General features: G+C 31.4%; 4 protein-coding genes across 6 annotated transcripts; all 4 read right to left on the bottom strand.

The window, feature by feature from the left end:
• Positions 1 to 1,597: 1,597 nt before the first annotated feature.
• On the bottom strand, positions 1,598 to 6,571 carry LOC123884768. 3 transcript variants are annotated; one of them, XM_045933978.1, is made up of 7 exons: positions 6,444 to 6,571; positions 6,046 to 6,105; positions 2,513 to 2,575; positions 2,341 to 2,388; positions 2,177 to 2,239; positions 1,964 to 2,026; positions 1,598 to 1,736 (listed from the first exon to the last, which is right to left on the bottom strand). In XM_045933978.1, the coding sequence occupies exons 2-6, from the start codon at positions 6,091 to 6,093 to the stop codon at positions 1,973 to 1,975; spliced, it is 276 nt and encodes a 91-aa protein (XP_045789934.1). In that variant the 5' UTR covers positions 6,094 to 6,105; positions 6,444 to 6,571; the 3' UTR covers positions 1,598 to 1,736; positions 1,964 to 1,972. The 3 variants fall into 3 exon arrangements, with proteins under 3 accessions (XP_045789934.1, XP_045789933.1, XP_045789935.1); XM_045933977.1 differs by lacking the exon at positions 6,444 to 6,571 and adding an exon at positions 6,248 to 6,368; XM_045933979.1 differs by lacking the exon at positions 6,444 to 6,571 and adding an exon at positions 6,244 to 6,362.
• A 10,804-nt stretch (positions 6,572 to 17,375) lies between these two features.
• Positions 17,376 to 20,512, bottom strand: LOC123886871. The gene is made up of 13 exons (XM_045936146.1): positions 20,375 to 20,512; positions 19,763 to 19,980; positions 19,565 to 19,628; positions 19,332 to 19,452; positions 19,162 to 19,252; positions 18,870 to 19,029; positions 18,639 to 18,796; positions 18,420 to 18,540; positions 18,153 to 18,323; positions 17,986 to 18,033; positions 17,831 to 17,890; positions 17,685 to 17,741; positions 17,376 to 17,585 (listed from the first exon to the last, which is right to left on the bottom strand). The coding sequence occupies exons 1-13, from the start codon at positions 20,510 to 20,512 to the stop codon at positions 17,376 to 17,378; spliced, it is 1,617 nt and encodes a 538-aa protein (XP_045792102.1).
• A 3,752-nt stretch (positions 20,513 to 24,264) lies between these two features.
• On the bottom strand, positions 24,265 to 31,071 carry LOC123882969 (beta-D-xylosidase 1-like). The gene is made up of 6 exons (XM_045931640.1): positions 30,124 to 31,071; positions 27,337 to 27,618; positions 26,471 to 26,640; positions 25,937 to 26,379; positions 25,405 to 25,818; positions 24,265 to 25,196 (listed from the first exon to the last, which is right to left on the bottom strand). Exons 1-6 carry the CDS (start codon positions 30,517 to 30,519, stop codon positions 24,613 to 24,615), a joined length of 2,289 nt encoding a protein of 762 aa, XP_045787596.1. The 5' UTR covers positions 30,520 to 31,071; the 3' UTR covers positions 24,265 to 24,612.
• Positions 31,072 to 43,611: 12,540 nt separating this feature from the next.
• LOC123886870 (protein MAIN-LIKE 1-like) lies at positions 43,612 to 45,690 on the bottom strand. The gene is made up of 3 exons (XM_045936145.1): positions 45,436 to 45,690; positions 44,533 to 45,216; positions 43,612 to 44,367 (listed from the first exon to the last, which is right to left on the bottom strand). The coding sequence occupies exons 1-3, from the start codon at positions 45,586 to 45,588 to the stop codon at positions 43,612 to 43,614; spliced, it is 1,593 nt and encodes a 530-aa protein (XP_045792101.1). The 5' UTR covers positions 45,589 to 45,690.
• Between the last annotated feature and the right edge of the window lie 13,468 nt (positions 45,691 to 59,158).

Below are 59,158 nucleotides of genomic sequence, written 5' to 3'. Positions count from 1 at the left end.
TTTTTGGAAATTTGTGGACACCTATAGCTATTTTTAGTTAATTATTTGGGGTAAAAAGATGATTAAAAATACTATAATTTTATAAAATTTTCCCGAACTTTTATGTACAGTGTTTAGAATATTTTAGAAGCATCTGGTTTACCTCACTCCCTCTGGTTTTATATCCTCTTAAGAATTGGAATTTATTTCACAATGGTTATTAATTAAATTGATTTATAAATTTGTACGTTCGTCGGTAAATTAAATTCAGTTAAATTGGGTTTGGGTTAAGGGGGCTGTTAAAGATGAGTAATAGGTTGCTATTTTGAGAGTTGCTAGTGACTAATTGGGTCTATGGAATTTTAATTATCGAATTTGCTAATAATTGTTGTGTATCGGTGTTGCTTTGAGTTGTTATTATTGATGTTGATATAAAATTATTGAATGAAACTGTTTAGGTTGCTGATATAAATGTTCATTGATGTTGGTTAAGCTAAGTAATCGTTGTGGATAATGAAGTTGTTAATAGTGTCGAGATGATGAAGTTGTTAATTGTGTTGAAATTATGATGTTGTAAAACTGGTATTGATGTTGAATGGTGTGTTCTTAGCACTCCTCTTCATTAAGAATTTTTAGACTATGTTAATTTTATTCAAGACTCCTATTCAGGGGATTGAATACTTGTTGTATATTAATTTTTAAATTCGCTGCAATTATTTTTAAAATAATTGATAACTAGTCGAGTTAAACTGAGTAACACTTTTTTTTTTGAAATAGAATAATCAACGATTTTATAAATAAAATCAATGGAAAATTGAGGGTGTTACACACACCCCCAAGGTTACTTTGTATATGTTTCTCTATTTTTATTTAATTTATATTCCATTAGGTGCTTTTTATGTGGCTACTTTGGAGTGCCAACATAGTTGAAATATTTCAGTTGTCATCTTTGTACCTTTTTGTTTTTTAAAAAATAAATCGGAGACATCCAGTCTCCAAATAGTATTACCTTAACTTTTACTCCTACTAATATTACTTTTGTCTTTAAATATAAAATCCTCGTGAGAAATTTTTATGTCCCCTTATATAAGATTCTCTTTAAATTTTTAACTATATTAATTATTTCTTTACCAACATACTCTAAGTATTTTATCTCTTTTTCTACAATTCACAATAAATGTTATCAATGTAATATAAATACATTCTCTCTTGAAGGATAAAATTATAAAACAAATTTCATGATTAACAATTTATTACCACTATCAACTATTCTAATTATGATTTGGGATCCTCTCAATTTTCTATTTTTTCTATTTTTTTCATTACCAAAGTTTTTAAATGTTTTGGAGTGTATATAATGTGTCAAAAAAAAAATGTTTTGGAGTGTATACAAGATATTTGAACCCACTTAATGTCACATTTTTTATTTTATGTCCCAAAATTGTATAATATTATCGAAAATAAAAAGAATAGAAAATTAAAAGAATCCTAACTCACTAATTCTCGTAATTTAATCAACAAAATTCAATATTTAGAGATAAAGGTAGTATTTATAATCGTGATAATTATATCTCCAATATTTCAAATGACAACCCCACATTTAGTTAAATAAATAAACTCCTTGAAAGCTACACTCTTTATTTAACTTCCAATAATCAAAAGTATCAAGTGAATTAATCGTAATATACATCAGACCATTTGGAACATCATGACATTTATAAATAAACTCCTTGTGCCAATTATTGAATCTTCTCTCCCTGCATTATCATGGATGTAAGATGAATGAAATAAACACGTAGAATAATTATAACCACATTTTTATTTATAAAAAATACAAAATATTAATAGACAATGCTCTTTTTAATACAAAATTTATTTTGCGTAAAAAAAATATTTACTTTTTAATTTTTTTAACCAGTACCACAGAGACACTAATTAGCTGATAAATATTTTACTCGTGCTACATATGATTATAGTAACTCACCAATTTACATCAACCAGATGTGCATGCTGGTCTTCTTGGGGGAAGCTGCTGATGTGGAGTTCTCTGTTTTTTTATATAAATAAAAACAGAGGAAAATTGGATAAATGTACACAAAATAAAATAATAATAATAATAATAATAATAATAATAATAATAATAATAATAATAATAATAATAATTTAAAAAAGTACTGATAATACTAAAAAATTGTACCTTTAGTTTTGGTCGCAGGGTCTCTACGGCTGCTGTAGATTGTTGATTCACTCCAGCACCTTGCTGTTGAGATTAAATTCCAATAAATTATATATTATAAAATGAACAAGTTTTGGTTTGGCGTATAGTTTTAATATATACAATAAACAAAAATTCAAATATACCTTGCATAATGCCCAGTCTGCTGAATCAAAAAATGCCCTTTCATTATCCTTTTTAATCACATAAAAAGAGTGGAAAAAACATTAGATTCAGTAAAATATGGATGAACTATTATTGTATAAAAAATTATTGTTTTTTATTATAAAAAAAATAATGTTTTTCAATAGGGCTTACTTTGGATATCAAAGGCTTTTTCTTTGGGACAAGCCCACCATACTTCTTGCCGGCGGATGTTGACTGATTTCCAACAAAAAATAATTTGTTATTTCCACAAAAAAAAAACATATTTTATTTAATATTATAAAGTTAGGGCCAAAGCTCACCAACCAAAAAATAAAATTAATTTTAAATTAATAAGTAAATTCAAGATAAATCACATTGGAGGTGGAACTGTGGAAGATGAAAGAGGATAACTGAGGGGGGGGAGAAACTAAATTAATTAAATTAAATAAATGTAAATGTAAATGATGGAAAGTATAGTAATAATAGAACTAATGATATGCTTCCAAGTGAGTTCGTGAACGGTTCGTAAAAATATTCTTCGCTGCAACCAGCATTTTCCAAATATAATTGTTTGGCTATGTTAATAATTATTTGTTAGGTTATTATTTTTCTTCTTGTCTAAATTTGAACTTAGAATCTCCAACTTCAATAATTCTAATGTAAGAAGATTAGGAAAATTATTCAAATTGTTATATAGTTGTCAACTAAGATTAGGTAAAGTATTACTTGTAACTATATCCAGGGACGGATCCAGAAACTTACTATACGGGGGCCGAAAATAAGAATAATTATTTTGATTCTTAAACATATTTTTTTTTATAGTTATTTTGATTCTCAAACTCTCAAATTTATCTTTTGTTTGTTAGTTTGGTCCTCAAATATGTTTTGTATTAGTCAATTTGTCCAAAACATTACTAATAATAGACAGATTTGAAAATATTTTTATTATTTCAATAAACTGAATTGACAACATCTCATATATTTAAAGAAAAAATCACTGTTTGTTCTCCCCATAGATATATACTATTTTTTTTTATGCGTGTATTTTTATCATATTATAATATTATATTATGTATGTATAATACTAAACTAAAGTGTTGTAAATAAATAGTTGAGTTGAGACTTGATAATATATATTATTATATAAATATATGAGGGAGATGGGGGGCTGCCTCCCCCCTTTGAATCCGTCCCTAACTATATCCTTCGATTGTAGGTTAAGTACATTTTGTACTGATTTCAACTATTAATATATATATATATATATATATATATATATATATATATATATATATATATATATATATATATATATATATATTTAGACTTTTTGCTATTAAAAAAAATAAGTTGTCAACTAAGACTAGGTTCTTATGAAAGTTATGGTCTACTTTAATTTTTCTTGAAACTAATCTATACCCACTCATATGATCTTGGGTGACTTCATGAGATGATTGTAAATTGCAGTACATATTTTCATTTGACTTATTCTAGAGTAACCTAATATGAACCTAACCTACTTTTGATTTCATCAATTTAAATTCAAAAAATATGTCATTCAAATGGGAATATTCTAGAAGATCTAAATTATATTCCATTTGATATTTATTATAAGAAAAAAGTTTACTTTTTAAGTTCATAGAATATTAATGTATCTAGTCTATAAAATATAAATCAGATACATCAAACACTCTATAAATCTAAAAAATTAAAAAAAATTATAATAAGAACTGGAAGTAGTAAAATAGAATAAAAAGCAAGAACTAATTATTGCCATGGGAACCTCATGTTTGGGAGAAATAAGGTTCACATGATTTCCTGCTTGACAGCCCAAAGGCCAGTTAGGCTTGTTTTGTTTTGCACAGTGAATTTTGTTTTGTTAACTATATATGCTATGACATACTCCTAGGTAGCCCCCCCTAAAACCTCCTAACCGACAATTTTTATGGCTCCTCAAAAATATCTTGAGGCTAAAATTTCTCTTTTTTTTACCTAAAAAAATCTTTATTTATTTTAAAATATGTATTGGTAATTAAACAATGAAATCTGTAAATATAAACAGGGACGGATTTAGTGTGAGGGAAGTGGGGTCAGTCGACCCCACTTGTCTATTATATTTTTAGTTAATACTAGTATTATTTATACAATGTGACCCTATATATCTGATATTATCGTTTTTATATAGTCAATTTATTACACTATAACAAATATAAAATTAATCAGACTAATTTATAATACTAATGAATATTTTAAGAGTATTGACTAATAAACCAAAATAAGTAATTTTGTATAAGAAAATGTTAAAATTATATAAATAACAATTTATATTTTTTTACGTTATAATTTTGACCCCACTTACTAAAATTTCTGGATCCGGCCCTGAATATAAATAGGTATAAACTAAAGGGCATTAACAATGTACATGTGTATATTCTTGCCTCATGACTCATGAGAGATGCAAGTATCATCACATTTTAAGAATAATCATACAAAGTGATTTTGAACTTATATTTCACATACAATAATTTTTTTTTTAAATGTAATCTAATCTTATGCTTCTAACTCACATTGACGCGCCATAAACCCTTTTTCAAATGTGAGTCTATCATATCATTCCTTTTAACCAAACCTTTTTTTTTATTCAATACACTTGTTGTGTTGTCCTCGTCGCTCTATAAACGAGACATGTTATATGATCGCTAATGTCAATAAGATTTTTTATACAAAGAACTAATCTCCTTTAGGCAAAAAACCGACTCTAATGCTACTGTAGATCATAAAAGAAAGAGTTCACGAAATCATTATCTTAAACTAAAAACAATCAAACAAAAAGAATTTAGCATTACATATTTATCCAAAACGTTAAAACATTATTTATATTAATTCTATCACTTCTATATTATTAATTAATTTAATTTTTTTATTTTCAAATATAAGACTTCTAACTCACACATAATATTTTAAACATTTTAAATTTATCTCTTAGAAGTTAGAACACATAAATGAAAAGCAAAACATGTGAAAAATGAATTCAAACAATATTCTATATATGTTGCGACAACTTGATTGATATAGAATATAATTTCAGAAATGCTAGATACATGTATCCTAGACACAATTATAGTACTAAGTACATCGTACCAACATGATGGAAAAAAGAGTACATTGGTACAAGTAATGTACACAATTGGAATTCGACACGTGCACTTCTCTTCCATTTTTGTTACCATTTGATTTATGAGTGTTTTTGTTGCAAATTTGCAATGCAATGTCACACACCACATAGTACTAAACACTATTTACTATTTACATCTCTAATCATCATTCAGCAAATTACACACATTTAAAGGGAAGATCATGATCTCATAGTTTATATCGCTAATGATTGCAGAAATATTTGATATAATGAGATTCAGATATTTTTTATTTTTTTTAATTGTGTATGAATTTTTCTGCTTAAATTTTAAAAACAAAAAACAGGACACATTTTTTGTCATAGCAACGTGAAATGCTAGAACTAAAAGTGAACACATTTTTTTTGTCATTATTTCATAACATTGTCAAGAAAAAATTTCTCTTCCGCTACACCCAACACCGTTGGTAGAAATTGAGGTTATAAAAATGTGAAAGATATTTTAAATATGTATGATTAAATAAAAAAATTATAAAAAAAAAAGGAGAGGTGTTGATGTAAGGTTATGTACCTCAACGTCATTGGCAAGGAAATAGTCTTCTCTATTACACTCTGCCATCTCCCCCTTTACCTATTCAATATTCAACAAAACAAATTCATATTCATATATTACATACAAATTAATTATCAAAACATTCCATTTAATGAAAAATTAATCAATTAATTCATAAAATGTAAACTTTAATTTGAGTGCAAAGAAAAGACTCACTCACAAAAGCAAGATAATAGATAAGTTTTTACAAAGAAAGAGTAGAGAATAGGGGCAGAGAATTCTCCAAAATCAAGCAAAGAGAAGTTCCTATGCAAATGGTGTACAAGCATACACAATTTTTATAGTACAAGTAATAATAAGACAAAAAAAAATAAAATAGAAAATTGAACAATGAAAAGGGTGATGTTGATAATTACCTTGTGGTGAGAGCAAGGTAGAGATGCAAGAGAAGAGAAAAAAACCAAAGAGAGGATAAAAAGTATAGAGACAATGAAAGATAGGTTTGAGTGAGAAAGTTAGATAAGAATATACATATATATACACATCCACTACAAATGCTATGATATTAATAATTTATATAAATAATTAATAATATAACACGAGGAGAGGCTAGGAAAGAAGCTAACATGGCATAACAATAATTATATAATAATATGAATAATAATTTAGATTTGGATTTTATATATCCAAATCCAAATTGCATACATTTCTATGTGGATAGATAGGGAGATAGGACATTTTGATTTTGGGACTATATGTGGACATTTTTGAATGGCTTATTTTTCCTCAATTTTCACCACTAGTGTCTGGTCTATTATATCGTCTAATTTAGTTTGAAAGTTATTTCTGACATCAAGGGGTTTAAGTCTTCATCCCGATTACAATTGCGGAAAATTGAACTGTGGTCATCTTTATCAACTCCAGCGTCATCACCATTAGATCAACTGTTGGTACGGCTTGTTTTTGGTATGGCTTGTTTAGCATAATATTTAAATTTTGAGATTTCTTTTCCTTCTAAAGTTGGTATAATATATTTGATTAAGTCAATTAATTAATTAAGTATGACCAAATTGAATTTTAAATTATTATTTTTAATTTTGACTAAAAATCTTTATTTTTATTGTTATTGGTAAGCTATGTTTTTGTATTTGAAATTCAAACTTCAAAAAGGCCAAGAAAAGAGACTAAATACTTTATAACCATTGGTTGTCATAGTTTATGCTGTTAGAATATCACCATCCATTGGTCCATCTCATACACTCAACGTACAATAATCTCACATGTTACCGACACTTTCCTGGTTTAACACTTTTACCCATTGTATTGTCTATTAATTATTTCTCTTTGTTTTTTCTTGATAATAATGTAAATGAGTTTAGCTATATAGTCATGTAAATCGTTTGAAGAAAGCATGTTTAATTTTTGGAAAGAGTTACTCTTTTTTTTTATCAAATTTTACTTACTCTGATTGAATTTAGAATTATTAGTACTTCTATATCTAGGAATCGGAAGATTAACATTAAAATATTATTTGCATGATCGAGGGGAGTATTTATTTGCGGATTGTTGTGGTGTTTTGGATTATTTTTTTTGTAGGTTGATGTATTAGATCATTGAAAATGGAATCTTGATTTCAATTAAGGGTATATTGTTCGTTGAGCTTATCAGTTGTTAATTCATATATTTTCCATAGAGGACAAATGTGTTATTTGGAACAATTTTGTGTCATTGAAGGTGTCTATTTTTATTTGGCGCGCTTACTAAATAATAAATTACCATCAAAAGATAACTTGATCAATTTAGCGGAATGGTGCATTTGGATTCTATATTGTGTTGGTGGCACTGATTGAAACTTCTAATAACTTGTTTTTAGAATGTCATTTTTCACATGCTATTTGGTGTAACATTATGCATTGATTAGGTGTACAAGGACTTTTATCAAATATCTTTGAAGCCCATGCTTTATAATTTTGTAATAATGCTTATGTTTTTGGTAAGAAGGTTCGGTCAAGTTTACGAGCGGTTTTTGGTTAGCTTATTGCCGAACTATTTGGAAATAAAGAAATAAAAGGTGTTTTACACACAATGTATCGGTGGAGGCTTTGTGTGATAAGGTGAAAATATATTAAGCTTGGTGGTGGTTGAAATCTAATAAAAAAGGTTTTGATTTTGGTATGTGGTTGAAATCAATAAAAAAATGTTTTAGTTTGATACGAGTAAAAAATGCTTTGTACGTTGGAAAATTACAACTTGGTGGTGGTTGAAATCTAGTATAACACGGAAAACAAATAAACATATAAGCATGTATATACAAGCAGGATATATGACATGTTGATATATCAAGAATTAAGAAAAGCCAAAAGGGAAGTTATGCATCCTCCGGGTATTCTCCGACATTTTCAAATTCTTATACTTGGTTCGAATCCAATAGAATACTTGGACATGTGAAACATTAGATATGAACAAATAGTCTTGATGACTTCATGTCATTTCTATGTTCTTTTAAGCAAATGCAAGCAAACAAGTAGTTTTTTCCATGTTTTAGTACAATAATACAAGGAATTACATTGAGTTTTTGATGTTTCTCGGATTGGAAGAAAGGAGTCAAATTTGGTGTTATTGCTGTCAACTAAGCCTAGCTCAGAAAAATTTTAAGTTTTCTGTCTGAGCCACTGCCTGTTGCGCCCAGCTTGGGCAGATCCAAGCTTGGCTTGGCACGAAAACTGCACTATAAATTCAAAACATTTTTTGATTTTTAGGTCACAAAATTCTGGATCAAAAACTGATTTTTGACGGCTATTTCAGAGGATCAAAGAGGCATTCAAGCAAGGATTCAAGGATGGAAACACATCTAATCCCTTCTTGTAATGATGATTTCTTTCACTCATGTTAATGTAATTTCTTATTTGAACATGTTTGGCTAAATCTTTATGATTGATCCTTAGAGGATTCTAATTACTTTTGATCTTGAACAATGTCATTGTCATTTGATATGATGAATGAATTACGAAGTTAGTTTCTATTGATTATTCCTTATGCTTAATGCTTTATATGATTTGGCCAATTGTATGATGATTTCAATTATTTGTTTTACTATGAAAATAGGAATGAATCATCGATTTAGGAATAATTGATCAATTGACTTTCACTTAAGATATTTTGGAATGTTAATTGAGATTTTAAGGATTAAAGTTTTTATTCCTCAATTGATCATCGATCATCCTAAGAAATTAGGGATTAATGATCAAGGGAGATGATTATGTTACCAAGACATTGGGCATAATCAATTATGTTTAATCTAATCATGAAACTAAATTGAGTAATTTGTTATCATACATGAAATTACCAAGAGAAATAGTAATTAGATGAACCAAAAGGATCAATTGCTTTTCTTTATCAATTTGAATTTTAAGTCATTTCTTACGTTTTTGATCAAAACTTTGAACCAAGCAAAACTCCCCCCTTTGTTACTATTATGTCAATTTTCTTAAGTATGCCTTCAATTTCCATTTGAATTACAACAATCCCTGCGGAAAGAACAATTTATTATACTACTTGACGGCGATTTAGTACACTTGCTAAATTTCTATCAAGTCTCTCGGTGTATTATTCCTGAAACCCAAAGGGGGGCGGATGACGAGCATCCATTGGGTTATAGTTCTCGCTCAACTAGGACTCTTTATGCTCTAACCAGTCTTCAGATGGGGAGAAGATGCGATATGTATGTGTCCGGTATATAGGGTGATAACCCATTAGAGTTCCCATTATTTCAAAATGGGTCATATGACATCGGCTCATATTGAGCCCATATCAATTGATTAAATAATTATCAAAATAAAAATTTAATTAGTCTTTTTAGTTAATCTATCACTAATCAATTAAGGCTTTTAATTCATAGATAATAGATTATCTTTCTCCTCCACCTCCCTAGCTACAAATAGAAGCCATTACAATATAGATCTATGAGTTGGTGGTGTGTCCTCTGTTATATATGCCACGTCATCACCTTTCAAAACCCTTTTAGGATTCTTTAAACAGAAGCCAAATTCTTACTGCCACAAGTGTGCTTTTCGACGATGTTCTAGTTCAAGAAGTTTTGCTTCAACCACCATTGCCTCCCTCGTGGTGGTGGTCGTGGCTGTTATGGTTCGCAGTTCAACAACGACGATGGTTCACGCCACCTTCGTTGATACTCTCGGTCTTTTATTTTCTGAATTTTTTAGGTCTGTTAAGATCTGTTGGTTCACTAATTTAAGTTTGTCTCCACTGTGCCGATGTCACTCTATTATCCGTATCAATTTTTCGAATTGATTTCGGACTATCTGACAGGCTCGAAAAACCGCTTTACTTGTTGTTCGCGGGGAGTTGATCGTACGTGAAGATGTTTTTGTGTTGGCGGACATTTCATATGCCAATTTTTAAACCTTGATTGATGCTCGCAGACGTTCACCAATAAACGTGCTTGTGATTGGTGATAGTTTGTTAGTATCGATTAGGTTGATTCCAATTGTGCTAATTTCTCTATTTGTATCACCCGTTTGGATTGACCTGTACTTTTATAGGTGGACAAGCTTCTGAAGAATCTTTCTGATGAGGTAAGATCTTCAAAAGGATGATATTTATTAAGAGAATAGGAAAACCAATACAAAGTTGAATAGTGAAATAGTTTATTTAAATCATCATGGAAATGAAAGGATGTTAAAACAAAATATTTAGCAATAATTTGTTAAGACCGATCCACTGAGCTCTTCAATTCCTTGCATTACGTCATCGACAAAATTTCCAAAAACTCATTTGACCATAGAACCATTGACAAATTTTCCAAAAAGGTCGATGTCATTATAAATAATCTTACTGATGATATATGATCTTCAAAATTGTATTACTGTTGACATGACTGTCATAAGGTTTTTATTTCAGTAGCCAAATTGTACTCATCATTTTTTAACTTTCATTATGACAGGACATTACATGGTCACCCTATATAGGGTGGAAACTGCCAGGCGAGCTCGAGTTGCATGCCCGATTGGCGAGCAGGGTCAGCCCGTTGTTTTGCCATAATCATGTGGTTCATCATAAACCATATGTTGTTAAGAAACAATTTGGCTATGGTGATGTTGACATCGACTCCAATGTATTTAGCTTTGTTGATTATAAAATCACGCCAAAGGACAATCGGGGACAATTTACCCATAATTATTTTGAATATTACAAAAAGGAACTCAAGATTTGGAGTGATTGCATATGTTTTGAAGATTATCTTGCTGTGAACAATTGGCAGCCAATAGCACGCATTTCACCTTCAAGCTCCCGGAGAAAATGTAGGAAAATCAATGACAAGATAATGGGGCCTCTTAAATAATGATAGATTAATATATCAAAGGGTAGTTTTGGAAACACTACTACATTTGTACCTAAATATAAGATTTTGTTTGACCACTGCCCGTACGTTAATTCACAATTTTGATCACTAATATATTTATTTATCTAACATTAAAAAATTATAAAGATAAGGGATCAAATTGAGATCTGCAGAAAAGATAAGGGATCAAACTGAGACTTTTAAAAGATAAGAGACCAAATTAAGACGTTTAAAAGATAAAGGACCAAATTGAGAACTAAATTAAAGATAAGGGACCAAATGAGTAATTAAGCCCTATATTATTTCACTTTCACTTACACAGTTTTCCAACTGGTTCTATGGAATACACACAGTTTTGCTTCCTCCTGGTTCTATGTAACACACACAGTTTTCCACCTGGTTCTATAGACACACACACAGTTTTGCTTCCTTCTGGTTCTATGGTACACACAGTTTTCCACCTGGTTCTATAGACACACACACAGTTTTGCTTCCCCCTGGATCTATGTAACACACACGGTTTCCCTTTATCAAAATTTATTTTTTCTAAAGTCATGTATTAAATACATTACATATTCCCTATAATGATAGATTAATATATCAAGGGTAGTTTTGGAAACACTACTACATTTGTACCTAAATATAAGAGTTTCAATTTGATTCTTTATTAGTCTCTATAATTTGGCGGACTTCTAAAAAAGTCCCTGCATTTTTTTTAAATTATATTTGTAGTCCCCTAAATTTTTTCCATTTCTAACTTTGGTCCATACTGTGAAATTTTGATTGACTGAATAGACGAAAAATGACATATAGATGTCACACATACTTATTTAATAATATGGACGCGCAAAGAGTAAACATGAAATGAGTATGTGTGTTATTTACATGGCATTTTCCATTTATTCAAACAACTAAAATTTCAAACTAATGACCAATATTAAAAACAACAAAAAAACATGAGGGACTAAAAATATAGAGACTATTTTTAGAAGTCCGTCAAAATGTGATTTAATTACATATTTGACCTCTTATGTTTATTTTAAGTTTCAATTTGATTCTTTATTAGTCTCTATAATTTTTAAGGCAATTGTAAAAGAAATTGTTTTCACATACATGTGATGAATGAGCACTCATAGAACCATGAGGGTGAACGCAGGCACTCATAGAACCATGAGGGTGAACGCAGACACTAATAGAACCATGAGAGACATGCCTGTGCAGCACCTTGCGCCCATGACAGGATAAACCAGATTTTTTCTTCATTTTTAAGGCAATTCCAACAAATGTATGGCGGTGCCAACTTTCCACCAACCATCGTGCTGCCCTCTCCATTGGTGCAACATTACCACTCTCTTCCCTATCTCTCATTAGATAGCCAAAAACTATTGTTGATTGTTTAGCTGATATGGAACCGCACGGTTTCATATAATAGTAAACGACAACGCGCGGTTCCGTTGAATTTCCAATGAAACCGTGCGTTTCCTTTATATATACATTTTTTCCCTTTTTTTTAAGCATAACAATAAATATATTAAATAAAAAAGAGAGATACAGAGACTGGTAAATATAAAGGCCTGTTTGGTGCGCAGGATAGGATAAAGACAGGATAATATAAGAAGCTGGTTAAGGACATGATAGGATAGTGGCCGGATAAGCACATATCCTGTCATGTGTTTGGTGCACGCAGAATAAGCATTCATTTTAATAAAACTAATTAACGCTATATATTTGGAAAACTAAATTTGTTGTTTTTTTGTACAATATATTCAATTTTATAGGAAAGAGAAAGTGTGCGCAAAAAAAAAAATATACTATCATGTTGCTAACCCAACTTAAACTAAGGATTAAAATAACAAAGAGCCAACAGGATAAGATTACAAATAGGTTAAATTTATCCTTTCCTATTGGTGCATCAAACAACGGATAACAATATGATAGGTTAATTTTATGCTATCATGTCTCCCTATATATGAAAAGATGCAAATATATGAAAAGATGTAACTAAAAATAGAGTGGAAAAATCAAAATTGATGTTCTTCACTTGGGTGATTCAGGTATAGGGAAGCCTTTTGAAATTTAATGATAGTTTTTGATATATCCTTCATTGTAATTTTACTAAAAAAAAATATAGAAAGATACAAAAAATAAAATGATGATAGGCTTAAAAACAGGAATAAAACAGTAAACATATATAAAAAAATATAGAAATATACAAAAAACAAGATATTTGCTTAAAAATAAGATATATGCTTAAAAATGGGAATAAAAAGCAAACATATATAAAAATATATAGAAAAATACAAAAAAAATAAAATAAAATAGATGACATGCTTAAAAATATGAATGAATAAAACAATAGACATATAATTAAATACTTCCGTTCTTGGTCAACCAAGTAATTAGAAACGTGCATGACCAACCAATATTAATAATAATTACAAAATTACTTTATCTCAATCAAATCGTTGCTATTAATGGATTTTCCTTGATATAAGACTTTGTTTGACCACTGCCCGTACGTTAATTCACAATTTTGATCACTAATATATTTATTTATCTAGCATTAAAAAATTATAAAGATAAGGGATCAAATTGAGATCTGCAGAAAAGATAAGGGATCAAACTTAGACTTTTAAAAGATAAGAGACCAAATTAAGACGTTTAAAAGATAAAGGACCAAATTGAGAACTAAATTAAAGATAAGGGACCAAATGAGTAATTAAGCCCATCCTCAGGTTCACTTTCACTTTCACTTACACAGTTTTCCAACTAAAGGTTATTAAGTTGAATGAAGATATTAAATGCGCAATTGGAAATACGAAAATTTTATATTAAGTGTTCAGGAATTATGGAAAATAAATTCGTAAAGTTGAATGAAGATAAGCTCTGAAGACTTCTCAGAAGATAACGCGTTCAGAAGCTCTGAACACTCAGAAGATGAAAGTCATTCAGAGGATTCCACCTTCAGAAGCTATGTTCAGAAGATACAGTTCATCAAGAACCAAACTCTGAAGCTAGTTAAATTAAAACTATAACGTTGTAGAATTATTCAATTACAAAAAAAAATTGTAAAATTATTGATTAAAAAAATTGTGATAACATTGTTTCTCAACATCAGAGTTAACAAAAAACTTGCTGAGATCACTAACTAAATTTCATTTCATTAACTGGAGAAGTAGCTACAGATTGATCCGGTCCTCCTACTGAATATTTTAAACCATATGAATACACATCGTCTTGAAATTTTTTGGCAACCACATCGATCTTCTCCTTACGATCATTCTCAGCCATTTTGTGAATATAAAGATCACCGGTGGCTAGAAACTGAATCGGAGTCCATCTGAATCTCCTCGCATCATCATATAATTTTCAAACTGTTTTGAAAAATTTACACTCATTTGCATGTTTTCCTCCACATAAAAGGGTCTATCATTATCACTTCTTTCAAGTGTCAATTTCATTGCTTCTGAGGTGAATTCATAATCTTCGCAAACAGCGAGTCAAGGACTAAGAGTCAACAATGAAATTGACACCTGGAAGAAGTGATAATGTTAAACCTTTTAATGTGGAGGACAACAAGCAATTGAGTGTAAATTTTTCAAAACAGTTTGAAAATTATATGATGATGCGAGGAGATTCAGATGGGACTCCGATTCAGTTTCTAGCCACCGGTGATCTTTATATTCACAAAATGGCCGAGAATGATCGTAAGCAAAGGTTTAAAGGATTTTGAGAATGAGAACGATACGAGTCATACAAAAGGGCCTCAAATCATCCGGGGAAAGAAAAATCTGCAAACAAGATGAAGAACAAAGATTGTTAAAAAGAAACATTCATTTCATTCTATTCTACTTCTATCTATATACCCCTTCATTTTCTTCTTTAGAATATTGCACCGCTTGATTTTGAAAATATCAACCAACTGACTTTTATTAATGTAGTATACTAGTATTACGCCCAATTAATGCACCCCTTCATTTTTTCACTCTATTTTGATTTACATCTTTTCATATATTGCATGTTTCCAAAGTCCTTTAATTTCAACTTTCAAGTACATTAAACTATTATTCTACATCACTTTTTTTGAAGTTTACTATATTGTTTTGGGACTAGATTTGTTTGGTCGATCAAATTATAACATTTTGTTTGGTCTATTAGTGTATGGGTAGAAATACACTTCACTATCGATCAAAACTGGAAAGAAATGAAGCTTTACTTACCCGTGGTGGAGTTATTTGGTTCTCTTCAGATCTTGAGCAAAGGAGAAACTAGTGGCATGACTTCAGACAATCAAATCTTTTCTTTCTTAATTTTATTCTGCTTAAGAAGAGCAAGAATACATATTCATTATTATTCCTTTGAAAATTTGACATAGAAAGCTTCATATTGGAATTTCCTGTACATACCTTAAATATCAAATCTTGTTACATTTCCAGGGAATTATGATAAATGCTAGCAAGAATAGAAGATGCAAGAGCCATTCTTTTACCCTGAGACAAATGAATAGCATTAGTAAAATTAACATACAGAAAAATTAGTGTATTCAACCAGGTTGAAGTCAATCATCCCTAGCCATGTTTGTGCTATTCAAATACAAACTTGTAAACTCACCTTGATTAATCAAAGGAATTACAGTAGTTATGAAATTATCCTCAACAGTAGCATCAGTAACATCAAACTCCATCGAGCTTCACCTAGCTGTGGAACATAAAATTAACTCAGTCCCCAAAATCATAATACGGAGGTATTGCTTATATCACAATTTCACAATCCAATCCAAAAAAAAAAAAACTAATTTTAAAACAGTTCCTAATTTCACAATCCCAAACAGATAATGCAACAAATCCTTAGAGAATAAATGAGTAGAACCTTCTTCAAAAAATTTCCTTTTTCCAGACCTAATAGCTTTTGGAACATGTGTTTTGGCCATAATAACAGAGAAGGATATGAAATTACCTTGTATAAGTAGTTTAAGCAAACACGAAATTCGTATGACCCAAAGTAGAGATTCTTCAACAACAAAAGAACAAAAGGTCCTATTTATAGATGAGAAACCATAAAACTGAGAGGATGAATCGAGAGAATCTAGAAAAAAACGGAACGGTGGGAATTGATGAGAGAAAAACGGACCTGTCCCTTTGTTTCCCTTGACCCTTTGTGTGGAATTGACACCTATTAATTATACCAAACTCATATTTAGACTTCTTACTTTTTAATGAAAGAAAGTGCTATGAATCTAGTTTGAAGATAAAGCACAACTCAACGAAGCCCAAGACACCCCCGGAGGATAAAGGGCGATCTGATGAGGTAATGTGGTCAGCGTCATGGATATCGAAGAGTAAGTCCTATTGAAGACCTGAAAGTCTGGAACAGGTTCAGATAGGTGAAGAAGTTCACCAAACGGCACAAGTCTACAACCAGCGTTTCATTTTAATTGTCTTTTTATTTTAATTTCCATAATTAATTTATTAAAATAAAAAATTCAAATTAATAATCAATGACTTCACATATACTCTTTGTAATATTTAGCCTTGGACGGAATTTACCGCCCGATTGGGGCTGCATTCCCAAACAACCCGACTCGCCGACAGCGGCTCGTGGTGCGACAGGTTCCGAGCACAACGGGGCTCTCACCCTCTCCGGTCCCTCGACCTAGTCTAGTGTGGTGAAATTAGTGTAATGTATTTAATACATGACTTTAGAAAAAATAAATTTTGATAAAGGGAAACCGTGTGTTACATAGATCCAGGTGGAAGCAAAACTGTGTATGTGTCTATAGAACCAGGTGGAAAACTGTGTGTACCATAGAACCAGGAGGAAGCAAAACTGTGTGTGTCTATAGAACCAGGTGGAAAACTGTGTGTGTTACATAGAACCAGGAGGAAGCAAAACTGTGTGTATTCCATTGATCAGCCTAATAGTTAAACAAACCAGTCAATTTAGGCGAAAGACAGTTATAATTATAAACCCCTAGTTCATGAACTCCTCATTTTTTCTTTTTTGGAATTTTCAGACCTCTCTTTCCTGCTGCATTTCCTCCAACTTTCAACAATTTTGTAGATGATGATTTTTCTCCAATAAAATCTTCAACTTCAGCATCTTGGGAAGTAGATGTTAGGTCATTACCTGACCGTTTTGATGGTGTCTTCATTTCAAAAATGAGTGGATCAATCTCATCAGATGCAAACAGAGAAATCTGAATATAAGCAGTAACTGAAACTAAATTATATACTTAAAAATAAGCACTACAAAATTACAGGAACTCGATTTATAAAAAATAGTTGAAGTGACGTACCGTTGGTATAACGTCATCAACGTCACGAAGATCTTCAACAGTAGTAGTAGGCTGCAACTATAATTGTCATTTTCTTAGTAGGATGAACTAATTGAGTTAACAATGTAACAACATGGATATGTTGAATCATTGAAATATTAACTAACCTCAACTTCAGCCTCGACTTCACATATATTTGGTGGTACAGATTCTGCAGTGCTATTGTCCTGTAATGAGGAAGAATGATTGCATTAAAACCTTCAAACAATAAATATAAACATAATGTACATCGGGGAAGAGCATCATGCAGCATCTTACTAACCTCTATAACTAACTTCTTAGCAACAACTTTGACCAGTCCTTGAGGAGCCTACAAAAAAAAAGATAAAATCATCATAGTTAAGAAAGTTAACATGAATCATGACATACATTGAAAATGAACAATAATATTATTAATGCCATAAAACATAAATTCTATAAACGACTTACATCAGTAGGTGGAAACTGAGAGGAAATTTCATTGATAAAGTCATCTGCTTGATTGATTTGTATAACTGATCCAGTTTTCCACTTGGGTTGACACTTAACTTTAACAGCCAAAGTTTTCCCAACAATTAGATCGATGTCTTCTGGATAATCAAGAGGATCGTGGATTCCATCCTATGTAAATTGAATGACATTCATGGTTTATCAGTAAATATAAAGTAGATAATCTATACATAGAACAAAAATCATTATAACTCGTTCAAATTTTACCGCCAACATCTCAGATCGTAGCACAAGGGCACTTTTGCCAATTAAATATTCACATTCGCGGTCCCAGAAGACAAAAGTTGCCTTAGCCTGACCATCACCAACCTCAACATCCAACTTGTACCTGTAAATGTGTAAATAATAAATTATTTCCAATACAATCACATTATTGTTTAAGCTATAATATTGTAGGAAAAAACTATTAATCAACATACACTATACCTAAGAATTTCTGTTTCAGTTTCATGGTCATCGCCGCATTTATATGGAGGAGCTTCACCGAAGCATTGTCTAGGGCATTTGAAGCATGTCAAATAGTACCAACCATATTTTGTAGGCTTTACCTTAATTGTGTTGACAATAGTCACACATTTGGTTTCCTACATAGTTAGAGTTGGAAAATTTTCAATAACTGTGTAGATTGAATTCAAGCAAGTTTCAAACATCGAGTACCTGTGGTAGTTGGACCATTTTCCTCAGAGGCATGATCTCAGAATTGTGCATGAATATTTGTTGCGGTGTGTACTGCGAACTTCCATATGATTGGCTCATCATTTGTGATGGAGTTTCAGCAAATCGATCCACAGTACCGCTTTCAATACCGGCAAGTAAGCTTATAATATAACACATGACAATGGTTAGTTCAACAAATGTATATAAATATATATATATATATTTGAATTGAGGTAACAACTTTTGAGCATATATATAAATTTGATTTGGGGTAACAAAAACTGAAAACTACATTTTCTTGAACTCAACAATCTCTGGAACTTCTTCATTGATGAAAAGCTTAGTGGTACTCCATGTGTTTGATATTGTCAACGGCCATTTTCCTACACACATATATATATTAGATAACTTTCAATATTAATAGTTGTTTGTTATAGTTAAACCAAATGCAAAATATGGTACCTTCTTTTTTGATTTTAGCATATTTCATCAATACAATAATTGGTTCACCCTTAGATTCATTCTGAACATCGAAGAACTTAAGTGCATAGTTTCCCATAGAGTGCAAGCAATTGGAATGTTGCTACAATCAATATATTAACAAACTTAGTATACGTCAATGGATCACAATTTGTTATATACAACATAAGGTGCATATATTGTTATTACCAAAGGTCTCGAAGAGTAAGGTTAACTTGAACTTTCCTAGTTCCAGCAATAGACTGTGAATAACCAATTTGATCACCAATCCAACAATATCTGAATACAAAACCATAATTGTGTTAAATAAAATGATATGTTTGTGATTTGTAAATGCAAGACAACATTAAACTATACCATATAATAAATCTTCACGAAAATCAAGATTGATGATTTCACTAAAAGGTTTCAACTTTGTGACTGCATCAGGAATTTGATGGACATTGACATCTTTTACTAAAGTTCCACCATTGAACCTCAACTTGTAATCATGGCACGATGTTTTGAACTGGTCATCATTTTTGATAACTTGAAAATTTTGCATTGTGTAAGTGTTGTTCACAGTTATAAGAATGTCTTTTTCAAATTTCTGATGTAGTTCGTTAGGAATGAACACATATATGTCATCTCCCTGAAATTCAAAGATAAGCCGATTTGATAGTTTACTGTACAACTCACTTGGTACTATAGTTTACTTTGATTAACAAACATGTATATATCTTAAGATTTATATACTTGAACACCAACACATTCTTTGATTCATCAAAAACATACCTTCATATATGAACACACTTTTTTGTCTTGAACATTAAAAATGTAATATTTTTCTATGAACAAACATGTAACATCAAATTTTGTTCCACCAATAATTAGACAAACATGTAACATCAAATTTTCATCCACCAACATAATTTATGAACAAACATTTAACATCAAATTTTTAACAGATCATTTTGTCAAATTTTTCAAACTATAACATCAAAACTTTAAAGACATATAAAAAGCTAATATCATTAACAGGTTACCTTGTCGTCCACAACCAGAAGTTCAATAGACTCTTTTCCATCCTTCAAGTTAGTCCATTTTTCTTTGACTTTCACAGATATCTTCCAAAGATCCTTCGCGTCGTTTATGTCTTTGACACTCTCGAATTTCCTAGCCATTTTGCTGATGAAAACACGAAAAAAAAAACATTTTCAGCTGAGTTCAAGCTACATATTAAAAAAAATTCTACCTTCCATAGATCTTTGTTTTTGTTGGTATTATACAAAGAAGATGAAGTATAAAAACATCATGAAAGTTCGACTCAACATATTTGAGTAAAAATAATCAGTTGAGGTTTCAATAAACACGACATATGTTCGATTTTTCTCATTCCAAGCATTGATCCGAGTGATTTAACATATGAAAATCACAAAATCATAAGTTTATTTGACGAAAACTGTGATTTTATTCTTAACCGTTTTCATTTTTTGAAAAAATTTGTAACCGATTTGATATAGCATATGAACACAATATGAAGCATAGCTTGGATAAAATCAAGAAGATGAAGTAGATTATGTTACCTTGTTGTCTCAATGGATGAGAGAAGAGAGGTTTGAGTTTGGGTTACCGTGAGAAAAATGATTTGAGAGGGAAGAGTGATGCTTTGCAGGATTTTTGTTTGTTTCCACACAAAAGGTGTGATGTGACATAAAGGAGGGATTTGAGTATCAATTGGATTGGTTAAAATTGAACCATGGCTTGGTTGGCTTGCAAAATCAGTTACCTTTTGTCTCACAAAACACAAATATGGCTTAGTTAGGACACTATATGGCTTAGTTCCCTCAAGTGTTAGTTCAGTTTCAATTTTTTTGGACAACAAATACCCTTGTTTTGGACAGGTGGCAGATTTTTAAGCATGGTCAGTTTGGTCTTTACCAGGTACTACAAATTTCTTATATTGTAATTGATTATCATTAAGTTTTTATTTAAGAAAATAAAAACTTATTGATGCGGCTGCAAAATAAAGTAAAACGCATAGGGACTAAAATTGCGTAATTAGTAAAATAAGAGACAAAAATTGCATTTAAACTTTAAAAATAAAATTTTAAAATAATTTTTATTATAAATAAAATTTCAGCATATAAAAGATATTTAATAATAATATTTAAAAGATATATTATATTAATATGTTTAAATTAGGCTTAACTACACATTTGGTCCCTTACGTTTATTTTATGTTTCAATTTGGTCCCTTACGTTTAAAAATTATCAATTTGGTCCCTTACGTTTATTTTAGGTTTCAAGTTAGTCCTTTCCGTCAATTTAGTCACATATGGCAGTCAATTTGCATATGTGGACTGACACGTGGCACTTGGACACAGTGACACATGTACTGTTCAAACGGTGTTAGTGACAAAACTAACGGAAAGGACTAACTTGAAACCTAAAATAAACGTAAGGGACCAAATTGATACTTTTTAAACGTAAGGGACCAAATTGAAACCTAAAATAAACGTAAGGGACTAAATATGGAGTTAAGCCTTTAAATTATTATCTTAAATATATATTTGATATAAATTTTATTATTAATTAAGCATGTTGAACCGCTAATTTTACCAAACACTTCAATTAGCTTATTAGCCATAAGTTATCAGCTATCAGCCATCAGTCATAAGCTATAAGCTATCAGCTAACTTATCAGTTATCCGCTAATTTTGCCAAACAAAACCTTAGTTTTGTTATTTTTGGTATTATACCACTTGCATTTCAAATTAAATTAAGCAGTGTTGTCAATTGTAGATTGCTATAAATAATGGTTTGTTCAAATTCAGCTATGCTATATGGTCCTGTTTGGTAACAATAAGTTATAAGTTAGCTTATAGCTGAAAAGTAGTAGAATGAAATTAAAGTGTTTGGGAAATTTATTTGTTGTAAGTACACATTTTTAAATTTATTTGTTTAATACTCAAATTAAAATAAAAAATAAATATATGAACGTAATTTAAGAGATTGTTTAAGCGTTTCTAATTTAAAAGAGGTGAAATCTAATTTTTAGTATAAGCGGGGCTGGTTCGGGGACGGGTTCGGGGTGGGTATCAATGTACCCATTACCCACCCCAAACCCATCTTTTGAAATCGGAGAAAACCCAAACCCGAACCCAAACTCAGTCAACTCGGGTTTTCTCCGTCAAAGCGGGTATGAATTTTATTGTCATGCCTAATCATGATTATAATATGGTTCTTGCTAACCAGTATCCTCAGGGGCACTCTTTAAACATCTTAAATATCCAGTTTTTATGAAAATGTGTGAATTCAACACCTTTCAAAAAAAGACAAAAACAAATCCACTATCTGTTTTACGTTAAGCAATACGTAGGGTAACTCCCAAAATAGCAGTAAAAGCAAAACGTGCAAGCGGATCGACTCGTCAATTTCCCGTTGAGAGTTGGAATATTTCACTTTTTATAATAATAATTCCTTAAAATAGAATGTTTAAAGAGTGTCCCAAGGATACTGGTAAGCAAAAACCATATTTTAATCATGATGATTATTATTTAAAATTTGCATTCCTTGATTCCGAATTCTAGATCCGCCACTATAAATTCAAATGACACAAAGTACGTATTTGAATTCTACAATTCAAAAACATACTCCAAATTCTAAAATTCGAGTAAAACATATTCTTAAAAAATTGTAGGGCTTGAGATGGATTGAAGTCCAATCGACTTCAGACCCAATCCATTCTTTATTCCTGAAGTGTTTCTCTTGAGGTAAAATTCTGAATTTTAAAAATGTTTAGGTGTCGACGGCAGGTCGCCACTCCACCTCCGCATCCGACTCCCTCCGGCCAACCGCCACCGCACATCTAGATAAACTCCGACGAATGGTAGGCGGCGCTCTCCCTCCTTCCATCACCGCATCTGAACGAAAAGGGAGCGAAAATTGGAAAAGGGGAAACAAAATTCAAGGTGTAGTACTTCTTCTTTCATTTGCTAATTGCTAATTTCTAGTTGTGAAATTTGCATTTTCTTGGTGAATGTTAACAACTTATGAACCCTATTATATACATTAGGGATTTGAGTGTACCTGTTTGGTTCTGCTGTGAAAAAAAAAAAAATTTTGTGTGAATTAATATTAAATTCGAGTATAAAATCGATTATAGAATCATAAGCTAGTACAATTTTTAGCTTCAATGTAGAATCAATTCTAGAGGAAAAATCAATTATACTCTGGAGAAACAAAACATGTCAAAAACAATCTTAACCCGTCTAGAAGTGGAATCAAACATACACTTAGCGTAACCAATTCCCGTAATACTAGGAAAGCTGTGAGTGTCCTTCTACGAAGCATGGACACAGACACAGTCACAAACATCGGACACGACACGGATACTGACACGTCGACACCGATACTAATTTGAAAAAAAGACATAATTCAATGTAATTATAAGTGTCGGTGTCGATACCAGCACGTGTGTGATACGGGACATGCCTAATCTAGAGTGTCTGTGCTTCATAGGTGTCCCTTCACTGTGATTATTTGTTTCCTGAGTTCTTAAATTATGCAGATACTTCGAAATAAATTTTATCTCTATTTGTATGATCATAATCTTTGTTTTGGGCATGAATTTACTTAGCTGAATTTTCCTAGGCAATTGAATGATAACCAACTAGTAAAATTCCTTGAGTTTGGAAACTTGAATATATGAAGAAGTTGATTTCATTGAGTTAGCAAACTCTTACAATCAAATGATATGTTTAATGATGTTTCTATGAAAACTATGAAGGGGTTAATTTCATTTTTTGAGAGATATAGAGAAATTGGTTTTTATTATGCCTTGGATAATGCTAAGGAAATAGCTATTAAAATTGCACTTTTTTTATTAGGGATCCAATTTTTAAAATTAGAACAAACCTCTAAATGCAATGAGTAAATAATAAGAACTTTCAACTTTGTTCAAAAACCTTTTCAACAACATATGAAGTGCAATAATTATACACTTTTTCTTTACAACAATTGTACTACACTTGCTATAGTGACTATTTTACAATGTCACCTAGATTCACCTATTTTACATTTAGAGCAAGAATAGCACATTGTTGTTGCACTATAAATTGACTTATACAAATAATCCCCACCCTCTATTCCTTATTTTACATTTGCATAAATTCAAAACTCTTATGAATTTTATTCTTTGTAATTTCAATTCACTTGAGAAATCAATATTAGTAAAAATATTGTAAAACTTGTATGTATGTGTGTCAAATTTGTTTGACACTTAATGTTTAATTTGGTCCAAAGTTTGAACCAAAAGAGAATGTTTGAGATCACCAATTTGTAGTTCATGTTTACCAATTGGGATTCTTCTAACCCCAAACTCATCAACACTAGAAAGATGGTTACAAACATGAACACCAACCTTAACACGTGTCTTTGATCCAGCATGAACATAAGTCTTATGAAAATTCACCAATTGTTTAACACCATTAGGTGGTTTTGAGAAAATAAGAAGTGTGTGAGACCCATCCATTGACCCTTCATTTTTCACATCAACATGAAATCCTAATTCCAACTCATCACATTTTGCATGACTCACTTTCATTGCTTTGTTACTTGAGTTTGTGAAGGCTTGGGCATGAGTGGTTGTAAATTGAACTGAGACTTGTTTTGGAGCAAGTGCTAGGGTATGTGTGAATCTTGAGTAACTTAGTCCATGCCCAAATGGGAAAACTACTGGGCCTTTGTAGAATCTATAGGTTCTTCCTGGGTACCCTATTGCTGGATTTGGACGCATGTCCATGTTTGTCATTGGTACTTTGGCCACATAATTTTGTGGGTACCATGTATTAGGTAATCTTCCTCCTGCAACAAAATGAGTAAATCAACATTTTGATCCTCAAAATTGTAAAAATCATAAATTAGCTTAGTTGGTCGGTGTGTCTGGATGCTGAGAGTCCATATGTTGAAACAAAGAAGGTGAACGCTTCATAGAGCGTATAAAGTGACATTATCGAAAGAATCACTTTTGGAACTAAAAACAAAAATTACTAATCAATTTAGTTTTTCTTACCTGGATTAGTTCTACCAAAGATGATATCAGCAATGGCAGTACCACCAGATTGACCAGGATAACCAACCCACAAAATGGCACTAATCTTGGGATCATTTTTGGCAAATGTAACATCAATAGGCCCACCAGACATGAGTACTAAGATAACTGGGCCTCTTGCAGCCCTAGCTACTCTAGACACTAGCTCTTGTTGGTGGCCTGGTAAAAGAAGCCCAACTCTGTCTCTAAATTCTGCTTCTATGGACTGATCTAGGCCCATTACTAATACTGTTGCATCGGCTTGCCTTGCTACTGTTTCAGCTGACCCAAATAGTTGGTTCCCACTACAAGCAACATTGCTACATCCTGCTTGATGGAGGGTTCTCACATATCTTGCAATCCCTTGTAACGGCGTCGTATAACCACACGCCACACCTATCGAAAAATGAAAAATACGGCTGAATCAGATTCTCAATTGAATCGGTTGGTTCGGTTTGATTTCCAAAACTATACATTTAAAGTAGTTAAATCAAATTGGTGAGTAGTAACTAACCAGCATAGTTCCCTATCATAGTTTCAGTAACATCAGAATTAGGTCCAATAACTCCTACGGTGCGGTATCTTGTAGGGTTCAATGGCAATGCATTTCCTTTGTTTTGTAGGAGAACAATACCCTGTCTAGCTGCCTCAACTGCAACTTCATTATGGGCCGGTAAACAAACAATATTTGTGCCCAAATTACCATATGGTTGGGCCGGACCATCAAACATACCCAATCTCATTTGGACGGTGATAAGGTTAGCTAAAGCAAGATTAAGATCGTTTTCAGACATAAGTCCTTGCTTAATAGCACCATCAGTATGTAGAGCCAAAAATGGACCACAATCCAAATCTAGACCCGCTTTAATCGCGGCTGCTGCTGCCTCTTCGGGTGTTCTTGTGTAGTGTTGGGTGTCGTAGTAAACTCCAACTGAATCACAGTCTGATACAATGTACCTGATAATTTATTTTTTTAAAATGACAAATGTTAGTAGTTAATCATAAAATTATGAAAAAGAGAAATGCTACCAACACGCTATAGACTAACCCATTGAGGCCCCATTCACCGCGGATGGTGTTGCGAAGGAGTTCGGGATCAGCACAAGTGGGCTTGCCATTGACCTGATTGTAGGAACACATTACACTGGCCACCTTTCCTTCCGACACACACGCTTTGAATGGTACGTCATATGTGTCCGCCAAGTCCTGTTTACTAACCTGTATATACAACCATAATAATTTAATAACCCAAATCCTCGTATACATTTTTGACATTTTATTTTTAATTTGCTAAATAAATCCTTGATTTATCAATAATATTGGCGCAAGTGATTGGTAGGTTTAACCATTGTAAACCAATGGAGTATCAAGTTGTATCTAATAAAAAAACTTTTTACCCTGAAATGACTTTTTCTAAAAATAATTGAGTGTAAATTCCATTACAATTTTTTTCCCTATTAAAGTCATATCAACACAGGCTACTAATCAATGATGAAGAGAACAAAATGGTTTATGATGCACAAGTGGTAATTTGGTAGTTCATATTACATCACTATCATTTATCCCAACCAATTGCAAGTGGCCTAAAGTCCCTATCAACAACAACTTGCATAGCTTCCACTTATTTTTCCCATCTTGTATTTATGGAAAGTACTTATTTGAACCAAAACAAAGTGAGTGACAAAAGCAATTAACAGCGTTCATCCATGAGGCATAAGTAACAAACCAATAATGCTTAGAGATGCACATGAAAATTGAGTTCAAAGCACTTAATAATGTAACCAACAACTACTTCGAGATCATAACTCAAGCAATTTTGGATGGGTTAGATTTTAAATATGTATACTTGACCTAAAAATAAATTTATATAAATAATTTTATAAAATAAAAATTACAATATTAGGTCATGCATACCTTGGCATTGAAATGAAATCTATCTACACCATTCCAATTGTCAAGATCATAGGCAGTGTAATGTTTACAACAAGCAGCAACCTTGAGGCGGTTACCCGCGCCGTTGCCTTGTAGTCCTTGAACATAGCTGGCGGCATATTTTGCAGCCAAGGTGGGGTCTTCGCCGGGTGTCTCCTGGCCACGGCCCCACCGTGGATCACGGAAAATATTTACATTAGGACTCCAAAATGTCAATCCTGCAGCTCCACCATTGTACATTGCTCTTGCTTCATCAGACACAATCTGCACATGAATACATATAGTTCATTCCACAAATAATTCTTTATATTAATACATATTAAAATTAGTGACCTTAATGTATATTTTTTAAAGGGACTTGATTTTTATAGTTTCTAATTTTTCTTTCCCAAAAAAACTTTGATATATCACGAAATAAATTTTTGTTAATTGTAATTTATGGACACCTATAATTTTTTCATAATACATATTAATTTTTTTCTTTGATATTGTTATTCTAAATGGAAAAGTCTTGTACCAAAAAAAAATACAAAAATGGAAAAGTCTTTTTCATGCCTTCTTTCATTTGGTTAAACTACCAACCGGAATAAAATCGAATATTTATAGCACTAAGAAACAAAGGAAACACCCCCCCATTTTTTGACAATTTGTGGAATCAAAACGTCACACATTATGAAGTCTTAATCTAACTCTTGTACCTTAAGAGAAAGACTTTACCATAATATATAATAATATCGCATATATGTGGCTAATGTGATTAGGATATTATTGGTTCTCTTGCAACAAAAGCAACTCAAGAAAGCACCATATTATATACATGCATGTATAGCAACATAATACAAAACGAAGAAAAAATAAAAGAAAAAAAGAAGCCGTAATTGGAAGAACTTGCTACAAGTATAGATGTGGATAAGCATCATGAAACACCTAACGTTTTGGCAATTATTTGTTAAACAATAATTAAGAAAATATGCAAAGTTGATGGGACTTTATGCTTCATTAAAACACACCAACATATAAAGATCATTGACCTTTTTTACCAAGTGACATATAACACTAGAAATTCCAACACATAATTGTGAAATTCTGAATTTAAATCCGATAAAAATATTTAATAATATTAATATTCCTCAGTTGAATTAAATCTTATGAATGATTAAGGTTTATGCTATATTATTACCAACGTAACTATTTTTTTATGGGAATAAGTTGCTCAATGATCAATTCAAAAAAAAAAAAAGTTGCTTAATGATATATCATGATGTTTATATGAAGATAACAAAATTTAAGAAAGTACTTTCTCCGGTCTCGTATGTAAACAAAATATTTTTTTTATGTCATTGAACAATTGATGTATTTAGTCCATAATATAGACCAGATACATTAATTATTCAATGAACCCGAAAAATGAATCTTTCTTGCTATTATATACTTATTATACTTCTCTCTATAAGTATAACAATTATGTAGTATTATTTTATTTCAACCTTAATAATACAATGAGACCTAGAGGTTTTTATTTAACTAGCTATATTTAACCATGAGGGAAAAAAAAGGACAAGAAACACCACCTTCTCAACATGATGTGGTAGCTTTCATGGTTATAAATGAAATAATAGCGTAATGGACCTTCTTTTGGCTACTTGTAGATAATAAATTATATAAGTTGATGAATTTTCAATGTCACACTCTAATTTTGTAAACCATATAAAGTGACCCTGAGTGTCATAATATATTTTCCAAATGTATGTAAAGCACATGGGACAGCTTGTCAGTTTCTTGGCTAAAAAAAGTGACTGGTGAAATAGCATCATTTTTTATTTACTCAATAATGTTTTTCTTTATTTATCAAACAAAAAAACAAGAAATCAAAATTAACGATTTTTTGTTCATATGGTTGGACTATAAGTTATTGGTTAGTAATTTTAAAAATTAAAAAAAAAATAGAAAATTTAACCACCTTTTTGTTTTTATTGAGGACAGGTGAAACAAATTTTAATGAATAATAAATAATGAGAATAATATTAGTACACAAACCAAAAGGAAATGAATCTTCTCAAGTCCTACTAGTTTTAATTTTATCATATAAATTTTTTATATTCATCATTCATTAATATTGATTAAATTTGATGTTGTTTAAATATTTTTTTTGTCAAATAGTTTAGTAGCTAAAAAATTCACTTTAAAGATAAATAAGTAAAATGTTCGGAGTTTGAATTCCGACTACTATACATATAATGCGAATATATATTAAATTCAAATTCAACACAGCATAAGAAAATTCATGCTAATAAAATATGTATGATTGAAAGACAAACTTATTTAATAATCGTATATAATAGTTATTCACCCATTTGCATAGCTAGCTGGTGTCTGTACTATATTAAAGTAATGTTATTATCATGACTTTATTACGTATGAGTGAATGGATAAATTATTTTCTTATCATGAATGGCCGAAAAAGAGAACCAAAGAAAGAATCTCATTTGAATTAAAATAAAAATATTTCTATAAGCAAACCAATAGTATTGATGAAAAATAAATAAGTAATAATAATAAAAATAAATTTTTTGGTAACCATAAATTATTCGTGGCAAGTATATTTTATAGTTTGGTTGAGAGAGACCTGACTGACCATCTTTAGTAGGTCATATCAATCGGTCCATATTTTTTTTCTATTCATAAGACTCAAAACTGAGACGTTGAATAATCGAGTTTAGTTTCGGTCATGCAAATAAGAGAATAATAATAAATGAAATATTATCTTACCCGACCAATTTCAAGCCACAAAGATTGATTGAAAGAAGCAGCAGTGGTGATAACTTGAGGGAAGCTAGTGGCGGCGTGAAAGGCCGCACCAAATTTAGTACCCGGGCCCACATTCGAAACACCGTGTAAAGCCTCCGACCACCACTCATAGCCTTGTATTCCAAGTCTTGGAATTGCAATTGCATTGTTCACAACTAGCCTTATCTTTTCAGGCAATGTAAGTCTTCCTATAAGGTCTTGTACTCTAACATGAATTGGCACTCTTGTATTGCAAAATTTGTACCCTCTTGTTAAACCATTGTTTGGGTCACATGCAAAGGGTACTCTTCCTTCACTTAATGTAATCACTATAAAAATTAATAACATGAAAGTTATTAACTTTTTGTAAGAGCCCATAATTGGTTTGTGTGATAAATTGAAGAATAATGAGAATGAATGAGAGAGAGTAAGGTGGGGTGTATGGAGTGTTTGGGAGTGTGTGTTTATATAGAGAGGGAAGTGTTTGGAGTTGCGTCTTTTAAAGGGTTTTGGTAACGATGAGAGGAAATGAAAGATACTTTTTGGTGATTGGTTTTCCACGTAGATTGATTTATTGCAAGATATTATATAATTGGATATATCATATATTCATATTCTTATGCATGCATTTATCTATAATTAGCTAGCTTTAATTATCGAAAAAAATATGTGTGTATATATATCAAGCTTATAAAGACTAGCTAAGAAATAAACTTGAATTAATGGACGATTTGGTGGGATGTAACTACTCGATGTCAGAACTTACCTTCGAATTAGATTAACAGTTTAGTGGACCGGATACTAAACCATTTTATTTTTTGAATTAATGGATATTTTGTTAAAATAATAAGGGAGAGATGAGTGAGTCAGTGTAACACGCAGTTGGACTCAGTGGGTGGTGGCTGGGCTGGTTGGTCCCTTTGTGGAGTTGAAGTAGATGCCAAAATAAATCACTTAAATATATTATATGCCATAACTTATGAAGAGGATAATAAAAAAAGTTTTAAAAAAAAAATGACAAAACTCATATAGTTGGTGGTATTTTGATTCTCAGCCGTCACCGTTTCAACAGATTTACGACTTGTTAACATATTGGTGATCGTTAGATCGATATTCGATAATTTAAATTTTAATATAGATTTTTTATTTTATTTTTTTATGTTTAAATGTAAAGAATTTAAAATCTAGTTCCATCTCAAGTCCTTAAACATGCTTAGAGTCTGTAATTATGAACTTAATACATATAGAAATTTATCATTGGAGAGTTTAAATTTTATACACTTTAAATTTTTGTATAAATTGTCCATATTTAATTAGTAAAATTGTCAAAATTGTTGGTTCGAATATTATAATCCGGATTTGAACTTCATCTCCCTCACTTGTATGTAAGTGAAAATGAAATTTATAATTTTTATAAGTTTAATTAAATGGATAGAAATATCCTATTTTATATATAATAATCTTGTTTGATTCTGAACATAGCACATTCACCTTATAAACAGAAAAAATATAGTATTACTTTTTGATAAAGTCGTTTCTCTAAATAATTACTTTTTGATTTTATTGAGGAAGTGGAAGTTTTTGGACGTTCACAGGCTACAGAATCTCTTTATGCTTTTCTTACTTGCAAGCGTAAGCTTGGATTATAGAGTAGTAGCTAGTTTTGCATGTTTTCTATTCACCAATCACAACCTAGGTAACAAAATTCCACAACCACAACCTAGGTTCCTATTTTGACAATTTATCTAAAAAATACTACTTCGTCCCAAAATATAAGCAAAAATTGGTCAACAAAAATGGATGTATTTGGTCCAAATCTTTAACCAAATACATCAAGTTTATTTGACCCACCTTTACTTATATTTTGGGACTGGGGGAGTAAATGTTTTGCTCTCAATAAGTCAAATTATTTGACGGATTCTGATTCTTACAAACACCACCATCAAAAACAAATAAACAAACTATACCATTTTTCTCCTTAAAAATGTGGGACATATTTTTTTATCTTAGTTTTTTTTTGGAAGCATTTTTATCTTAGTTTTTTTATATAGTCAATTTATTTATTAAATGTGTTTTTGATCCCGACTATTTAAAGGGTGTGCTTGAATGTTTAAAATAACCCTTAATAATAAATGCAAAAAAAAATTACTTCTTATGATCAATTTTATAAGAGATAGTTGACTTTTTAATTCATTCAATAATTAATGTTTTATCTAATCCTTTTTATAAGAAGCAGTCAATTTTTTTTTTAATTGAATAATTAATATATTTGGTCCATAATATAAACCATATTTATTAGGACAAAACTTACATGCATTTCCATACATACATTTATTACTTCTCCTCTCACAAAGAAGTAGTTTTTTTTATTAAAAAATAATTTTCTTTTATTTTTTCAAAATGAAAAAACACAAATAACCACCTCTTTGTGAGTGGAAAAATAAGAAATGCATGTATGGAAATGCATGTAAGTTTTGTCCTAATCTATAATACATTAGTTATTTAAAATATATAAAAATTGTATTGTTTTTTATAAAAATGACTAAAAATGAATAATCCTCTATTGGACCTTGTAGTTATAGTGACAACTGCTGACAGTCTCATATGTCAAAAAGTCCTTTTGTTGGGTGTTTACCAAAGTTTCATGGAAACGTGCGTTTTCACCCTCGTGATTTTACTGGAAATTGACTGACTAAAGTGCATTTAAGTTAGATCAAATCTCGTGACTCCATAAGCAGAAAATATAAGTGATTTTGTCCTTATTTACTGCCTTGTTTTTCCTTCAATTTGCAACTTTCAAACAAGTGCTTCTCAATTGGAGGATTTTAGGGCGGGAGACCATGATAGGTCTCTTATCAATGAGTCATGTATTTTGTGAATCGGATTGAATGTGTACGTGATATTATGGTGTACTGTCAGTATTATATTATTTCTATTTCTAAAAAAAAGTTTCCAATTTTTTCGGAAAAAAGTTTTCGATCTTTTTTGGGGAAACAATTTTCGATTTTTTTTTCGGAAAAAAGTTTTCGATCTTTTTTGGGGAAAAAATTTTCGATCTTTTTTGGGGAAAAAATTTTCGATTTTTTTTTCGGAAAAAAGTTTCCGATTTTCGGAGGGAAATTTTTGATTTTAGATAAAAACAATTCCAGAGGTTTTGTCTGAACAAAAAAGTTTCCGTTCTTTTTTCGGGAAAAAAGTTCCGATATTTTATTCGGAAAAAAGTTTCGGATATTTTCCGGAAAAAAAGTTTTCGATATTTTTCTGGAAAAGTTCTAATATTTCATTTGAAAAAAAAGTTTTAAATATTTTATGTTTTTTCACTTTTTTTTGTATCAGCAAAATTTTTTCAGATGAACATTTCGAAACTATTTTCCCCAAAAAATCGAGAACTTTTTTTCGGAAAACATCGGAACTTTTTCCAGAAAAATCGAAATCTTTTTTTCGGAAAAAATCCGAAACTTTTTTCCCGAAAAAAAACTGAAACTTTTTTTTCCAGAAAAAATCCGGAATTGTTTTTATCTAAAATCGAAACTTTTTCCCTAAAAAATCGGGGACTTTTTTCCGGAAAAAAATCGCTAATTTTTTCCCGAAAAAATATCAAAAACTTTTTTTTCAAAAAAAAAAAAATTATTTAATACTGATAGTACATCATAATATCATGTACATATTCAATCCAGTTCACAGATCACATGACTCATCGGTGAGAGACCAATCATGGTATCCCACACTAAAATCCGCCAATAGTAGAATACTAGTAGACTTTTCTAGTTTTGAAAAAATCTCTTTAAACCTTTTTTTCAAATTCTCTTTAAGCCCCTTAATATTATAAGAATTGTTAACATGTTTTGAAAATTTTGGAGTTTATCGAGGATTTTAAAGAAAAAAACTTGTGATTTTTTATTTTTTACTATTTTAGGAGTTTTGGGCCCAACAGTATATATTGATGTTAAATGTGTGAATAATAAAAGAGAGTTTTTAACTAGCAATGATGCTATGGCGTTGGTATATGTCTAAGAGGTGAGAACGGAGAATTTATAGCAGCAAAAACGGCTTGGTTTTATGGCCTTCCACAACCACAAGAGGTGGAAGCATGCGGTCTAAGAGAGGTGATAATTTGGCTTGGTGATTGAGGTTTAACGGCGGTGTTTATTGAACTTGATTGTAAGGAAGTTGTTTACGGCATCTCCCATAACATTGGTATGGTACCCATTCTAAATTAGGAACCATTTAAATTTTTGTAAAGCTTTAATTTCTAGTTTCCCAAACTTTAAAACAAGTTTCGTTAGGCGACAAGCGAACACTGCTTTCCATATGTTAGCAAGGGTGTCATTGTCTTACGCTCGTTCCCAATATCATGATCAAATGCTATCTTGTATTGAACACATTATTAGTAATGAAATGAGTTAATTTATTTTCTATAAAAAAAAAAAAAATACACGAGCAATTCCGAAGCTTATGGTTGTATTTGTTTGAATGTGCATTAGTCTTGTATTTTATTCATCTGCGGATTTGTAAAATTTTCTTGATAGGACTTAAAAAATAGTGTATATATTTTTCATTAAAGAAAAAAAATTATGAACTTTTACAAAATAAAAAATTGTAGTGAAATATAATTTTAGACAGTACAACAAAAGACTGAATAACATAAGATATTTTTAATGATTGAACATTTTTTATTTTATGGATGTTATGAATGGGAAAATATTACTTAATTTTGGAGGGATAATCCTCAAAATTCAAAGGAATATTTGTTATTTAAGGTAGTTTTTAGAACAAACTGTGGGGTTTTATAAAACCCACGCAAAAAAACCTCCGTTAAATGTGATTTAGGATCAATTTTAATTTGATCCGAAATCATCTTTTTTTTTTTTGGCACCAAAGAGAATTGAATTTTAGACTTTAAGGAGGAACACACTTTCAGGTTCCAAGTCAATACCACCCGACCAATGGAATCACCCCCTCTTGATTGTTTTTTTATTTCATTTTCAATTCAATAAGTGTTTTACACATAATTTAAGGTTTCATTTTTTATTTTTTTTTCCTTCGTGATTTTTTCGTCTGGTGTTGTTTTATTCCCGTCTTAGTGCGGAGTTGTTTGTTATCCCATTTTCGTACGTTGTTTATCCCGTCTTTGTCTGATGTTTGTTTTTTTGTAGTATAAGATAAATATATAATCTTGAATTTGAATTGGAATTTCAATCTTTATATATTATAATGTTTTTTTATCAATTTAGTTATACTTATGACATGAATGAAGGAATGAAGATGTATAATTTTCAATATTTGACTAAACTTTTAAATCAGAATATATATACACAACAGTTAATTTGACCTTCCAATTTTCATCAACAACTCCTATCAATTATTCGACGAAGGTAGTAATAAGCACACGGCATCATTATAATATAGGTCAAATTCTCCCTTGTACTTATGGCTTATAGTCACCTAGGAATTAAGCAACTAACCAACCATTATATTGTTAGACATATAAGATATATGCATGCATGTAAAAAATTCCATGCCAACTTATAAGGGGTCCACTTTTTGAGAAGAATTACATACATACACTTTTTTTTTAAGCATACATATATAAAATTTGATTTTTTTTTTCTTTTCTAATTTAACCCTTAATAATATAGGGATATATTATCTTCAATCAATAAAAATAGCTATATACATGTAAAATAAAAGTTGGTTACAAATTACTTCTAAAAAAAAAAAATTGGTTACAAGTTAGTTTTGAATATCACATGCAAATATACTTATGGGATTTGTTCTCATTGATTGTTGGACAAATATTACTCCCTCTTAAAGCAGATGTCACTTATTTTTGTATTTTTAAAAGAAGGGCTCATATATACGATTTGATTATATACATTTTTATTTTGGCGCTAACCCTTTGATTCTTAAGAGAAAGATGTCTTGGTAATTTAGAGTTTGATTGAGATGTAAATAAAGTTTGGCAAAAAATTATTCCTACCAAAAATCAAACTCGAATTCTCTTGAATGTCATCTTAAGAAGAGCTTATTAACCAGTTTACCACTTGAAATTTGTGTGTGGATAGGAGGGGTTAGACATATCACATATGATATCCATTTTTATATCTTTTCAAGCACAATAAGAATAATTGATAATAAATAATAATATGTAGTTTATAATTTCAGCAAAACGTTCCAAATATGAAATTCATTATCATTGACCCAAATTTTTAAAATAGGCCTCTAATTAATTAAGTTATACCATTTTGCTTTTTTGTCAATTAACAAATGAAGCTTCCTTTCATATGAATTATGATAGCCTACCAACTGTCTTTAAGCATGGCATGTGTGGTTTATTAACAAGATTCGGAATTCCACATGCTGCCACTGTTTCAATAATCTTAACAAAATTTTAATTAATCATGTACTAGTATATCGTGTGTTTGAAAATTGATTTTTTTTAAACGATTATGATCATAGATGTTCGATAATTATTGTAAAAATATGGATCAGATTGAAAAATTAGATTAATTATAGTTAGACATAGTTCATGCTTGGAAGTGGAGGAAATCCTTTTATAAGCAAAAAAGGAAATAAGAAAATTGACAAGTTAGGTATTATATAATTTAATCATTTTTTGAGAAAAATACTATTGATTTTGTACCAAAAATAATATATCGTATTCACATAGACTAGTAAGATATCAATACCGTTTAACAATTAATATGATTTTAAGTGAAATATATGATTCAAAGGTATTTTGTTTGTGAAAACTTGCGAAAATATAACAACGGTAAAAAGATGACTAAAATAACAGAGAGATGATATTGTTGGAATTAGACTTCATTAACTCATTCATATACATTTTCGTGACAAGTTATACAAATTCTAGTTATTAACCAATAATATCATGTATATATTGTTCATCGTGTGTTTCCGTGTACAGAGAACAACTGAGAGATCTATTGTACCTATCAACTCTCATTGTCTCGAGTGGTTAATCAATACAATAGCATTAAGATCCAATACTTTTAGTGAATATTAAACCTAAATTTATCTCTAGAATTTAGCATTTAACATTTGACGGATGAATATCCTAGTTCTGGACATTGAAAACAAGGATAATATTAATATTGATGAATAACAAAAATAATATATACAACACCATGATCAAAAGAAAAACATACTAATATTAATAGAGTTAATTACATCTAATCGCAACAAAAAAGAGATTAGCTTAATTAGCGAGCAAGCTGATTTTGAGAGATCTTGACATTCTGGCTTGCCTCGCTTTGGTTTCGCCTTGAGCTCACACGCTTTGAGGCTTGCTTTGACCTCTCGCTTCTTGGTTAGAATTCATGGTTTGCCTACAAAAAAATGGTTGGGATTAGACATAAGAAGCAAAAATGGATCATTTTACTAATAAAACTAATATTTACATAATACTTGGTCTTTTTATATGAATAACTTGCAAAAACAAGTTAATAAGTATCTTAATTATATATATAATTTTACTACTTTTTGGCACTTATCAACTCTCCCCAACTTAGAACTTTGATATCTAGTCATGTTGTTTAATTTCCATTATGCCAAAAACAAATTATTAAATTTTATATGTAAGAGTTCGAGTTTAAACTCAAAAAAATTTCACTTCTCGATATTTTAATGTGTGAGTTTAACTAACTAAATTATTTTCACTTATGTTATGTCTTCATTTGCGCACTACTGAAGGAGTGAAGGAACTATATATTAGATGGCTACATATTGTGCTTTCTTGTTATGGTTAAACATAAAGAACTCATTTTATTGAGATGTCTTATTATTTATTTATTGTAATCATTTTATGAGTTGAACAAATGAACAAATGAAAGGACCACCAACGGGTTCTCAAGGAAAACTTCAATGTAAAGCATAAAACAAACAATTATGTTAAAATCATTTTGTGGTTGAATTTTTGTCGTGGCATATAGTTTTTGGTATGAGTACCAATCATGAATGTTGTGTTATCTTTCGTAAGATTTAAACTGATCTTTCGCCAAACCAAAAAGGAAACAACTAAAAATTGAATATATAACTGATTGTCGGAATAACAGTTAAGAAAATTGAGTTAGGGTTATGAAGTCTCACATTGTTACAATATAATGTTATGAGATAATTTAAATACATGTTTATAAAGTAGATACAATTTTCACCTTAAACTAATTTACAACATCGACTTGTAAGATAAATATTGTCTTTACTTTATCAACACATATTCAAACCATCTTGCAACTAATACGAGACTTTTTTTTTTGGTACATACTAATACGAGACTTCTTAACACTAACTTATCTTAAAAGTTATATTCTGGCAAGCAGATAGACTGAATAGTCACAAAATGGTCTCATTGTGATTGTAATGGATGCAATTGGTCAACAATTACGTGATCGATTTATTGTCAGTTCAAAATTTCACAATTTACTATTATTTATTTGGCGCATTGGTCGGGATGTATTATCAACATGCAAGAAGCTTAATAGCCGTGGAGTACAATGTCCAATGCATTGTGATGTCTGTAATGATGGAGACGAAGATAGTATGCATGAGCTGTTTTCATGTACAAGAAGTATTCAGTGTGGCAGTGAGCAGGTTTGTGGGCTCATATCGGTACAGGTCTGGTCGCTAATAACAATATCGCAGAAAATTTGTTCTCAATTTTGCACCGGTTGAAAAAAGACGAGCAAGAATTTTTTTGTGTATTAGTGTGAAGCATATGGAAGCGCAGGACTAACAAAGTGAGGGAAAATGTCACTGATTCTGACCAAACTGTGGTTGAACGTGCTAAACATTTAATCATGTCTTGGCGAAATGCACAACAGATCCGTCAATCAGCCAATATAACTCAGCCGAGTCCTCAACAAACGGTCTGGACCAAGCCAAGACATGGAAGACACAAGTGTAATGTAGATGCTTCCTTTTCGCTAGATCGCAACAAGGTGGGACTTGGTATGTGTTTAAGGGATGATCATGGTAGGTTTGTGGCTGCGAGAATAGAGTGGATAGAACCTATAGTCAACGTGGAGATTGGTGAAGCTATAGGCTTGTTGCATGCTCTCAAGTGGGTAGAAGAAATGCAGTTATATAGCACTAACTTTGAAATGGATTGCAAAAAGATAGTCGACAGTCTTTACAGCAAAAGAACCTACCTCTCTTATCTTGGTGCTATTTTAAATGATTGTAGAAATATTCTAGCTTCTAATCTTGTGAACTCTGATGTTAAGTTCATTATGAGACAAGCAAATGAAGTTGCTCATAGGCTTGCCGGGGCGGCTACATCTCTAGCTAGTTTCCATAATTTTATCGCTATATCATCTTGTATTTACAACATTATTATTAATGAAACGAGATAAGCATTTTTCCGTCAAAAAAAATGGTGAAAATCATCTATTACTTCTATTATCTATTACTAATATATTAAAATTGATTACCACCAAAGTTACTAATTTATCCGTATTACTTTTAACCACGTTACAAGTTTTATATCCTTTATTGTAATTTCATTAAAAAAATATATGAAAAAATAAAAAATAAATACAAAAAACAAATATATATAAAGAATATAAGATAAATACAAAAAAAAAAACTTAAAAATAGGAAAAAAAACAAACTATAGATAGAAACAAAACAGAACAATCTATACGCATAAAAATAGGGGAAAAAAACGTTATAGAAAGTTCAATCAATAAAAAAAAAAAAGAGTTTAATTGTTGTGCACTGTCAGTGTAATTTTTTTTACACATACATCCAATGATGCGTTGCCACATCATTTAATGAATGTGACATATCATGTGTTTTTAAATATCATACATGATGTATCGGTATATTATTGGACGCATGTGTAAAATAATTTTACACCGACGGTGCATATAAATTAAATTCTAAAAGAATGTAGCAAAAATAAAAAGAAATCGCATAAAAATAAAAATTTAGAAATAATAATAATAAAACAATACTCTATAAAAACATTAAAAAAAAATATTACTACCAATTGTACTACTAACCTTTTCAAAAAAAAAAAGTCTACTACTAAGTTACTAACCACTAAAACATAAAAAAATTGCGTATGGAGAAATATTTGTTGGGAGAGGTCAACTCTTTAAATGGATCTCAGTTACCTCGAGAAGATTAGTCTCTCAGTTACGCGCGGATGATACATTTGATTTACAAAAAAACATAAAAAATTAAATAAATACCTTTACAAGAAAAAACACAATAATTCCCCTTGATTTTAACAATATTATATAACAATTTTTTAAATATTATGACCGTGTGACTTTAAACTATAGTATATTTAGATAATTAAAAGTAGAGAAAAGGCTATGCATGTTAGTGAGATTTTGGACTCAAAAAATTTATCTCCATAAATTTTTCTGATATAGTTGTTCTCATAAATTGATCATAATATCTCTCCGTGTCTCTCCATGTATCAGAAGATATTTATTATAATATAAATGTTATTAGAAAATATGATTTAGTAATATCTTTTTCGAGTGTGAACAATGTTATTGTTGGGTCATCACGAGGTGGCGGCTTGGGGGATCATTCACATTGGGTTCAAGAACAATTCTACAAGTGAGTTAGACATCACACTTTTACCCAAAACCTTAAGGTGTTAGGTTTATGGGTCATCTCACTTACAAAATGTTCAACCTCCACTTTTCTAACCAATGTGGAACTTAACCACTCACACTTGCCACAACAATCTCCCCCTCAAGCGTGAGTCCATCCATTCTTGGATATGCTCTCCCTCAAGCGGAAGCTTTCTTTTCATCCTACACTTGTACCGCCGTAAGCCACACTGCTCAACGAGACTCGCCGCCTGACCACATGTCAGGAAGACTTTCGATACAAGGAGTCAGTTCAACCCTTCGTCGAACCAGGCTCTGATACCACAGTTGGGTCACGAGGGAGCAGCCGGGGGATCATCCAGATTGGGCTCAAGAACAACTCTACAAGTGAGTTAGACACCACACTCTTACCCAAAACCTTAAGGTGTTAGGTTTATGGGTCCTCTCACTTATAGAGTGTTCAACCTCCACTTTTCTAAGCAATGTGGGACTTAACCCACTCACCCTTGCCACAACAGAGTGAAAATTAACTATTCTCCATATGAAGAAGAAGGAATAGAGAGAGTAGTATAAAGAACATTGTGAAAGGAGTATTTTTTTTCGTGTCCCTTGAATTTTCAATTTTACACCCTTCATAGGTTACCTATGTAGCGAATTGAGTTCTCAGTTTGTTACTTAGGTAGTGAACCTAATAAAAATAATTTTTTTGTCCCTGTCATCCTTCCCTCAACTCTCATGAATTTTTTTGAATGAAACACAATTTGTTAGTTAACGTGTGAATTCCTTCACCCCAAGAAAATATTTTGAAGAAACATTATATGAGCGAGTGATTAAAAAAAACATTAAAAAAGAGCTTTTAATTTATAGAATTATACGGTGTATGTGTGTGTGTGGTCGATACTATATAGTGGCCAATCAAAATATGATCTTGGAGGGTGACCAAATTTTTATAAGGTTCATTAGTTAAAATGTAAACTGAGTTCGCATTCTAACTAGAAAACAGTGTTTCGGTTCACAATCTATGTTGCAAACTGTGTCTCAGTTCACAATCTACATAACAAACTGTGTGTGTGTGTGTGTGTGTCTGTGTGTGTGTGTGTGTCAAATAATAGAATTATATTGTTAGTGTGTGTGTGTCAAATAATAGAATTATATTGTTAAAACAAATAATTAAACATAAAAAAATATCACACCACACTTTAAAAATAATTCAAATTGTTCAAAACATCAAAATATGAAATTAAAAAGCAATTAGCTCAAAAAGAGTCAATTGTTTCCCTCTCGATCATCACTAAAAAGAGCAACCTCTAGTTCAGGTTCATCGCGAGAAAGACTAGCAATTTCAAGAATATCAACTATATATTAAATAAATCTCATTCATCTCTACGAATATCCCACATTTATATTGCTCTTTCATTATAAGCAGTGGCGATTCCAGGAATATTAGAGAGCCTAGGCAAAATTTTGGAGGGAATTTTATCAACCAAATTTCTGGATACAATAATATTTAAACCAGCAAAAACTTCTTCATCTCTGAAATTAAATGATGCAAAATTAAGATATAAGCTTACAGCAAGGAAAAACACAGGACACCAAGGCCTGGCTAAAAACAAATAGAAATAGCAGCAGAAAAATAAACCAACAGAGGACCGAAATTTGGATAAAGAAACATGAAAACAGCTTAACAGTCAAAACAACTTATTTATATAATCACTTAACAATCAAAACAGCTTAACAAATTTTAAATTGGACATAAAAACAGCTTAACAATCAAAACAACTTATTTATATAATCACATAACAATCAAAAACAGCTTAATTTTTTTTAAATTGAACATAAAAACAACTTAACAATCAAAACAACTTATTTATATAATCACTTAATAATCAAAACAGCTTAACAAATTTAAAATTCAATACAGAGGTTTTAGTTTTAGGTTGCTTACCTCAAATCTAACGGACAAATAGAGCGACAAGAAACAAATTTAACGGAAACAAACAAATAGAGCGACAAGACGACGAGGTTTTAGTTTTAGGTTGCTTACCTCAAATCTGCGAGAGGGAGAGAGAGAGTGAGTGAGAGCGATGGTGCGGCGGAATTGAAAGCGGTTGGGAGATTGAACGGCGACGGCGAGTGACAGAGAGAGAGCGGCGGCGGCGACCGTAAGGGCTGAGAGAGAAATAGTAAGGTTAATGAACTTTTCTTTCTTCTGTTTCAATTTTAAGAGTTTTTATTTCTTTTGTTTTTTTTTTTGTAGTTCTTTTGTTTTATTATAAAAAAAAAAAAAAAAAATTAAAAATTGGCAGCCTAGGCACGTGCCTGGCATGCCTGATGGTGAAATCGCCACTGATTATAAGTATTACTATTTCTATTTCTCAAGAGAAGACGAAGATTGGTATGAATAAAAACTAGATATTTATCTTTCTTTGAATTGAGCATATTCCTTTTCAATGAATGAGTGAATAATTTCAGCGGCTACTTTGTTGTTGTTTTTATGTAGTAATCGCTACCTTTATATTATAAACAAATAAAAAACCTAAATCTTCTTATAAAAAAAGCGAATAAAAGAAAAAGGAGAACAAAATCGTGTGTTTTTAGATTGGCGTACCACGCGTGTACACAAGTGTACCACGCACGTACCCATTGCAAATAACAAAAAAAAATAATTAGGTACGACGTCATTGCGTACCGAGGAAGTACCGTACATGTACCGGGTACCGGTACGTACCCGATACCGGCACTTTATCTAAAATAGAGTACTCATGCAACACAGACCGCATAGTGTGCAAATAGAATTTCCTGTCTAGATAGTAAAAAGGTATTTGATCAATTTTAAAGAATGCGTAAGCAACTTTGAAGGCCCGAAAAGTTGTGAAAGAGGCTGCTATATATCATGTATAAAGTATGCACCACGACATACATCTAGTGCAAAAAAAAGCTCCTCAAAATCCTCATCATCCCTATCAGCGTCTATCCTCGTAAGAAATGTCTCAAGCGCGCCTCGAGCCATACCTCTCCATCTCCGCTCACGCTGTAGTGCAGTTTCTTGTGGTGCATCATCTGCTGGTGCATCGTCTACTGGGGCATCTGGTGCAGGTGCAGGTGCAGGTGCAGGTGCATAGTGCGGAACTGGTGGTGCTCCATGTGGTCCATCAACAGGGCGACACAGTCTAGGATGTGATACCCTATAGTACCAGGACATGTAATCAGGTACAGTCTCACTAGCATATGTCACTGGACGTGTCGGCTGAAGGATCCGATCAACGGACGCGTGATAACCAATCCAGTCGCTATCAATATCAGAGTAGGCAGGAGCTAGAGGTGGTGGTGGTGGTATATACTGTACAAATCCAAATTGCCTAATACACCTCTCGGGCAAGTAAGGAACTACCGTGGATCCACGCAGATGACCACTATACAGAGTAATCAGATCAAAAGGAATGCTACCTCTGTGAGTCTCAAACGGACGCCATATCACGTCATCAGGGGTCAGTGCATCCAATATAGGCCGATACTCGGGGAGCTTGGTCTTCCCTTGCTTATACATCCACCGCATAGCTCGAGGAAATCCAGGATTATCACAATTAAGATCCGACTGAGCCCGCCTACCAAGGGTAGGAAAATACTCGTGGATCCAACACTGTTACAAAAAAGAAAAAAAAGAAAATTGTTAACAACGCAACAAAGAGAAAAGAAAATTAAATTACGCAATAAAGATAAAAACAAAATTTAATTGCACAGCAAAGAGAAAAAAAATTTAATTACGCAATATTTAAATTATGTCTTTGTAGTGAGTGTCGCATACCTGAAGAAGTGTCGCATACCCTGCAAGGGCCCTCGTAGAAAACATGGATGCATCGTTCAAGTTATCGTATAAACAAACTAATGCAATATTGGCCCACGAATATGTATGGACTGCAGACAAATCACTAAACAGAAGTAGCCATTTGGCATCCACACGTGTATAACTCTTATCGGCCAGAATGGTAGATCCCACCAACATCAACATCCATGCCCTAGCTGCGCAGTCATATTTCCCGTAGAAATTGGCATTCCTATTATAACTCTCATATAGCCACTGCTGTGAAAAATAACCACCCCTCTGCGCTACAGTCTCTCGCAATGCAAATTCATACTCCTCTCCTAACAACTCAACTGCAAGTTCCGCAGCTTGTTCTTGAGAAACTGATACAGGAGTATAAAACTGACCCCTAACAGGTAGATGCAGAAGACATGCCACATCGTCCAAAGTAATAGTCATCTCGCCGAACGGCATGTGAAATGACGATGTCTCAGGGTGCCACCTCTCAACAAATGCGGATATAAGCTGCGGATCGGTAAATTTCAAGCTAGTCCGCTCAAGCCAGCACAACCCCGAAATATTCAACCACCCTTGAATAACTTGAGGATGGTGATCAGGAATCCTGTCAGCTAACTTTCTTCCTAAAGATACTATTCGTAGCTCAATTTTGTCACCTTCGACACGTTCCTACATATATTTAATAAAAAAACATTGTGAATAATAAATTAGACCGGATAATTGGATGCATATCATAAGACATTGAAAATGAACTATAATAATATTTTAACACTAAATTTGTATGTAAAATAAGGATTTAACAGTTGTAACGAGAGTATAAACAATACAAATTAAAAAAAAATGATCAATATAACTTAACAAATAATAACAAAAAAAACAAAGTAGTACCTGACCAAACCATACATGACGAGCAACATGATGCTCGTATCGAGTCAAAAGACTCGTATCGATCGGCCCTCCAGGCCAAGCCTGCTGCACAGCCTGCTGCTCAGCCTCCTCCTCAACCTGCTCCTCAACCTGCTCCTGATGCACTGGCGGCATCTCATCGTCTTCCGGCTCCTCCTGATGTGGCCGAGACTCTCCGCGTCCTCTGTTATGCCTAATTCTACCGTCTCCTCCTCTTGTACGCACCACTGAAAAAAAAAAAAAAAAATTTTAAAAAAAAATTCACTGTGAACCGGTACACTTTTTTAAAAGTGTACCGGTATGTAATATGATACGCAGAAATCGTCTTTACCGGTACACTTTTTGTCAAGTGTTCCGGTATGAATATTCATACCGGTACACTTGAAAAAAGTGTTCCGGTATGAATATTCATACCGGTACACTTGAAAAAAAGTGTTCCGGTATGAATATGCATACCGGTACACTTTTTTTCAAGTGTACCGGTATGAATATTCATACCGGAACACTTGTTTTCAAGTGTACCGGTAAGGAAATCGAACCGGCACACTTCGAAAAAGTGTACCGGTATGTAAAATTGTACTTACTCGCTCAAATTCGCCGAACTCACACCGGAACACTTTTTTGACTAGGGTAAATAATGTTTTTTTTTTTCCAGTTTTACATTATATATGAGGGTATATTTGTCATTTCAAATAGGATTGTTGGGGTAAAGTGAAGATTGTTGGGGTAGGAAAAAAAATTTTCATAATTTTTGTAATCATTAATGAGTGTACTACTACTATGGATATAATTACCTGTATTCAATGAAAACGTGGAAAAATTGTAGTTGAATTAAATTTTCTATATAGGCAGAATAAATTTGTTATACAATAGTTATGAGTACACCAAGAAAACTACACAAAATATAAAAATGATGATTATATTCGTGTGGCATGGTGGGCATCTACATGTAAACATCCTGTCCTATTATCCTTTTTTGAATACCACTTTCTTGCAAGATGTGTTAACCCCATCTATCTATCTAGCTTTCTTTTTTAGTTAGCAGGATATTGATATGAAATTTTCACTGCGGTTAACTATAATTAATTTATGTATAAACATTCTTTATTGATTACCACTTTCTTGCATGATGTGTTAACCCCATCTATCTAGTTAGCTTTTTTTTTTTTTTTTTCTCAGTTAGTATGATATTGATATGAAGTTTTCACTGTCGTTAATGATGATTAATCTCCGTCGGGGAAGAGCACACAAGGTGGGTTCTCAACTCCCAATCAAATTATTTACATACATATGAGCTAGATATCGAAACCCTAACTACATCCTTAAAGAGACCAAAACTTTTACCACTTTAATTAATACTTTTACCACTTGAACTAATTGATCATTGGTATCTAGCTAACTTTCTTCCAGATAGATAGAAAGAAAATGGGCCTCAACAAACCCAACTGGATCATAATTACTAATGGACCCACAAACCCTATCCATTTGAAAAATTGTTAGATTCTTACAATTATTTTGGATTAGAACAAAAATAAATATAGCTATTTCCACCTTTGAAACCAAATCTATTTTATCTTCACAAATCAAATAACATACATACATAATAGTATTAATATCATAGCTACTTGACTTGCTGATTCATATCCACATCAGCAACGGTTCATAAGATTGTTGCTAAAATAAGAAACTACAAAATGTAAATAGTAGCATGGTATAAGTATGGTGTTTGTATAGTTGTTGATTGGTATCAAACACACATTCTTATCCTTAATTCAAAGTGACGTAAAGACATTGCTCTTGCAAAAGACAAGTTATCCAATTGAAGTTTTCTTGCACAATCAAGTTTTAAGGTCAAAGTACCCCAAAAATCAATCATTTTTTTTAATTAATTATTACATGCTTTGATTTAATAATTATCATCAACTAGTTTAATTTTTATTTTTCAAGATGAAAAACAATTAACCAGTTTTTTTTTTTCTTCTGTATTAATCATTTGGTTCTTAGAAGAAACGGCTTCGATAATCCAAATTTCACTCGCGATATAAATAAACTCTGACAAAAAAATTACTAATATTTCTTTAATACAAAACTTTTGACTTGACATTTCAAAGGTTTTACTTACCTAACTTTGAAGCATTTTTATCAAATATATGTTATTAATATTTACCTTTATCTTATTTTCAATTTACCATACATATTGTTTTGAATGAATGAACCACATATAGTGTAAAAATTCAACTATTTCTAGAGGTAAAGGAATTATGGTGTTTGAGCTTACTTAAACATAATGAAATAAATGTATAGTGGGGTCCTTCACATTAGAAAATTGTAATCAAATCAAAGTCTAAATATTGCAATATGCAAGGAACAATATGTGAGAGGGTCAATCAAATCAAGGTAGTTATAAAACATTGAAATTTATCAAACTATCAATCATACTAAAAGGATCACTTTGAATCACATATTGGCAAAGAACCCTTTTCATTATCAAGGTAGTTTAATTTTTCTTCACGCCACTAAAATAAAATCTAGGTTTCCAGATGTTACAGGTCATTACTCAAATCAAATTGAAAAAAAAAGACATGAAGATTATCGGTTATAAAAAATTTTGTGTACAAGTTATACAAGTAGACAATAATTAGTTGTCACAATTGATCCCACGTAGTGGCAGACCAATAACTGATTAATATGTGACTGCCAACCTTAACTTTGGGATCAATATTGGATTTTATTTATTTTTAAATAATAAAATTTAGATTCTTTTTTTGTAGCCATCCAAATATAATTATGATTTGGTATATTATTATATGTGCATGTATAGATCACTATAAATTGGTATAGCAGATAGGAACAAACTAGTTTATCCTTTTCTATATAAGAGGATTTGAGTAGAAAGAACGAATTTCTTGATGTACCATTAGGGAATAACACCAAATAAAATAGGGTAGCACTATCTTTAGAAACAAGGCCTAAGGTCCAGTTGCGTTTAAATCAAGTAACAAAGGCCCAACATTTGCTCATATAAACAAACAAGTCAATCAAGAGAGATATTTTTGCCACCCTATCACCTTTTAATGCGTCTTATTAATTTTTTATTTTATCATTTTACTATTTAAGTAGCGGACGTGTAAAGGAGGATGTTTTTTTTTTCAAATTTTTTATTTTCATAACGTTCGCTACTTAAGTAGCGGACAAAATCTGCTACTTAAGTAGCGGACATGAGATATTTTGGTAGTTTTATAGGGTGTGAAAAAAAGTTAGGAGGGTGACAAAAGAAAATATCCTCAATAAAGCATAACACATATAACATATTTTATTCTTTCTAAGTTTACTTCTAATATATTTATAATTCACATTAAGAGTCTGACATCCGATAAGAGATGACATGAAAAATATATTTATAAGTGGAGACAGTCTTCATCTTAATTATAAGTCAATTTTATGGGCTTGAGTTAGGTCAAACTCTCAATTACAAGATAAACAACGTCGAAAAAATACAATAAATATTTGTAGAATAAATATTCAATGTAAATTGTCATATAAGTGTGTCTAATTTAGAGAGCCACACCCAGGGGCTGACCCAGACATGGATTACCAGTGTGGCTAATTTTTTTAGGTATTACTAAAAAAAAAAAATCATCGTTATCTTAATAATTCAGTTAAACAAACGAACAACATATTAAATTATTATTATTAATACAACATGTGTATCTAAAAAAAACACCAACAAACCAACAATTTAGAAAATTTCTATTTAAAAAAAAGAAATTAACAAACTATATCCAGAAAACTACAAAATTTCTATTCGAAAAAAAGAATAGACTATAACTTATTGAATATATGTGAAATCATACATATTACTATTGTTTGATATATCACGTGATCCTATCTTAGACCAAAATATATAGAACCCAAACTTTTACTAGCTTATAGTTTATTTTGATAAACTAATTCAATTAACTTATAACTTATTAATATTTATTCAAATTTTACTCATATCTTCTTACTTGAAAAAATTAAACCTATTGTTTTATGTCATTTCATATTTATATGTCACAATCGTTAAAGTTGATTATTATACAATTAAATTATATAACTTAAAATAATACACTATGTATAAACAAAGAGTTGAATACTACAAACTAATATTTGCACTAATATTTAAACTAATATGTATCTAGAGACTTACGATTATTAATAATAAACTCTAAACTAATATTTATATTAATATTTATACGAATATGTATACAGAATAACTTAAAATTATTTATAAAATTATTATTATTATTTTTAAAAAATATCTGGGCTGGGCTGGTGTGACTATAGCATACCAAGCCTCACACAGGTCCGTCCCTGGCCACACCTCTATATATAGTTGAATTATTTCATTGCAAATCTCAGGTCTCTCGGCACACCGCCAAGATAGGTGTTCTAGCAAGAACACAATGCACATAATGTGGTGGATGATAAAAATCATAAAGAGTTAGTTAGCTAGGGGTGTCCCGATAATAAGGTCATCAAGGCATTCATCTTAATTATTGGGCCTCCAAAAATGTAAAATAAATTTCTTCATTAAATCCCTGGGACTTGCTTTCCATTCTGACAGTATGTTGTGGAGGCATTTCATGCACTTTGGATGCACTTTGGACCAGCGCAAATTCCATCTCCACACGTTGTTAATTAAATCTCCCATATCACCAATCTTACCATCTTTATTTTGGGATAACAAGAACAAATTGTAGAATCTGGATTTTAAATTTTATTCATCAATCCAAGTTTGCTTCCAAAAAGATATTATCTTACCATTGCCCAGCTTCCATCTTGACAGATTACCGAACCAGTTAGTATCACCCTCGTTGGCCCCCCTAATTAACTTTAGCCCCTTTTGCAAAATGCTAGTTCCCACCGATTTGGACGAAGTCAACGTACACGTGTACAGAGACTCATATTCCACGTCAGCATGTCTTGCCATGTTGATAGTGACTCACATGCCACATCAGCTTGTGAGTCAATGTCCACGTGTGCGTTAACTTGGTCAAAATTAGTAAGGGTCAATCTTTTGCAAAATGGGCAAAAAATCAGGGTCAAAAGTGCAACTGTGAAAGTTAATAGGCTAAAATCGTAAGTTTGTAAAAGTTAGGAACCAAAAGTACAATTTAACCTAACATTTTCTACTAACCAAGTTCTGGCAAATGTGCACCTGCATGAAAGCAAATGAATTTAACAAAGCCAAATAACTAAAAGCTTTCAAATGAATTTTCTATGCAAGCTATCACATGATCTTACTATTGTGATGTTGACTGAATATCTCATCACATCTAAACAAGTTGCAGCAAAACAAAATCTATTTGCATTCTCAAAAATTTCAAAAGCTTGATTAACAACCAAATTGCTTGAACAGACACAGTTAATTGACTTGGAACTTACCAAACATTAAGTAATACACAAAGCAAGAACATTGCATAATTTGCATTCATATCATAAACCGAAGGAAAATTCTATGGTGCATTCCTGATTTGGACTTTATTGGTGCAGTCCTAAATCTAACCAATGAGAAAGCAATATTGACTCAATCAATGACACTTTGAATTATATGGTACATACCACTTATGTGGTACTTATCATGTATTCTCATATCTATTAATATTGCAATTAAGTCCCTATCATATTAAAAGTTACAAAATTACCTCAATCTTTAAATTGTTTTTAATTTTAATTGTTATTGTAAAAACTAAAAACAATTAAAACAAAACATTTTTTTTACTCAAAAAAAAAGTTTTTTTTTTTTTAAGAGGCATACAAGTTTTGCAGTATTAGTAAAATCTATTTTGCCTTCAGATCGTCTCTTTTGTGAGCACCTGTGTCTCTTTTCGTGATGATGTTTTGAAAACGACGTCTTCCGACGATGAAGCACAAGAATTTTGGAGATGAAAACAAATTCCGACTAAACATGAAGTTTTTGATGAAGTCAAACGTAAAATCAAAAGCTGCTTTCAAATAAAACATTCAACATATAAATAGTCCAACGACACTAATTAATAGATTTTAGATTTTTGACATATGTTTTTAGATCTGAGTTTTAAGGTATTCATGATTGAAAATGAGTTTAAAAATCACATAGGAGTTGATTTTGAATGGTGTATATGACTTTAAGAATTGATTTTAGTGTTATAATGTCCAAAATGGGTCGATATCATTTAGGGTCATCAGGTCTATTTCAACTCGGCTGGAGGTTGAAGACAACCAATTTTTATTAAAAAATAATTTAATCATAAAAGGTATATACAATAAATAACTTTAGTGTATCGGATGGGAATTTAAGCAGTTAAGAGCAGGTTAGCGGTTCGTATTTTCGTTTTGCCATTTTTGTTAAAGTTTTATTATATTTTTTGCTAATTCGAATCGTCCCAAATTTTTTACATCCTAAGTTAATGCACCAATTAACTAGGAATTCATTTATTCTACAATAAATTTCCTCTTCACTGTGTCATTTCCTTTTTTCTTTCTAATTAATTTATTTTGTACAATTTTGCAAGTTTTTATGGAGAAAGTCATATTGGCCAGGGCAATGACTAAAAAAATAAAAATGAAAATAATACTACTAGCAAACATTTTAAGTAGGAAAGATTTTTTAAATTTTTTTTAAGACATTGAACGTACGACTTTAAAGATTATATTATCATTTTTGTTTCATAATCATTGTTTTGAGAACACTGTTTAATATTTTCCAATTTTAAAACATATATTTTATCCGTCGTAAAATATAAGGAAAAATGGTCATACAAAATTGATTTTTTTAGTTCAAATTTTTAACAAAATATATTTTGACTAATTTTCTCTTATATTTTGAGATGAAATGAGTATAAAGTTTGACTTGAACTTTAAAGTTCTACAGAATAAAACATCTTAATTCTTAAGTTAACAATTATATAATAAAAATAAAAATTATATATCGCTCACAATTGTAAAAAAATAAAAGATAAAAAAAAAACAGTTATATTAAATTTATTTTTTCAAAGTAACCAAGAACTATATTTTGTTGAGTCATAAAAAAAATTATATTTTGTCCTTATCAGTTTTAATAATATTCGAAATTTTATATCCTTCATTATAATTTTACAAAAAAAAAAATTATCAAAAGAATAAGATAAGTACAAAGAGATTATATATCAATCCAAGCATAAAAATATGAACAAAACAAAAACAATACAAAATTATAGAAAGTTTAGTCAATAAAAAAATTTATAGAATAATATAGAAAAAATAAAATGAATATGCATAAAAATAAGAATAGAGAAATAAAAACAAAAACAATATTTTTGCAAAAAAGGAACACAATATTTTTCATTAAAAAAAACAATATTACTACCAAATTTAAAAAATAAAATATAATTTGACTTAAGATTATACTCTAATTCAATAAAACACTATTAACTCTAGTCTTTGACTCAGGTTATACTCGTGTTGAAGTTAATAACTTAAGAATTATATAAATTTATAATTTGACATAAGATTATACTCCGGTTCAAATTCAGCACTATTAACACCAGTCGCTGACTGGGGATTATATATCAATTCAACCGAAGCAATATTAACCATAGTCTTTGAGTGAGAGTTATACTCCGATTGAAGTTAATAACTTGAAATTTATATAAATAAAATAAAGTTTAAAAATAAACTATAATTCGATTGATGATCATAATCTGGTTCAACTGAAACATTATTAACTCTAGTATTTGACCGGAGGTTATACTCCCATTGAAGTTAATGACTTAAAAATTATAAAAATAAATTAAAATTTAAAAATAAAATATAATTTGACTTAAGATTATACTCCAATTCAACTTAAGCACTATTAAACTTATTATAATTTATATAAAAAATGTAAAACTTAAAAATAAAATATAATTTAACTTAAGTATACTCCGGTTCAACTAATGTAATATTAACCATGATTTTTGTCTGAGGATTATACTTCGATTCAACTAAAGTTTTGTTAACCGTAATTGTTTTATTGAGAATTACTCTTTGATTCAACTGAAGCACCGTTAACCTTAATTTTTTTATTGAGAAATACTCTCTGATTCAATTGCAGCACTAGTAACCCTAGTCTTTGACTGATGGTTATACTTCGGTTGAAGTTAATGACTTACAAATTATATAAATAAAGTAAAATTTTAAAATAAAGTATAATTTGACTTTATATTATACTCTGGCTCAACTGAAGCACAATTAACCTTGATTTTTTTATCGAGGGTTATACTCCATTTGAAGTTAATGACTTAAAAATAATATGACTAAAGTAAAATTTAAAAATAAAGTAGAATTTGATTTAAGATTATATACTTGTGTTCAACTGAAGTAATATTTAAAAATAAAATATATTTTGACCGAGTGTTTTACTCCGGTTGATGTTAATGACCTAAAAATTATAAAAATAACTTAAAATTTTAAAATAAAGTATAATTAGACTTAAAATTATACTCCGGTTCAACTTAAGAACTACTAACTCTAGTAATTGACTGAAGATTATACTCCGATTCAACAGAAGCACTAATAACCTTTATTGGGTTATACTCCGGTTGAAGTTATTGAGTTAAAAATTATAAAAATTAAGTATAACTTGACCTTAGATTATACTCAGGTTCAATTGAAGTACTATTAATTATTAACTCAGGTTCAATTGACTGGACAAATTAGGTAGCAAGGTACAGGACAAAAACAAGAATTTTTGTCCCTCACTGAACCACAATACAACTTTTTGTCCACAGTACAACTATAAAAAATACGAAAATACCCATTTTATTTCCGAATATAAAAACATTATCGCTCTATATCTCTCCGGTACAGTTTTGTCCTATATTATCTTATTCTGTCTTGTATCGTTATGTCCTTCCTATTTTACGAATCAAACGCACCCTTAGTTAAATTAAAGTACTAGTATATTCTTGAATCTGACATTTAATTTAAAATAATTAAATTACACAAATAGTAAGCAATTAATTTTAATTCAAATAATAAAATTTAGGGTAAATAGTGTCATACCCCCCTGCAAAATAGGCGAGTTTTGCGTTACCCCCCTGCAAAATATTTTTTTGAGATTACCCCCCTGCAATGTCAAGATTCCTTGCGTTACCCCCCTGGCTCAACAAGTGGGCATATGACATGGACGAATCTTGACGTGGCATGACACGTGGAAATTAATTTATTTTTTATTTATTTTTAATTGCCAACTCAGTAATTATTAATTTTTTAATTAAAAAAAAATGAAAAAAACTTTTTTTTTTAAAGAAACTTTTTTTTTTACGGTAACTTTTTTTTTAAAGAAACTTTTTTTTTAAAAAAAAACTTTTTTTTAAAGAAACTTTTTTTTAAAGAAACTTTTTTTTTTAAAGAAATTTTTTTATTTAAAGAAACTTTTTTTTTTCGTTCCGTTCATATGCAGCGATTGTTCTTCGTTTTCAATTTCAATTTGGGGGTTAGGGCAAAGCGATTGTTCTTGCGTTACTATGTGATTGCAGTTTTTTTTTTGGGTTACTCTATTATTATTAGTTATTATTATTATTATTATTAGTTTTTTGGTTACTATTATTATTATTAGTTTTTTTTTCATCTTCATTTTTTTTTTGGTTACTCTATTATTAGTTATTATATATATATAAGAATTTTTATATATATATATATATAATAACAACTTTTAGTAAAAAAAAAAAAAACTTTCTTTTAAGTAAGTTCATAAAAATATAACAACTTTTAAGTTTTTTTTCATTTTTTTAATTAAAAACCCACATTAATTAATGAGTTGGCAATTAAAAATAAATAAAAAATAAATTAATTTTCATGTGTCATGCCACGTCAAGATTCTTCCATGTCATATGCCCACTTGTTGAGCTAGGGGGGTAACGCAAAGAATCTTGACATTGCAGGGGGTAATCTCAAAAAAATATTTTGCAGGGGGGTAACGCAAAACTCGCCTATTTTGCAGGGGGTATAACACTATTTACCCTAAAATTTATTAGAGCCAGATAAAGAGAAATATATATTGACCGAGTGCAAGTTTTAATAAATGTTTAACATACCCTAGCAGTTAATAATTCCTTTTGAAATTCTGGTATCACTAGAATGATGTTGGCTAAGATGTCCCAACAACTACTTTGTGAATAATGTTGTTTTCTATTGTTGGCACATCTTATATAACATATAAAAAACTGACAGAAAATAAATAAATGACACAAGTAATTGTTAACCCAGTTCAGCCAACTGCCTACTCTGGGGGATACCAATCCAGGAAGGAAATCCACTAATAGCTCTAGTTACTAAGACCTCCAGCAAACCCTAGGATTTACGCCTTACACTAAGACCTCCAGCAAACCCCTGGTTTACGCCTTATAACCTCGACACTACTTATGCAACTTCTGCCTAGGAACTTCCTAGACATGAGATCCCATCTCACTTCCACTCACACAACACAACCTGTGTTGATTATACAATGTTAAGAATGATGTGGCGACAACTTGCCAAGACAACACTTCACTTTTGCTTAAAAGCTTCAAGTGAATCACACACGGTAAACTCCGTACTTCAAAGCTTAGGAGTAACCTTAAAATAATAAACTCACTTCTTAACTCGTGTTATAGAATCCACAAGCAAGAATTACAATCAAACAATAAAACACTCAACAAAGACTCAATAAAGACTCAATATGTGTAACAAATATTTTCAATGAGATATCTATTCTTGAGCTTGGTCTTCGTATATATAATGATCTAGCACGCTCCTCTTTCTTCATTACTGATAGGACGCTCCTTGTAGCTCATAAAAGGTGATCTGATTCTCTTTTGATCTTCATCAAGAATGTATAGAAACTTTCCACAAGTGTTTAAGGACTTTATAGGATAATTGTGATCATACCGTTGTACCATTAAGCCTTATCTTATCCTTAAAATACCTGATCAGATCAAATCTCCATTGAGCGTGCTCTTTAAGTGGATTTCCATAAATAGCAGATGCTCTCATAAATGCGCGAGATTTCCTTGAGTAATTATGATGTTGTAACATGTTTTCCAACATCTTGTTAGTATATTTGTTTTAGCAAAATTAAGCCAATTCAAATATCCAACAATCTCCCCCTTTGGCAATTTTTGGCTAAAACAATTTCAGGCCATTACCCTTGAGAGATATAAAGAGCGCAATCCTTCAAATCACCATGGTCACACAAAAGAAGGAATGTTAGAGCATCATTTAAACAAAATTTCACATAAGTGAAAGTATATGCATCAGAGGCAGCAGCAGCGGAGTTATCATCAAATTGCCTCGAGCAAAATAAAAAACGTGGTATCAGAGCAAGACATATATCATATGTCATATGTCATCAAAGGTGTTGTGACATATGGGAGCACATCTTCTAGCACATGTTCGTCCAATCAGGGCAGCATCCATTCAGTAGCAAACTCCCCCTGACTTCATCAGCTTGTGCATCATCTCAGGGTAAAATTTTTACTCCCCCTGAATACTTGCTTACCGCTACTTAAAAAACATGTCATAACAAAAGACACAACAACATGTAGCAGAAACAAACAAAGCAAAGTACTACTCCCCCTTTTTAGCCACAAAATGTGCCAAAAACAGGAAAGTTAAGTATCCAAAGTGCAGAAATTAAAAGTACAGACCATGCACTCAGAAGGTGCTAAAATCCAGGGCACAAACAACCACAAACCAAATAACAAAGTACAGTAAAACATTAAAACAGATTACAAAATCATTCATCATCACTACTGTCAGAGGCTTCATCCTCATCTGTAGCAGTAGCATAACCTTCATCCTCATCTGCATTGTTTTGATCACCTGTAGCAGCCACATTTGCACTAGCTTTCACAGGTACCTCATCAGTTTCCAATCCTTCAATCATCTTCAAGAACACATTCTTCCTTTCCTCAAGCTCAGCCTGCTGTTTATCAATGTCCTGACATTCAACCTTTAAACCAGCAATAATTTCCCTTTTTGTCATAACACCAGCTCCAGCAGCAGATGTCCCAACATGATCAGTAACATTGTGATTACCAAAGAGCTTATGATGAAAAGTAAAACCAGATTCCCTTTTCTTGGGAGTGTCAGTCACAACCTTAATGTCTGGATATTGGGCCAAGATAATTCCACATAACAACGAGGGAAATGCTATTGGCATCTTCACAGCTGTTGATCTAATATGCTTAATGGTTTGATCAAAAATAAAGGTCCCATAGTCATAGTCAAACTTGGTTCCTACAGCATATATAAATCTACCCAGGTTGGTTGCAACATTGGTTGCATGCTTGGTTGGCACCCAATTTGTTGACCCTATCCTATTGAGGATGGCATATTTGACATTCAATTTACTCGTGGGAATCAGCTTCTTTGTAGGCCAGACCTTAACCTTACCACCAGTTATCTCAGCACTCACAGCATCATTAGCAATTTCTAATTCAGCCTTAGGTTCTATAGATCTTCCTAAGTAATTATTAATCACAACAGGAGAAAAATTGATACATTTACCTCTGACAAAAACTTTGTGGTAGTCCTTGCTCAGTGGGTTATCACATTCTTCAGGGATGTTCACAAGAAACTCTTTCACCAGCAGCTCATAGCAGGGACTGAAGTCACAGACTGTCTTCATCAGACCAGCTTCCTTGATGTAGTCAAAGATGTCTTGACATTTGAGAGCATCTTTGGTCAGTTCCCTTTCAACAGCCAATCTCCTTTGGTAAATGTAGTCCCATCTCAGTGCAAAGGCAGCACGATGGAAGGAAATGTTATCACAGGGGGCTTCTTCAACACCTTGAGGAGCCTTCTTCACAGTAGTCTTCTTAGGGTTGGCAGATGAGATGTTAACAACATCTTCAGCAACATCATAGTCTGAGTCACTAGATGACTCCTTCTTTCTCTTCAGTGTTTCCTTCTTCTTGCTGGGAGGGGAGAAAACCTTACTCCAACCTTTGACTGGTCCAACACCTTTTGTTTTCACTCTTGGTGTAGGAGTCTTGCTTGCAGTGGCCACAGCCTTCCCTGTACAGCTTCTCAATCTCTTTGTAATACCACCAGTTAATTTTTCAGCAGTCTTGGTGGTGACATAATTATCAACATCAACAACATCTTTCTCTTTCTCAGCTTCTGCAGGCTTGTCAGCTTCAACCTCTTGCTCATCTGTAGGGATGGACTGGTTACTTTCTTCAGATTGAGTGTCCCCTTCATTATCAGAGGTATCCTCATCAGCAGTTCCAGTTTCCTCATCTGTGGACTCAGATGTTGTGGCAGTTGGCTCAACATCCTTTTCAGCAACAGTTTCCTTCACAGGTTCTTCCTCAGCAGTTCCAGCATCTTCATTCTCATTCAAGGATGTCTCAACATCTTGCATGACAACCTCTTCAGTAACAACAGGGGTTGATTTTTCAGCCACCATCTCAGCAATTGTTGGTGATTTATCAGCAATATTGGGTTCAACCTCTGTAGTAGTGTCTTCCATCTCAATATCAATAGGTAAGCCATTCAGATCTCTCTTCTCAGCACCAGTTCCCAAATTATCTTGATTAGGGTTACCAGTATTTGAAATAAGTGTCTCAACAACTTCAGACACAGGTTTAGGGTTCTGAGACGCAACTTCAGTTGTTTTCTCGGATGTGTTAACATTCGATTCAAAAACCAAATCAGACATAGACAGAGCAAACTTAGA

This window comes from Trifolium pratense, linkage group LG5 (assembly GCF_020283565.1).
Source record: "Trifolium pratense cultivar HEN17-A07 linkage group LG5, ARS_RC_1.1, whole genome shotgun sequence".
Taxonomy (NCBI): domain Eukaryota; kingdom Viridiplantae; phylum Streptophyta; class Magnoliopsida; order Fabales; family Fabaceae; genus Trifolium; species Trifolium pratense.
The sequence above is the reverse complement of the archived record's forward strand: the minus strand, read 5'-3'. Positions and strand labels throughout refer to the sequence as shown.

Bases quoted from the DNA above. Each gene is read 5' to 3' on its own strand.
- LOC123884768 (XM_045933978.1), bottom strand. From the start codon at position 6,093: ATGGCAGAGTGTAATAGAGAAGACTATTTCCTTGCCAATGACGTTGAG. The intron at 2,389-2,512 runs GTAAGCCCTATT...GTGATTAAAAAG, and splicing joins AAAAGCCTTTGATATCCAAA to GATAATGAAAGGGCATTTTT. The intron at 2,240-2,340 runs GTATATTTGAAT...TAATCTCAACAG, and splicing joins CAGACTGGGCATTATGCAAG to CAAGGTGCTGGAGTGAATCA.
- LOC123886871 (XM_045936146.1), bottom strand. From the start codon at position 20,512: ATGGCTAGGAAATTCGAGAGTGTCAAAGACATAAACGACGCGAAGGAT. The intron at 18,324-18,419 runs GTAAAATTTGAA...CAATTTACATAG, and splicing joins TACGATCTGAGATGTTGGCG to GATGGAATCCACGATCCTCT. The intron at 17,586-17,684 runs GTACGTCACTTC...GCTTATATTCAG, and splicing joins TTGATGACGTTATACCAACG to ATTTCTCTGTTTGCATCTGA.
- LOC123882969 (XM_045931640.1), bottom strand. From the start codon at position 30,519: ATGGGCTCTTACAAAAAGTTAATAACTTTCATGTTATTAATTTTTATA. The intron at 26,641-27,336 runs GTATGCATGACC...TTGTATATACAG, and splicing joins GATTTCATTTCAATGCCAAG to GTTAGTAAACAGGACTTGGC. The intron at 25,819-25,936 runs GTTAGTTACTAC...ATTTTTCGATAG, and splicing joins TATGATAGGGAACTATGCTG to GTGTGGCGTGTGGTTATACG.
- LOC123886870 (XM_045936145.1), bottom strand. From the start codon at position 45,588: ATGCCGCCAGTGCATCAGGAGCAGGTTGAGGAGCAGGTTGAGGAGGAG. The intron at 45,217-45,435 runs GTACTACTTTGT...AAATATATGTAG, and splicing joins GTCATGTATGGTTTGGTCAG to GAACGTGTCGAAGGTGACAA. The intron at 44,368-44,532 runs GTATGCGACACT...TTTTTGTAACAG, and splicing joins GGTATGCGACACTTCTTCAG to TGTTGGATCCACGAGTATTT.